This window comes from Anomaloglossus baeobatrachus, chromosome 1, assembly GCF_048569485.1.
Source record: "Anomaloglossus baeobatrachus isolate aAnoBae1 chromosome 1, aAnoBae1.hap1, whole genome shotgun sequence".
Lineage (NCBI taxonomy): Eukaryota > Metazoa > Chordata > Amphibia > Anura > Aromobatidae > Anomaloglossus > Anomaloglossus baeobatrachus.
Genome location: NC_134353.1, coordinates 480,948,140 through 481,009,087, shown reverse-complemented (window position 1 = coordinate 481,009,087; position 60,948 = coordinate 480,948,140). Strand labels below are relative to the sequence as shown.

The 60,948-nt window shown below is 46.7% G+C and overlaps 1 protein-coding gene across 1 annotated transcript; it reads right to left on the bottom strand.

The window, feature by feature from the left end:
* Nucleotides 1–1,141: 1,141 nt before the first annotated feature.
* Nucleotides 1,142–33,974, bottom strand: SLC35E1 (solute carrier family 35 member E1). Its single transcript, XM_075315017.1, has 6 exons — nucleotides 33,479–33,974; nucleotides 13,258–13,328; nucleotides 13,029–13,166; nucleotides 8,375–8,500; nucleotides 6,949–7,194; nucleotides 1,142–3,388 (listed from the first exon to the last, which is right to left on the bottom strand). Exons 1-6 carry the CDS (start codon nucleotides 33,828–33,830, stop codon nucleotides 3,164–3,166), a joined length of 1,158 nt encoding a protein of 385 aa, XP_075171132.1. The 5' UTR covers nucleotides 33,831–33,974; the 3' UTR covers nucleotides 1,142–3,163.
* Nucleotides 33,975–60,948: the final 26,974 nt, after the last annotated feature.

The following is a 60,948-nucleotide window of genomic DNA, read 5'->3' as shown; positions in this document are numbered from 1 at the left end:
GGATGGAAAAGAGCAGGTTAGCGGGAGGCAATCAGAAAATGACCTGATGTTTGAATCAAGTTTGTTAATTTTTGTATTTAAAGAAAAATTAAATTTGGTAATGTTTGTATTTACAAAATCACAATATCTATTTAAAAAAAAAAAAAATCCTGCGATTTTCACATTGACCACTGAAGATTTTGTTTTTTTAGGACTCCAACTTCTTTTTGTGTGTCTGGAAACAAAGCATGTACATGGCACCCACGATCAGACCCCAGATCCTATCTATACATGGTCATTGTAAAGGGAGGGAGAGCAGGGTCAGCTGTGACATCGCCCATTGTGAATGGTGGAGATCCAGTGTCAGACATGCATTGCCAAAAGTTTAAGGCTATGTGCGCACTAGAAAGTGCCTTTTTCTTAAGGAAAATCCGGACCTTCTTAAAAAATTCCGCAACCACGGTAAAAAACCGCACCAAAATCCGCATGATTTTCCGCAGGTTGGTCCCTACGGATTTTTACCATTATCTATGGCAAAAACCGCAGGTACCTGCAGAAAAGAAGTGACATGCACATTAATTTCGCAGCGGAAAATCCGCAGGTATAAAAAGAAACGCAGTGTGCACTCAGCATTTTTTAAAACCCATAGGATTTGCTGGGGAATAACTGTAGCAATGTTAGACACATTTTCAGCAGCAAATCCGCGGCGTGCGCACAGGGCCTAAAAGAAATAAATTAACAAAGACCTGATTTAACAATATCATTTTTGATAGGCACTTTTAAAAAGGGAAGCTAATATCTCCACGGGGAACTTATCTAAACCACAAAAATACACATGATATAAGTATAAAGGATCTAGAAGGTAGGTAGAAAATAATTCTGGTTTCCCGAAGACTTCGTATATTGTTGCCTAGCCAAAGTGGAGTTCTGTTTAAAGTGGACCTTTAATCAACAAATCCTAAATACCATTGTTGGGGCAAGAGATACCTAAACATCCACTACTCAGCTTAAGTAACCTACCATGGATCTTTTCCAACTGAATATTGGCTACTTTCATTATGCTGAGACATTACCAAGTTTCACCTCCATGTCCAGCTTTGATCCAAATGCAGGATTATAAAAGATTTAAGATTATACTCAGCAATACAGACTTAAGCCAAGATTGATTTACAATAGCAGTTTAATGATGGATTTTGTCATTTACAGGTCCAGGTTAAACAAAGATTTAATTGCACGCTATGAACATTAATACTGCATGATGAACAGTATATATAGGTATTATATCTTACATTTGTGGAGTACTTTTAGTTTGCATTGAGGACATTTCCAGGAATAATTTACTAGGTCGTATGGGGACGGTAATGCTATCTTGGACTAGCCACAGCATCGGTCTTCTTTTACTCACAGTAAAAGGAAGTCATAATAAATAACAGGTTAAAAAATATTTCTTAAAAAAGGAACATAAAAAAAAAAAAAAAAAAATAATTTGGAAATATTCCTCATGTATTTACAAAAGTACAGCATTTGACCACAGTAATTAACCAGACTTCACCCTTTTGCTTTCCAAGCACAAGCCATAATAAGAGGAATAATCTGATGAGATTGTAGTCAAGGGAGGCCCAGTGTATAACTAACAGCTTCATGTCTGACGGAGACCATCAGTCCAGGCATTGTTCACAGAAGTGTGAAACGCGGCCTTGTCATGCCACTACTATGCCATACTATTGCTTTACTACATAGTAGTTAAAGCAATCATTTCACAGAGATATTGGGACGAGGCTTCGATAATGTGCAAAGACCACCAGAGACGGCAGTATGAAGAACCAGACCAGTCATGTCCATAATATAAGTCCAGGAGCTGCCTTATAGAGCATACGTTATTTTCATCCATAAGATGGACTAAAATAGTGTATACTGCAATGTTTTTAACCTATGCGGACCTTGGGTGCACATGCTCATGTAAAGCCCTTAGCAAGATGATACCTGCCTTTATAGTTTACATACTGCTGGAAAAATCGCATTCATTACTATAGGTCTATAGGTCACAACACTGTTGTTCCCACTCTACATTTACATTCTCTAATCAGTTACTCTAAAGCGACAATTGTGCTGTTCTACTTTTTTCTCATGTGCAAAATGTTGTACGTGTGTAGTAAACTGTGCAAAACACAATGGCCCCATTTCATCAAGGCCGGCATTGTCCACACCAGTCTTTATGAGGAGGTGCGCTGAAGTCAGAGATGCTCGATTCATTAAGAGGTGCACGCCTTGTAATGAATCAGACAAGTCTTAAAAGTGTCATGAGCCTCGCCACCAATCTTCCTCTCGTCAGGGACTGGCTAAAGCTCTCTGGCGTACGGCTTACCACATCTAGTAATGAATTAGATGAGCAGGCATTGCCACGACATGCCCATCTTGGCGGAGCTACCCAAAACTGTGTGAAAAGTAGCAAAATATTAAGCGTGTTGCACAAACATTTGTGCAACTTTTCCAAGTGTTTTACTCCAGATTTTTGGCTCATACACTTTGATGAATCAGGGACCAAGACGTCTGTTGTGAAACACCTAGCAATAAGATATGTTTCATATATTTATATCTGTGGGTTAGAGCAACTTCATTACACTTCATCAATGCTCCATTCATGCTTACCACATGAGAATGCCCTTAATATGGCTGATAGGACATTAAAACTATCAATTCGGATCTAAGCTGTAATAGAAATGGGTAGGTATACTCACAACTACTTTACACTCCAATGTGTACAATTCTAAAATCCAGAAAGTGAGCCACTATTTGGCATTAAGTCTTTTATACATTTGATTTGCTGTTAAAAAAAAAATGCTGACAGTGAAACAGGTTTTCCCACTCCTTAATGGGTCAAAGGATTGCATGCAGCAGCCTTGAGATACTTCTGAAGACATGGGATGAATAGAATAATTGATTGGGGTGTGATTTAGTCAGCATATCCTGGACCCTCTACAGTTATTATGGAAACATGGCGTGGGTGTCATTCGGAGATGACCATGTCCCATAAAAGAGTTCCTCCAAGTTTAGTCATATTCTGAACCAGCCAATGATCAGTGGGCAGGCAAACTGCAGGAGAGGCAATCTGCTGTGTTGCAATCGGAATATGAGCAGTGTGAGGCAGGAAGGAGTAGGGGGAATGCTCAGTAGGAAACAGGCTTCAGACGTCATATCGGTTGTGTGTGTTGGGGTGACTCTGTCGACTGTACTGAAAGTGATCAGTCAGTACACTGGTCCGAGCATACTGATAGTCTCTTCCTGGAGTAAAGGAGGGCATTCCATTCTGGACCTTTTCAGGAAGCTCACGGTGGTGGTCCAAGCCCTGAATTTCAGAACTTATAAGAGGAAGTAGTTTCTTTGCCTCCTGGTTAGCATCATACTTGGCCTGCAATAAGCATACATTGATCAATACCATGGTGCACCCAAGGATAAAACACTACTTTTTTTTTTTTTTTTTTTTTAAACAAAAACATTACTAAAAATAGGTAACATTTGCCTAAATTACTAAGCCCCTTCACTCACAGGCAATTTTCAGCTTTCCTTCTTTTCTCCTCTTCTTCCAAGAGCCATAAATTAATTTTTGCTGATGTTATTGATTATACAATTTTTGTGTAGTTTTGGTCGCCTGTTATGACATTTTAATTAGAGTTGAGCGAGCGGCTAACTCATTGTACTCACTATACTCATATCGAGTATTGTCTAATACTCGTGTAGTCATTCCAAATAGTGTGTGCAATGCTAGTCAAGGGTGGAAAACGGACAATGTAACCCGAATTCTGCACTATTCACTACTCCCAGAAATAGTGCGGCATTCGGGTTACTCGTTACATTGGACTCGCTCTGAGTATAGAGGATATGAATAGTTAGGTACTCGCTCAACTCGAATTTTAATGCAATGTTGCTGCGACCAAAAAGTAATCTTGGCATTTAGATTTTTTTTTTTCTCACTACACAGTTTACCGATCAGAATAACAGATGTTTTGACAGATTGGGCATTTTTGAACGCAGCATTACCAAATATGTGGGGAAAATTTTGCTTTATTATTTTATTTTCAATGTAGAGGGAGGCAATATGAATTTATTTTATAAAACTTTTTAGACTTATTTCAGTAGACCCCCAACTAGGGGACTTTAGGACTGCACAGACCGATCATTTCTCCTGATCAGAGCGATGCTTCAGGAGAAATGCTGTGTTACTGTGGGTGCCAGCGCTCTGCCGGCATTCACAGGAAACACATCATGGCAGCGACAGGGGTCATCATCTGACCCCGTGCTGCCATGCCAACCCATTGGCGCCCCGTGATCGCTGTGGGGAAAGACGCGATCCATGCCGGAGCGCTTTAGATCGCGTTGTCAAGAGTTTGACGGTGCGATCTAAGGGTGGCTTTACATGCTGCGATATCTGGCCCGATATCGCTAGCATGAGACCCGCCACCATCGTTTGTGCGCGACGGGCATATCGCTGCCCGTCGCACACAAAATCGCGCACCCCCATCACACGTACTTACCTGCCCTTTGACATCGCGGTGACCGGCGAACCGCCTCCTTTCTAAGGGGGCGGTCCGTTCGGCGTCACAGCGACGTCACAAATCGGCCGCCCAATGAAAGCGGAGGGGCGGAGATGAGCGGAACATAACATCCCGCCCACCTCCTTCCTTCCGCATTATGGCCGGAGGCAGGTAAGGAGATTATCCTCGTTCCTGCGGCGTCACACGTAGCGATGTGTGCTGCCGCAGGGACGAGGATCAACTTCGCCCCAGCGACAGCAGCGATAACTGGCAGCAGACCCCCATGTCAGCGAGGAGCGATTTTGGACGTTTTTGCAACGATCCAAAATCGCTCCTAGAAGTCACACGCTACAACATCGCTACAGCGGCCGGATGTGCGTCACAAAATCCGTGACCCCAACGAGATCGCTGTAGCGAAATCGTAGTGCGTAAAGCCCGCTTTAGAAGCTGTTAACAGGAGATCCACTAGCTGCTGTTAGCTGGACACGTCTGCTGATCAGATCAGCAGACGTGTGGGGATGATCGCGGCATAGGACATACAAATACGTCAAAGGTGGTGAAGGGGTTAAAGGCAATCTGTCAGCAGGTTTTTGACTTGTAATCTGAGCTACATGATGTAGGGGCAGAGTCTAATTCCAGCGAGGTGGCACTCGCTAGGCTACATGCTGTCATTTTGATGCAGTGTTTTCTCTGCAGCAGATCTAGTAGTGCTCTGAGTGTTGAGCCCTGTATAACAACTCTGCCCTATACTCTTAACTGATTCAAGTTTTGATAGGTGTATAATTGATGTCTAGAATCTGAACAAGTCAGTCAGACAAACAGAAAATGATCTCAACCGTTAAGCTTAATCCTAGTATTAGGAAAAGGCCATCAATAGTAGATTGGTATGGAGTCAGAGTCCAAACTGCCCTAAGGATCATCTTACTAAAACGGAAGTAGCTCCCCTTCATTGCTATTTTCAGTAGTTATTGTGTTCTATTACAGCTCAGACTTATTCCCTTTAGCAAAGTAAGCTACAATACCAGGATAGGCCATTAATTTTGGTGTTCCCAGAATACCCTTTTAAAAGTTAAGTTTATTTCTGAAATGGTGCAATTAGAAATTCAAGAAAATATTTACTCCCTACATATCAACAGTACAAGGGGCTGCTGATAAGTCTTTGGCTTTACCCAGAAAAAAAACGAGATAGGATGATGAAACTTTACATTTATTCCACATACTGTCCACAGATGTCAACACTTCTTACATCAGTATTCCAAGTTCTGTAAGCCTAGGAAATAGAAGGATTTCAGTTGTGCCTCAAACCAGGCATCCGTAGCAGCCATGGCATCAGAAATGGTGTGAAATTTGGTACACTTGAGGTGTTTCTTCAGGTTTGGAAACAGATGATAGTCGGAAGGAGCTAGATCTGGTGAATAAAGTGGGTGGTCAACCAGCTACAAGCCCAGCTCTGCCAGTTTTGCCGCGGTCGCTTGTGCAGTGCAAGCGGAAGCGTTGTCTTGCAGGAACAATATTCCTTTGGACAGCTTGCCGCGCCTTTTGGCCTTCAATTGGTCCAAAAGTTTAATGTAATACCTTGCTTTGATGGTGGAACCCTTTGAAGGTAGTCCACTAGCAGCACACCTTCCTTATCCCAGAACAGACGCCAACACCTTAGTGGCTGATTTTTGCACCCTGAACGTCTTTGGACGAGGAGAACCAATGTGCCTCCACTCTTGACTGCTCCTTGTTTTCAGGGTCATACAAATAAATCCTGGTCTCATCCATAGTAACCAGTCAATCCAGAAGGTTCTTATCAGTCTCAAAACGCTGACAAATGGACTGGGAGGTTTTCACTCGCATGCTTCTCTGATCTGATATCAGACATTTGAGGACCCACTTTGCAGATGGCTTCCTCATGTCCAAATGTTCATGGATAATGATACAAACAAGTTCATGGGAAATCCCCATGATGACTGCTATTGCTTTAGCTGAAAATTGTCGATTCTCCAGTATGAGGTTGTGCACAGCATCGATGATCCCCAAAACAAAAAACACTGTCATCCAGGACGTTCCTCATCATTGGTGCTGAAGTGGCCCGTTTTACAATTGGCAACCCAGTTCTTAACTGTGGAATATGAAGGGCATTGATCCCCCAATGTCTGCGACACATCACCATGTATATTCTTCATGGACTTTACTTGCAGAAACAAGAATTTTTTCACTCCTCTGCTCTTACTTGCTTAGAATATCGTATTAGATTCTGCCATTTTGTTTTCCTGCGTGCGTAGAATACTGTTGCCATAAGCAACAAACACAAACTTTTGAAAACATATATTAGACACACAAGGCTTTCATGTGATGTAACATTCATTACCATAGAAAAAAAAAAAAAAAAAAAGATCACAAAGCTAAAGACTATCCGTAGACCCTCATATCAGTCCCACATTCTGCTCACCTTGTTATAAAGAAATACTCCAAGAATTGCTGTTAACATTCCTAGAACGTTTGTGAAGGTCACAGGGTTACGAAGCATGACCAGAGATACAGTGATAACCATGATCCTTTTGGTGGCATTCGCTACAGAATAACTAAGAGGACTGATCAGGTTCAGAATGCTGAATGCAATGAGGTTCTGGGCAAAGTTACATGTCCCACTGATCACGAGGAGGAGGAGAGTCCATGACCATTGGGAAACAGAAGTCTGAAGAGGAGAAACAGAAAATAAGTGTAAAAAATACAGAAAAAATATAATTATTCTCTTAACCACTATTTTTGCATTTTGAATCTTAAAGGGAACCTGTCAGGTGCAATATGCATCCAGGACTACGAGCAGTTCTAGGTGCATATTACTAATCCCTGCATAACCATCCCTGTATACACTAGTATAGATAAAGAGCTTTAGAAAAAGTATTTCTAAACATCTTTTATGTTATGCTAATGAGTGAGGGGACTAGTCCCAAGGGCGTTTCTTCCTTTGCTAGTCGGCTCCATTAGCTTGTTAGCACGACCCCGTGGGTGTGCCAACATGTTAATGAGTGCACAGCATCACAGGATGATCTCACTCACCTCTCCACCGCCTGACGCTGGATTTCGGTCATGCACACTATGAAGCCGGGTGAACGCGTCCCAGCTTCAAACTGAAGTAGTGCGCATGACCGGAAGTCCGGGGTCATGCGCAGTGAGCCGAAATCCAGCGTCAGGCGGCAATGGCAGAAGAGGTGAGTGAGATGATCCTCTGACACATTCATTAGCATGTTATCACACCCCAGTGGGCGTACTAACAAGCTAATTGTGCTGACTAGCAAGGGAAGCAACGCTGTTGGGACTAGTCCCTGCGCTCATTAGCATATGATAAAAGATCTTTAGAAATACTTTTTCTAAAGATCCCTTTATCTATGCTAGTGTATACAGGGACGATCAGGCAGAGATTAGCAATATGCACGCAGAACTGCTCATGGTTCTGGGTGCATACTGCTCCAGACAGGTCCCTTTAAGGTTCGCTGTAAAGAGATAGAGGGGTCAATGCAGGAAAGAGCACACGTATTGGGTGCCGCTCATCACTAGTCACTACCACACAGACAGGGGTGAGATTTACAATGTACCCGAATTATTACATGGTACCAAAATTATTTAAGTAGTGTAAACATGAGTGAAGTGTTTTATCCATTTCATTACTAGCCTCCAAGGATATATGCTACTATGTTACATGAAGAAAAGAAAGTGGTTCATATTACAATTCAAAGATACTCATTTGTTTACACTATTGCTTTTTATCACGACAATGCGCATATAGGTTACGATAAAAAAAAAAAAAACTACTGGATAAAGTCAATCTAACGCATCTGCTAAACATTAAGTCAGCAGAATCCAAATCAACTCACCAGATCACTCTCCACTAAAAAGGACGACAGGTCTAATAACACCCATGTGGGGATCATGAAGAAGACAGCATGACAGCCCAAGAGGTTGAGTAAGCGCAGATGGTGAATACGAGAGTCTCGGAGCACCTGCAGAATTAAAGGGGACTTGTTATGTAAGCAGTAATGGCATTTCTATAAACTACAATGCACAGTAAACATGGAAGAGTACAGGAGTAAATATAGCATTGCCAAGCTGAAAACAAGTCCCTAAATAACACATTTCAGTATATGTATAGCCATATGAATCTGCAGGGCACGTAGATCCATACACTAATTGCATCTGCATGGACATTACAATGCAGTGCTGCTGCATACACTGTATGTTTATATGCCTATTCTAAGATTAGCTGGTTTAGACACCAAGCAAGAGTACTTTATTATTACAAGACTATAGGTACAGAAAGACACAAAGCTGATCTTCTCACCCATTAGCCTATGGACTGCATGTGTTCCGTTTTTTGCTCCCCCTTCTCCCGAGAGTCGCAATTTTTTAGTTTTCAGTCAAACTTGCGATATAAGGGCTTATTTTTTGAGGGACCAGATGTACTTTTGAATGAAACCATTAGTTTTACGATATATTGTACTAAAATTAAAAAAAAAAAAAAAAAAAAAAAAAAAGGGGAAAAAAATTCTAAGTGTGATGAAATTGCAATTAAAAAAAAAAAAAAAAAAGTGTGATTGCACGATTCTTGGGATTTTTTTTATTCACCGTATTCACTATATGGTAAAACTGATATGTCCGTATGATACCTCAGGTCGGTACGAGCTCGTAGATACCAAACATGTATACTTTTATTTAAGGGGTTAAAAAAAATTCAGAAATTTGTCCAAAAAAAAGAATGGTGCTTTTTGCGCTATTTTTTTGAGACCCATAGACTTTTCATTTTATGGGATGAGGGGCTCAGTGACTGCTTTTTCATCTTGAGCTGGAGTTTTTAATTATACTGTTTTTGTGCAGATGCTTTGTTTTGATCGCCTGTTATTGCATTTTAAAAAAACGTTTGCGGCGACAAAAAAACCCCAAAAACCTAATTTTGGCGTTTAGAATTTTTTTTGATGTACCGATCAGGTTAATTGACTTTATATTTTGTTAGATTGGGCATTTCTGAAAGTGGTGATAGCAAATGTGTAGATTTTTTCAATTTCTTTAACGGTTTTATTTTCAATGAGGAGATTTGAACTATTTTTCCTTTTATATTTTTTTTCTTATTTTTAATAACTTTTTTACATTTTTATTTTACTAGTCCACCTAAGGGACTATCGCTGCACAGTCCAATTGCTTGCTTATTTCTGCTGGTCAGCTACAGCTCTGTAGCGGTCCTGTGTGAGACAGCGCTCTGTTGGCGCACACTGGAAATACATCATGATAGAGACAGGAGTCATCACATGACCCATTGCTACCATCTGCTCCCTGTTATCGCGTCACGGGACTGACGATGGAGGCAGGAAACAGCACGATCCCCACCGCAGCCAGTTAAAATTGCACTGTCACATTTTGACAGCACAATCCAAATGGCAAGCAGGCACGGGTGGATCACAGATTTTTTTTTTTATATAGCTATTCTGTGTCTGGCATTACTACCTCATAGGAGATTTCCACAGTTTGACTGCTGTAACTGTAAAGAACCCTTTAATATTTAGCTGCTGGAATCACCTTTCTTCCACCCACAGTGAGTGCTTCCTGAATACCCAGGTCCTTCTTATGCTCTGAAGTCCCAACTTTATTTCCATTTAAGGTATATACATCAATAGGATTACTCTGTCCTAGGTGCAATACCTCTATTTATCAATATTAATTTTCATCTACCGAGTGTTTGCCCATTCAGGCACCTTATCCAGATTAAATGCAAAAAGAGGAAAGGATCCGGCACAAACTCCTCTGGATAAAATGTCAAAGCTTTATTAGCAAATATTAAAAAGGTTCCATCCGTGTAAACAAAAGGAGGGAGTTATCCCATGGAAACTTTACGCGTTTCGGACTTCCATATTAAAAGCAGAGTCCTTAATCATAAGACTTATGATTAAGGACTCTTTGCTTTTAATATGGAAGTCCGAAACGCGTAAAGTTTCCATGGGATAACTCCCTCCTTTTGTTTACACGGATGGAACCTTTTTAATATTTGCTAATAAAGCTTTGACATTTTATCCAGAGGAGTTTGTGCCGGATCCTTTCCTCTTTTTGCATTTATTCCTAAACCGGCTGGAACTTGCCGGTGGATCCCTGGCACCCGCAAGGACTGGCAGCCCGAGGAACAGGTGAGCTGAGGATACCCTTATCTCTACCTTATCCAGATTGTTTTGTAACACTGTACTGTCAAGGTCAGTATTTAATATCCTACATAGTTTGGTGTCGTCAGAAAAGTCAAAACACTTTACTCTCAATCCCATCCACAAGGTCATTAATAAAGAGATTTAAAAAAAAAAAAAAAAAAAAAACCCACGGTCCTAGTACAGATCCCTGCGGTACCTCACTGCCTATGACTATAGCCCATTTAGAAAATGTACCCTTTATGACAATTGTTTATCTTTTAGCTTAATCCTGCTCACCCAATTAAAAGGAATCTTTCAACATATTTTTGTCACCTCATCTGAGAGAATCATAAAGTAGTAAAAATGCCTGATTCCAACAAAATATCATTTAGTTTACTGGGTGCAACAGTTGTGACACAGAGTTGTAGGATGTAGCAAAGTTCAGAAATCTGCCATCGCCCACCCTACAGCTTTCTGTGTACATAGTCTATTGAAAGTGAGCTGCTTATCATAGGTTGGACTAGTAGTCACCTAAGGATGTAGTAAAAAACAAAAAACAAAAACAAAAAAAACCCCGATAAGCTGGTGCTAAAACAAATCATTGCAAGTAAACACCAGCACCCAGTCTGATAAAAGACATCACTGAAATCTCTATTTTAACCCCAACCTCATTCTGTTCTCAGATTACACAGCAAACACCTGCTGACAGATTCCCTTTAACAGGATTTTTACATTGTGGGGGGTGAGGGGGGGGGGGGGACACACACAGTAAATTACTACAGTAAACATGTATTTCATGCTGTGCATAAAAAAAAATTGGTTTAGGTGTGTGTACGTATGTATGTATATGTGTATGTATGTATATATGTGTATGCGTATGCATGTATGTATGTGTGTATGCATGTATGTATGTGTGTATGCATGTATGTATGTGTGTATGCAAGTATGTATGTATGTGTATGCATGTATGTATGTGTGTATGCATGTATGTATGTGTGTATGCAAGTATGTATGTATGTGTGTATGCATGTATGTATGTGTGTGTGTGTGTATGTATGTATGTGTGTATGCATGTGTGTATGCATGCATGTATGTGTGTGTATGCATGCATGTATGTGTGTGTATGCATGCATGTATGTGTGTGTATGCATGCATGTATGTGTATGCATGTATGTATGTGTGTATGCATGTATGTATGTGTGTATGCATGCATGTATGTGTGTATGCATGTATGTGTGTGTATATGCGTGTATGTATGTGTGTATTCATGTATGTATGCATGTATGTATGTGTGTGTCTGCGTGCGCATGTATGTATGTGTATGCATGTATGTATGTGTGTGTATGCATGTATGTATGTGTGTGTATGCATGTATGTATGTGTGTGTATGCATGTATGTATGTGTGTGTGTGTATGCATGTATGTATGTGTGTATGCATGTATGTATGTGTGTATGCATGCATGTATGTGTGTATGCATGCATGTATGTGTGTGTATGCATGCATGTATGTGTGTGTATGCATGCATGTGTGTGTATGCATGCATGTATGTGTGTGTATGCATGTATGTGTGTATGCATGTATGTGTGTATGCATGTATGTGTGTATTCATGTATGTGTGTGTCTGCGTGCGCGTGTATGTGTGTATATGCATGTATGTATGTGTGTATGCATGTATGTATGTGTGTGTATGCATGTATGTATGTGTGTATGCATGCATGTATGTGTGTATGCATGCATGTATGTGTGTATGCATGCATGTATGTGTGTGTATGCATGCATGTATGTGTGTGTATGCATGCATGTATGTGTGTGTATGCATGCATGTATGTGTGTGTATGCATGCATGTATGTGTGTGTATGCATGTATGTGTGTGTCTGCGTGCGCGTGTGTGTGCGTGCGTGCCTTGGGCAGTATGCCCCCTTTTACTTGATTTCCTACCATAGCAACTGATCATAGACACCCTTTGGACAAAAAAAAACAAAAACCAGTAAAAAGGAGGTGGCTCTAAATCTGTGCAGCTCCTAGGCCCTCTGGTCCATAAAGTAGTGTTAGTCGTGGTTTTGATTGAGTTGTAGATCTCAGTGCTGCCCCCAATACCAATGAAGTTGGGTGGTTGTAAGGCTGTGTCTCTAGAAAGCAGACTCTAATGTATCAGTCAAGCAGCTCACAAGTGGACTGATCTTTATTGTCTTTTAACAGTGATTTACATGTAGCACATGGTAGGGAAAATCAACCTCATGTTCGAGCTACTAAAGTCCATTATAAATATTTATTGGCTGTCTACATGTTGTCCTGGTAAACTGGAAAAGATGGCAAAGTTCAAATGTATTTGGCTATGCAAAGCAAAATCATTGACACTAACCTTCTTGGAGAAAATGTTTTGCAGAGAAAAGCAGAGAGTCGCAGCCAATGCACTGATCAGACCCCACATATCAAAGGAGATCTCGGTGACCGTGGCCAGAAGAACGCCTCCTATGATTGGAATCAGGGACATGTACACCTAGAAAAAAGGAGCAGGATGTTCATTGACCCAGACACATTAGAGGACTACTCAATATAAGTAAATGTAAAACAACCAGGATCAGTCTCACCTTAGTAGTCTGCTTTTCCTTCATTATTATCCTTGACAGAAGCACCACCCATATCGGCATAGTAGCCTTTACTGAAATGTAAGAGCAAAAACAAGGGCTGTGAGAAAGAACAAAAAGACCCAAGACTTCACGGAACACATTTTTATAGATAAATACAATCCCAGTAATGCAATTAAGTATTATTATATTTGTATCTACCATACCGTTGCAGAGATATGGGTCTTTTAATTGACTGCTAATTTTTATAGTCTTTAAAAGGGATGTTGCTCACAGGATTAAAGACCATAAAAATTAGCATATTGGCTGCATAAAAATAAAAGTCATACAGATATAGTGTGGTTTTGAAGAGTTTTTTTGTATCTCATGTCAATGAGGAATTTGCACCTCAATTTTTTTTTTTCTAGTAAAGCTTTCAAAACCTCATTGGAAAAAAAAACTAGCGAAATAAACAGCAGACATTGTTTGGATTTCCCACCACAATCAACATGGTAGGCTTGGGGCTCAAGTTTGCATGTGAATCCTATGTGAATCCTCGCAGCGCTGCCAGGATTCTCCGATGACGAGAGCAGGCGGTCATGAAAATGCAAGAATGCAATCTGCACACCTCCGGCCACATTCCAACTAGACGTGCCTGGCCTTGTTAAATTCAAGGCCGCGCACGTCTAGTCGACACATGACCGCATGGATACAAATTTGCCTACTTGTCGTAACGCGTCCGCCCACTCTCGGCACCAGAGAATCCAAACATCGAGGACATGGTGTGCTGTGAGTATTCACAAGTCAACAAGAACAGAGTGACTTTATAGCTCCCGAAATCTAGCAGGAGCAGATCCAAAGCCCGGTCAGACACAGCCAAGGAGAATATGGAAGGGTTTGATTATTGCTTGTGTCTTCTATTTTGCTGGCTAGATACCACTTTATGAATGTTGTGCTTCTGTAGGACCTGGTGATCATATGATCACTGCATATCTGCCAGCGTACCAGAGCTGCAGGATTCTAAAGGGTGCTTTACACGAGACGATCTATCGTGCGATAGATCGTCGGGGGTCACTGTTTTTGTGACGCACATCCGGCATAGTTTGCGGCATCGCTTGTGACGTCAGGCTGCGTGACACCTCCGAGCGACGCAGTATCGCTCACAAATTGTTATCACGCCGCTTCGTGTGACACCCCGGGAACAATGAACTGCAGCTTACCTCCGTCCCGCGGCACCCGCCGGCAATGCGGAAGGAAGGAGGTGGGCGGGATGTTTACGTCCCGCTCATCTCCGCCCCTCCACTTCTATTGGCCGGCCGCTGTGTGACGTCGCTGTGATGCCGAACGTCCCTCCCCCTTCAGGAAGAGTATGTTCGCCTCCCACAGCGATGTCGTCGCACAGCAGGTAAGTGCGTGTGACGGGGGGGGGGGGGGGGGGTAACGACTTTGTGCGCCACGAGCAACTAATTGCACGTGACGCACAAACGACGGGGGCGGGTGCGATCGATCGTGAAATTGCACGATAGATCGTACTGTGTAAAGTAGGCTTTAGGCTATGTGCGCACGCTGAGAATTTAGTTACAGAAACTTCTGCCCCAAATCTGCATCCCGTGGCATAGAGAAAAAGAAAAGAAAAAAAAAGTGTTTTTGCCGCGTTTTTTATATGCATTTGGGGTAGATCAACTCTGGAAGAATTGACATGCTGCAGATTTCCGCACCAAATATGCAAGAGAAAAAAGCAATATGTGCATTAAACATCAGAAATTTTATTGACTTTGCTGGCATAAGGATGTGACAAAACTGCACTCAAAAACACATAAAAAAAGCGATAAAAATGCATGGTATGCACGTAGCCTTTAAGACCCAGAACAGCTCTTCTAGTGCCATGTAGCACAACGGAGGCCTGTTCCCCTCCACACATGAAGTGCAGTCGCCCCATCTAGACAGGGTATTAAAGGAATGACAATCGGAGTGTAAGTAGCCGCTTGGTGACTGTGGTGGGCTGCTCTAACTGCAGCCTGAGATTTGGAAAAATCCGATCCACATTGCTGCTACTGAAACATTGTGGATTGTACCCCAGAATTTCCTAACAAACTCCATAATGCATCCTGTATTATGAAAAATCACTAAGTGGGCATTTATACGTAGATGTGTTAAAGGGGTTTTCCAGTCATGCAGACTTGATTACTCTCTATAGAGAGATGGCAATATTAAGGCTGCAGTCACGCATTAGCATTTTTCCTTACAACCAAATGTCACCGTGTAACTCCATTCTACAGTCAGCGATAGCATTAATAAAAGGTCAATAACCGGAATGTAAAACAAATTGAAAACCTTTTTATAATACTCACTTAAACAGTCGCTGCAGACTGGTCGGATGGGTGTCTCCAGGTCCGGCGCCTCCTCTTTCGGCCATCTTTGTTGTCCTTCTCCTGAAGCCTGGGTGCATGATGCTTCCTATGTCATCCACACTAGCCGGCATTGAGGTCCTGCGCAGGCACACTTTCTCTGCCCTGAGCAGGGCAGATCAAAGTATTGTATTGCGCGGGACCAGCGAGCGTGTATGACGTAGGACGGGTCATTCACACAGACTTCAGAAGGAGGATGAAGATGGCCGAAAGAGGAGGCGCCGGCATCAGAGAACGGAGACGCCCATTTTAGCCACATCCACCGCAGCGACCATTAAGGTGAGTATTTTAAAGTGATTTTTACCTTCTACACAGCGGCCTGGGCTCTTTAATATACAGCACTCTAACATGCTGTATATAAGAGCCCACTGGTGGTGGTGGCAGCAGCTTATAGGCTCCAAATCTGGTGGCAGGTTCCACTTTTAAATCGGGTATCAGTGGAATATGTTTGCAATGACCTGGACTGATTGTCTTGGTAAGGGGAAAAAAAGTGATTTTTATGTTCTACACAGCGGCCTGGGCTCTTATATACAGCATGTTAGAATGCTGTATATAAGAGACCACTGGTGGTGGCCGCAGCTTATAGGCCCCAAATCTGGTGTCAGGTTCCCTTTAAGATCTCTTTATGGTCAGGCTGCGTTCACTTGGCTGCTGCTATGGTCTGCGCTTTGAACAAATCCCTTTATTTTGGCATGGCCGCAGCATGTGAACGTAGCCCTAGGCTGGGGTGCATGTAGGGTTGCCTGTGTAGCTAAGGTGCAGAAACAAGCCACTGGAAGAACATTTTAGTCCCGTGCTGGTCTTCTGTCCCCAGGTAAATAATACCCCCTGCTGCATTTATCACACACACACACACACACACACACACACACACACTTTAGCACGGTTTCACTGCTTAACATTGGTAAGTATATAGTGATCAACAGAACTCTCTGACTGGGCATCAATACTACTCTGATGGGAGCGTTACACCATATGTTGAGCAAAGCTGTATGATAAATGAGTTTTCCCACAAAGTTCCTTTTAATCAATATATCTTAGAATAACATTAGATTTCCATATCTGAATGTTTAAAAATGAATAAATAAAATGTTCCTGTGCTGAGATAATCTTATATATGTGTCCCTGCTATGTACTGTGTAATGGCCGTGTCTGACCGTACAGGGACATGGTCTGATCATACCACATCTCCTGTGCTGAGATAATCTTATATATGTCTCCCTGCTATGTACTGTGTAATGGCCGTGTCTGACCGTACAGGGACATGGTCTGATCATACCACATCTCCTGTGCTGAGATAATCTTATATATGTGTCCCTGCTATGTACTGTGTAATGGCAGTGTCTGACCATACAGGAACATGGTCTGATCATACCACATCTCCTGTGCTGAGATAATCTTATATATGTGTCCCTGCTATGTACTGTGTAATGGCCGTGTCTGACCGTACAGGGACATGGTCTGATCATACCACATCTCCTGTGCTGAGATAATCTTATATATGTGTCCCTGCTATGTACTGTGTAATGGCAGTGTCTGACCATACAGGAACATGGTCTGATCATACCACATCTCCTGTGCTGAGATAATCTTATATATGTGCCCCTGCTATGTACTGTGTAATGGCAGTGTGGTATGATCAGATCATATTTCTGTACGGTCAGACACGCCCATTACACAGTACATAGCAGAGGCACATATATAAGATTATCCCAGCACAGGAGCTGTGGTGTGATCAGACCATGTCCCTGTACGGTCAAGACATGGCCATTACACAGTACATAGGCAAACATACGGTACATAAGATCTCAGCTGAGGGACTTTTTTTTTTTTTAAACACATCTAATTGTGGAAATTATTATTATTAGATCTATTGATTAAAATCAACTTTAAAATTAACTTTGTTGGGAAAACCCCTTTAAGTGCACAATTGCAGTGCACAGCTAGCCTTAAAAATGTCAACTAAAACAGCAAGTTGACATGGCCTGTGAAAAGAACAGTCAGGGGAAAGTGGTGGAGAGAGCCTAATGCTTCTTTTGACCAAGGTCAAGAACGCAACATGTTGCGTTTTGGGACCTAGGTAAAAAAAACCCGCTAAAGAACGGATCCAGTCTGTGCCGCATGCACCCGCATCTTACCACGATTCCATTGAAATCGGGGCAGGATCCGGTTACATGCGGTTTGTGGTTGTTTTTGCTGTTAGGCAAAAAAACGCTGATGTGAAACCAGCCTAATTTACATCCTGTTTGAATTTCTAGATAACCCTAGATTTGGGATTCTGTAAGGCCATGTCTCCGCTTTCTTACCAAGATGCCTGTGCTACCTCTGATACAGTAATGCTATGTATTAAAGCAGTTCTAGAATGATACATTGGTTGTAGTTGCTGTGGTTGTTGAAGGTGTTTATCTGGAGGTTTTGCTGACCCATTCTAATATATGACCATACAGTGCCATTTATATACTCACATAGTAACAAAACATATTGTTTGTAGTATACGGCTTACATATAGAAAAAAAAAAAAACTATACTGCCCAACACTTATGGCCATTGACACGTGAATGGCGGTCTGTGGATGTGTTTGACGTCTGCTCTGGTAGCTTTCCTGGGACGTACAGCAGACTCTGTTTCTCCTATTGAAACTTGCAGTCTCCGTTTCTATTTGCTGTTGTTACAATTGCTCATTTTTTTTTAATTTTTCAGAATCTGTTCCAGGAAAAAACTGCATCTGAACAGATCCAGCAGCTTGCGACTGGAGCTGTAATGTATGTGAATGGGTGCCGGATCCTGCTTTTCAAATGCGGTTGCATCCATCACAAACTGATTCAGTTTTCCCTACAGAGCATGCTCTGAAGCTGCTTGGTGTGAACAGTCTCAGCTGATCGCTCATAAAAGCCGGCTGCCAGCTGATCGCTCATAAAAGCAGGCCGCCAGCTGATCGCTCATAAAAGCAGGCCGCCAGCTGATCGCTCATAAAAGCAGGCCGCCAGCTGATCGCTCATAAAAGCCGGCCGCCAGCTGATCGCTCATAAAAGCCGGCCGCCAGCTGATCGCTCATAAAAGCCGGCCGCCAGCTGATCGCTCATAAAAGCCGGCCGCCAGCTGATCGCTCATAAAAGCCGGCCGCCAGCTGATCACTCATAAAAGCCGGCCGCCAGCTGATCACTCATAAAAGCCGGCCGCCAGCTGATCACTCATAAAAGCCGGCCGCCAGCTGATCACTCATAAAAGCCGGCCGCCAGCTGATCACTCATAAAAGCCGGCCGCCAGCTGATCACTCATAAAAGCCGGCCGCCAGCTGATCACTCATAAAAGCCGGCCGCCAGCTGATCACTCATAAAAGCCGGCCGCCAGCTGATCACTCATAAAAGCCGGCCGCCAGCTGATCACTCATAAAAGCCGGCCGCCAGCTGATCACTCATAAAAGCCGGCCGCCAGCTGATCACTCATAAAAGCCGGCCGCCAGCTGATCAGCCGGCTTTTATGAGCGATTAGCTGATCTATCGTCTCTCTCAAGACCAGGATCGTGGAGGGGTGAGAGGGGGTAATAAAGATTGAGTCTCTAGGTGTGTCTGTGTATTTATTTCTAATAAAGTATTTTTTCTCTGTGTTGTCTTTTTTTAACCCTTTATTGTAGATTTTTAATGGCTGGGTCAAACTTGGCCAGACATTAAGAATCTCTGGGTTAATATCAGCTGGTAAAACAAAGCTGGTATTAACCCCTTATTACCCAGCGAGACACCCAGCACCAGGGCTGCTGGAAGAGTTGTCTACAGCGCCAGAAGATGGCACTTTTATGAACGTCCCTTTTTCTAGGGTGGCTGCGGACTTCAATTCGCAGCAGGGGGGGCCCAGAGAGCTTGGTCCACCCTGCGCTGCAGATTCCAATCCCCAGCTGCCTAGTTGTAGCTGGCTGGACACAAAAATTGAGCGAAGCCCACATCGTTTGTTGTTTTGTTTTTTTTTTTAATTATTTCATGAAATAATTAAAAAAAGGGTTCACCTATATTTTTGGTTCTCAGCCGGGTAGAAATATGCAGCTGGGGGCTGCCCATACCTGCCTGCTGCACCTGGCTAGCATACAAAAATATGGCAAAGCCCACGTCTTTTTTTAACCCTAACCCTAGGGTTAGGGTTATGGGTCATTCCGTGTCAAGTGGACCAGTTTTAAAAATCGTCCCCACTCGACGTTCTCCGATTTTGCTGAAAATTTATAAGGATGTACATGTATGTTTGAAAAGAGGTTCTGTAAATTTTTAGGGCCAGATCTCAAATATATTGGGCACTGTTGACCTTTCACTGGAGGCCCCCCAAGCCTGCGGCTTCAGCTAAGAGGATTTTGCAAACTTTGGCACATAGCCATTAGAGTTCTATACTGGCTATGATGCTGAAATTTGGCATACTAGCTCAACTTTTGCTGCTAAACGCGATAAAATTATTACCGGCTATGACAAAACAATATTTCGGCCGCAATTTTGTGTCAAAGTAGCTTGTAAAACGCCTCGCATAAAATTTATGCCAAACTTTGCCCATATATAACTCAAGACCAAAAACCAATAGGAACTGGTGCTTTACCCTGTTCAACAAACATCTTCATGACTTTGCATTGCTGCAATATCACGGTCAAAGCATATGTATTTGTGGAAATATTCACACCCACATATGATGACAAACTTTAAAAAAACGAATTTTACCTATTTTTAGGTCAAATTTCCCAAAAAGGGTCCCCCTAAAATATATTAATTCTGTTATCATTTGAAAGAGCACATTTTTCTCTACAAGGATCATTGGGGGTATTTTTGGAGTCTCCCCATTTAAGAAAAGAAAAATGCCACTGAACATGGTGTTATTTATTAATACGCAATGAATGCTAACTGCAATATTCAAACCCTTGCGTTGGTCCATGGTGGTTATACCACAACCAATTCCCTAAGAATTGGTCTTATAATGCTATTAAGAATTGTAATAATGCTGTCTTTTGAGAATTGGCAGCCCCATCCCCTAGGAGCCATGGCCGATAGCCGTGCAAGGCAAGTCGCGGGTGGTCTCTTTATCGCAGGTTCCAAAGCCTGAGGGTGGGGGTCTTTGCCTAGGATCCCAAGCCTAATATTGGGTATCTTTTGTTGGTTCCCAAGCCATAATGTTCAGTCTAAGTAAGTGGTCTGGAATTGTTGCTGAATTTGCAACATAATGGGTTCAGAGAAGCTGTATTGTCGGCCCATTGCTGTTGCAGCTGGTGCTGGAATTATTGCAATGATTGACTGCTCGGGAATCCGGCATGTATCATTTCTCACAGGCCAGTGAAAGAAGCTAGCTGCTCCATGAGGATGCATAAAATGTATTAATGCATCATGGTCGTCGACTGAAATTTCAGAAATATTTCCAATCCACCAGTTCCTATGGTAAATGCAGGCAATGTATTGCCCTGGCTGGAGGTTTGCAATTGGCACAAAAGGCATTTCTGATCTGACAGATCCATCTACATGGGCAATGAAAGATGAAGGGTCATTTCACACCCTTGAAATGCAAATCTTTTTGTCATCAACTTCATTCTCCATCACTAAAAAATAAATAATATATGCATTAAAATGTAACAATAGTCAATAGGTTTATAGGTTTTTGATTATAATAGACATTGCAAGCAACAATACAACTCTAACATGTGATAAGAATCTGAAAATCAAACACAATCAATGCATTACGTGCATACATAACACCATGTTCAGTGGCATTTTTCTTTTCTTAAATGGGGAGACTCCAAAAAAAACCCCAATGATCCTTGTAGAGAAAAATGTGCTCTTTCAAATGATAACAGAATTAATATATTTTAGGGGTACCCTTTTTGGGAAATTTGACCTAAAAATAGGTAAAATTCGTTTTTTTAAAGTTTGTCATCATATCTGGGTGTGAATATTTCCACAAATACATATGCTTTGACCGTGATATTGCAGCAATGCAAAGTCATGAAGATGTTTGTTGTACAGGGTAAAGCACCAGTTACTATTGGTTTTTGGTCTTGAGTTATATATGGGCAAAGTTTGGCATAAATTTTATGCGAGGCGTTTTGCAAGCTACTTTGACACAAAATTGCGGCCGAAATATTGTTTTGTCATAGCCGGTAATAATTTTATCGCGTTTAGCAGTAAAAGTTGAGCTAGTATGCCAAATTTCAGCATCATAGCCAGTATAGAACTCTAATGGCTATGTGCCAAAGTTTGCAAAATCCTCTTAGCTGAAGCCGCAGGCTTGGGGGGGGCCTCCAGTGAAAGGTCAACAGTGGCCAATATATTTGAGATCTGGCCCTAAAAATTTACAGAACCTCTTTTTAAACATACATGTACATCCTTATAAATTTTCAGCAAAATCGGAGAACGTCGAGTGGGGACCACTGGTCCACTTGACACGGAATGACTCTTATGTGTTTGGGGGTTTTTGTTGTTTTTTTATTTTTAATTGAATTTTTTTTTTTTTAATTCATCAACATGGGCTTCGCTTATCAAGCACCCGAGAATTTTACTGCTCACTCATCCCTACTCCTGACTACACAGCCAGCAGAACAAGTAATCAGATCAGCTGACTCCAGTGTCGGACGATTACTTGTTCTGTGTCTCTCTGCATCCATCGCAGTGTATGGGCTGTGAGGTCAGCTGAGTTCGGTCGGCACTGGAGTCAGCTGATCTGATAACTTGTTCTGCTGGCTATGAGGTCAGAAGTTCAGATCAGCTGACCTCACAGCCCGCATATACTGCGATGGATGCAGCGGGACACAGAACAAGTAATCGGCTAATGCTGGAGTCAGCTGATCTGTGCGGGCTGTCACATCAGGAGTTCAGCTGACACCTGATCAGCTGGCTCCAGTGCCGGACGATAAATTCTGTGTCCCGCTGCATCCAGGATCCGGTAAATAACAATTGCGATTGCATGTGTTGGACATTCCATCTGCAGGAGCCGGTGATATGCATTGTGAGTTTTTTTTGACGCTAGGCAAAAAAGCGCTGATGTGAAACCAGCCTAAGTGTTCCAGGACAGGGAGACGGGCTTAGCAGAAAATCTTTCCCTAAGCCAGGTGTGGCACACCCAGGAATCAGGTTCCTACAGCCCTTTTAGGGCCAGGTTCACACATGGCATTCCTAGCGCGGCATTTCAGTTTTATAAATTCCACAGTAAGCTGAGTAGGGCTTAAGGAAACATACTCATTTACAGCAGCATATAGGCAGGCTTGCTCCAACTGTAGCGGAAATGTCACCAATTTCCACTGCAGATTTCAGTTATTGCCCTGTAACGGCACCAGCAATGCTAATAGATGGTGCACGCATGTGGGGAGCTTAGCCTGCCACCATTTCTTAGGACCCTCTTGACACTGAGAAATCTGCCTGTGTGTACAGCCGGAGTTTCATAAGACTTTGCCTCCTTAATTAAACAGAGCCTCACGGCTGTCGTCAGCTTGTGAACCTACGTCCACTAAACCAACATTCATTTTCCATTGAACGCCTGCTGGGAAGATTACCACTGACGTCCAGGTGCACAAAAAAAAGAAAATTATCAAACCAGTTACACACAGGACTAAGCTTCCTTCTTATTCGGACTTGTGCACAGTAATGAGGTAAACATGGATGATATAACAGAGCAAGGGGTACACAGGGGTCAGAATTAGGAGCCTACTGGAACTCTACTCTATTCTACCGGGGCTCAGTAAGAATACCTTGTGGAGACACAGGAGTCAGCGGGTGCTATTGTCCGCTGGCCCGGCCACCTTTAGAAACACCGCATGGTCCAGGGCTCATCCCAACTGAAAGCCTGACCTCATAAATTGTGGGCGGAACACTACTCAGACAACACAGGATGAGGGAATCACAATATTAAGACTCTATAGGATCCCCAAACAATTAACGGCACATAACCAGCAAACCACATGATGTAACAGGCAACAAAGTGTCACTCTTTCGCTGGCTCACCAAGGATTAGAATATTTGTGTCTTCGCAGCTTCCAGGGCCACATAACCCAAACCAGCAGCAACCCGCTTTTGGCAGGCACCCACTGAGAATAGGATAGTGACAAGCATAGGAAGCTTCACAAGCACAGCAAATTCCATAACCAGGTAACCAAATCGTTCCCAACCTGGGTTTCTTCCAGCAGAATCCTCGGTGGTGCTCCTGCACAATATAATTTAGTTTCTGATCCCCTAACTGGCGCCAATGTACCTAGGCTGGGTAAAGCACTTCCAACTGAGACCGAAAACCCTAGATTGAAGCTATCTAGCAAAAGAACACCCTGTTGACTCAAGCAGTCCCTTTTTATATCACCCAAGCACTCATCTCAGGGTATGGTGGTCTTACAGGATTGGTGGAATAAGGCTGTGCTCTGGTTGCATGGCATTCCAATCTGCACAGTTAATTCTCCTCTGAGTGAGGTAGACAGAGAGGCTGAGGGGATTTTCATTACCTTAGCACTACACATCCTAAAAGGTCCAGTCACACATAACGAGATCGTTACTACATCACAGTTTCCGGATCGTTGTTAAGTCGTTGGTGAGAAGTCACACAGTCATTTTCCCCAAGAACTTTAGTAACGATGCAGAGGGGGCGCGGAAAAGGTGACGCAACTACACCCCTACGTGTCACACTTTAAGTTCTCATCTAGGTCGTTAACGAGATCATTGGTTGGTGTCAAACATACAGATCCATCCTGCCCAGCAGGACTCCAACAAGCCAAAAATGGCCCAGGACATCCAGCAACGACCAACTATTGCACAGCAGGGGGGAGGATCGTTGGTACGTGTCAAACATAACGAGATCGCAGGTGAAGTCGTCGTTTCGTCACAGAAACGGTGACGTAGCAATGATGTCGTTAGCGATCTCTTTATGTGTGAAGTGGCCTTTAGACAACTGACGGCTCTGATGAGTTCAGAGGAAAACAATGGCTTAACAAACATGACTTAACACAGGGACCCATGTCTGGCCAAATACAGAACATTAACCCCTAACACAACTGTCTAACTTTTAGGCTATGTTCACACACTGCGTTTTTTACCTGCGTTTTTGCTGCAGAAATTTCTTGAGAAATTCTTGTAACCTTTCTGCAGACATTCCCCAGCAAAACCTATGGGGAAAAAAAATTAGCTGTGCGCACACTGCGTTTTTTTCTTAAGAAAATTCTTTCAGTAGATTTTCTTAAGAAAAAGAATCAGCATGTCACTTCTTTTCTGCAGCTAACTGCGTTATTTCACTCCATTGACTATGAAATAGCGCAGGTATAACGCAGGTAGCAAGTGATGTGCGCTATTCCTGCGTTATACCTGCGTTATTCCCGCGTTTTAAAGACATAGTGTACTTCCCTGCACTGCGTTTTGCAGGGAAGTGATGTCACTAGGACAGGAAGAGGAAGGAGGAGAAAAAAAAAAAAAAAAAAAAAGCGTGGGCTCCGCTGTATTTTTACCTTCCAGCCGGGTTAACACACAGCGGCGGCCCGGTATTCTCAGGCTGGGGAGAGCGAGGGACAGGGTTAATGCCCCCTCCCCCTCCCGCAGCCGAGAATATCAGCCGCAGCTGCCCCGGGACTGTCGCATCCATTATGCGACAGTCCCGGCGTGTTACCGACTCCTCCAGATGCCGTGATGCTGGGGCAATCCAGGTAATATGGAGTTAACAGCAACTAATAGCTGCCGCTAAGTCCAAGATTAGTGATGGCAGCGTCTATGACACGCCGTCACTAATCTGAAAGTGAAAGTAAAGAAACACACACAGAAAAATCCTTTATTTTGAATAAAAGACAAAAAGCCCCTCTTTCTCCAGTGTATTAACCCCTCCCAGACACAGCTCCGACGTAATCCACAGCGATGTCCCTCGGCGCTTCCAGCCCTGCTCCAGCCGCGTGTGACAGTTCTCCACGGGTCAGGGAGCGACTACTGAATGCACCTCCTGAGAGAGGCTGCGGGGAACTACAGGACATTTCTCACGGCCGGTGATGTGAACACATTACCGGCCATGAGAAGTGCAGTGTGTGGGGGGAAACATCATAAATAAAGCTGGAATATCTATCCATCCCTCCCTCCAGCCATCCCTCCCTCCAGCCATCCCTCCCTCCCTCCATCTTTCTATCTATCATTTATCTATCTATCCCCTAAATATCTATTATCTATCTATTCCTCTATCTATACCTCTAAATATATATTATCTATCTTTCTATATTATCTATCCTTCTGTCGATCTATCATCTGTCTATCTACCTATCCATCCATCTATCCCTCTGTCTATCTATCCATCCATCTATCCCTCTGTCTATCTATCCATCCATCTATTATCTATCTATACCTCTATCTATCCATCTATCTATACCCCTAAATATCTATCTATCTATACCCCTAAATATCTATTATCTATACCCCTCTATTTATTATTTATATCTATCCCTCTATACTCTATTCCCCTAAATATCTATATTATCTATTTTTTTTATTTTCAATGTGCTTTATTGCTGTAAAGGCATTAAAAAACGCAGGGACCAACATGAAAGAAAACGCACCAAAAACGCACCTGCGTTATTGGTGCGTTTTTTTAACGCAGGTGCGCTAATCCTTCACTCAAGAAATTTCTTAAGAAAAATCATTTTTCTAGTGTGAACATAGCCTTAATGTCACCCATAATCTACAAATCCATTGAGGAAAATGTAAATAATGTGGCTGAATAATTATGGACACAATATACTGTGCTGGAGTAGCTTTTGTATTTATGACAGCATTCAGTCTCTTTGGGGAGGAGATTATCAGCATGGCGCACGTAGAATTGGCAATCTTTGCCCACTCTTCCTGCGAAGGCATTTCCTGTGTACAGCCCTCTTTAGGTCACCGACAGATTTCCTTTTGGATTCAGGTCTGATCTTCGGATGAAGCCATTTTTTTTTAATCTGTAGATATCGGTGAGGTTGTAGTCATGCTGACAGGTGTAATTCCTCGCCATCTCCGGCTTATTAGCTGACACCTGATTGTTTTCATGCACAAAATAACTGACATTTGGAACTGTTCTCGATTCCCTCCACTGTGACTAAAGCCCCAGTTTCCAGCTACCGAAAAACATGTCCAATAATGTGGCCTCCACAGTGGGTTTAGTGTTCTTTTTGTGATGTGCAGTGTTGGCTTTGCACCAAACATACCCTTTGGAATGATGCCCAAAAAGTACAACCGCGATCGCATCAGATTGGAACACATTTTCCCCATATGCTTTTGGCAAACCTGATGTAGGTTTTGGCAAAACATAGCCAGGCTTTAATGTTTTACTTCGTAAGAAAAAGCTTGTGTCTTGTCAACCTACCCCACAAACCAGACACATGAAGAATATGTGAGCTGTTTATGACACACAGTGTACAACCAGTACTTGTCAGAAATTCCTGCAGCTCCTTTAATGTTGTTGTAGGCCTCTTGACAGCCTACAGGATCAATTTTCTTGTCTTTTCAATTTCTGAGGGACGTCCTATTTTTTTAAATAATGTCACTGTTGTGCCAAATTTAAAAGCACAACTCCAGTGGCGTTTTCTATTGCAGCTGGAATGGTGCTTTGAATGCAAGTCCCCTGACCCCTGTCAGATCCTCACCTTTCGTGGCTTCATCTTCTATCACCGCTGCTCTGGTCGGTCTCCTGTGATTTGTGAGCTGCTGGCAGCTCCAGTGTTTCATAAAGCACGCTGAAGGTCACAAATCAATCCATCTCTATGAGAGAGTCGTTCTGACTTTCATAGAGCTGGATTGAAGGCTATCAGAAGTTACAGTTATAAGATGGTGCCGTGGAACCGGTGTTGTGTCGGTAAAAGGTGAAGCCACCAGAAAGAGAGCATATGACGGGGCAGGGGACTTAGATTTAAGGTGACACTCCAGCTCTGGAATAAATATTTTTTTTTTTAAAATGCTGGAGTGGTGCATGCTCCATGTGAATGCGACCGTGCTCCCTACTCTATAAGCAGAGCCTAGTGAGAGCAGCTCTCAGCTCTGCTGCATTGTTTCATCTAAAACTGTGTCAGAAGCGCTGCACTTAGTAAATTAAGTGATTCATCGTTAGAATCAGGCTATATCATGGTGCTCTCAGAGGAGATAGCAAAGCCTGCTGACAAATTCCCTGTAGGCCTCTTCTTGAAGACCATCCTCACAGTGATTCATGCTATATGGCGAACCTGTGGCACTCCAGCTGTTACAAAACTACAATTCCCATCATGCCTGGCCATTCAAAGCAAACGCTTTGGCTGTGAAGGCATGATGGGAATTGTAGTTTTCCACAGGTTCGCCATCACTGCGTATATCCAATGCCTTGGAATCTTTTTTGCATACTATGCTGCCGGACAGATCATTTTCTACAATGACATCCCTTTGTTGTCTTGTATGCTGTTTACAGACCATGGCATTTGCACTAAATGCGATTGTCAACACAACCACATCCCCAATTGTAGGAGGTTGTTTGCAATTAGGAAACTTTTTTTTTTTTTTTTTTTTTTAAATTTGATATTTTTATTCCCCCCCATCCCCCTCAAAATAACGTTAGTTGACTTCTCAATGGATTTGTACATATTATGGGTAACATTAAAGGGAATCTATCACCAGGTTTTTGTCACCTAATCTGAGAGCAGCATAACGTAGAGACACAGATCCTGATTTCAGCGGTGTGTCATTACTGGGCTGCTTAGGCCCCATTTACACGCTAGTTTTTGATGGGTTTTTTGGTGACTAAACTGCATGCTTTTCCCTCCCCAGCAAAGTTATGAGATTTTAGATTTGCTGTGCGCACATTGATATTTTTTTGGCTGCAGTTTTATGGCGACAACAAATCTGCAACATGTCAATTCTTTGTGTTTTTTTCCCTGCTTTTTTTCCCCCATTGGTTTTTTAAAAACGGATCACAAATGCACGTGTAGTTTGATACTTTTTTTGGCCACAACATGCGTTTTTTGTGACCACAGGGCGCAGTTTTGTGGTGAACACAAAACTGCAGCGTGCGGACATAGCCTTAGTGTAGTTTTGATAGAAATCACTGTTTAATCAGCAGTAGATTATCATTAGAGGACTACTTGGTGTGGTGCCGGTAGTCCAGCATATTCATGAGCTCTGTATAACTGCTAGATCTGCAGCAGAGAAAACATTGATTGTATCAAAATGACAGCAAAAAGCTCAGTAAGTGACACATCGCTGGAATCAGGGGCTCTGCCCCTACATTATGCTGTTCTCAAATGGGGGAGCAAAAACCTGGTGACAGATTTCCTTTAAAAAAAAAAAAAAAAAAAAAAAAAAAAAAAAGGTAGGAAAGTTTGGAAATGATTCTTCTTGGCAGGTCCAGCGTCACAACACGGCAGGGGCTGTGACTTCTACTGCAGTCCCCAGGTAGATTCCCAGGGACTGGAGTGATCAAACCAGCAGCCACATTTTGCTGGCTGACGGCCCTTTAAATCCCCGCTTATTGAATGCTGTGTGCACATGTATTAAAGGATTATATTCTCACACTGGCCAGTACTAGCGCACAATGCGCTCTATCCCATGCGACACATCCGAAGCAGCAGCCCCCGCATTTCTCCCCATGTCACGCATCCGGAGCAGCAGCCCCCGCGTTTCTCCCCATGCCACGCATCCAGAGCAGCAGCCCTCGCGTTTCTCCCCATGCCACGCATCCGGAGCAGCCGCCCCCGCATTTCTCCCCATGCCACGCATCCGGAGCAGCCGCCCCCGCATTTCTCCCCATGCCACGCATCCGAAGCAGCAGCCCCCACATTTCTCCCCATGCCACGCATCCGAAGCAGCAGCCCCCGCATTTCTCCCCATGCCACGCATCCGGAGCAACAGCCCCCGCGTTTCTCCCCATGCCACGCATCCGGAGCAGCAGCCCCCGCGTTTCTCCCCATGCCACGCATCCGGAGCAGCAGCCCCCGCGTTTCTCCCCATGCCACGCATCCAGAGCAGCAGCCCCCGCGTTTCTCCCCATGCCACGCATCCAGAGCAGCAGCCCCCGCGTTTCTCCCCATGCAACGCATCCATGTGTACACACACACCTATGTATGTCAGCATATATGACTGAATATATTTATGGCTGTTTATATATATTATTGGGAATTTATCTTCCTATATGTATGTATCCCTGTATGGGTACGTATCTGTGTATGTGCGTGTCTGCATGTACATGGGGTGCACTGAGACTCTTTCACCCGAGGCCCATGAAAACCTAGGAGCCGACCCTGCTTCTTGGCATCACTTGTTTTACATGACAAAAACCTGCCATTTTAACAGCGGTATGTAGACTTTATATCAAGGTTTCTTTCACTATTGAAGTAAATTAGGTTACAGATAAGTTTGGCATTACCACATTTACCCTGACCTAGAGAATAATATTACCAGGTCACTTTACTGTACAAAAAAACCACAAACATTGTAAAAATAAAACCATGAAAAGCAATGGCTGCATTTTTCATTTCACTGTACTGTCAATATGTTTTTAATGTTTTCAAGTATGTTATATAATAAAACTAAACCTGCCTGTCTTGCAAAAAAAAAATTTATAATATATATATATATATATATATATATATATATATATATATATATATATATATAAAAGCCCTCTTACATCTAATTTGCCAGAAAAGTAGTACATTCAGACTCTTGAAAGAAGGAGCGAAGAATGAACATTGGTAGCAGCCAGAAGGGATTGGCGGGAATAACAAACTAGTCATGCAGGTATAGCAATGAGCGAACACTACCATGCTCAGGTCTTGTAACGAGTAGTGATAAGAGAGCATTACCATGCTCGGGTGCTCAGTACTCATAGCGAGTAATAATGAGTGAGCACTACCATGCTCGGGTGCTCTGTATTTGTAATGAGTAGTAATGAGCAAGCACTACCAGGCTCAAGTGCACAGTACATGTAACAAGTAGTGATGAGTGAGCACTACCATGCTCGGGTGCTCAGTACATGTAACGAGTAGTGATGAGTGAGCACTACCATGCTCGGGTGCTCAGTACATGTAACGAGTAGTGATGAGTGAGCACTGCCATGCTCGGGTGCTTGCTACTCAAACGAGTAGTGATAAGCGAGACTGCCATGCTCTGTACTCGTAACAAGCAACGAGTAGTGATGAGCGAGCACTACGTGCTTCTGGAAACCTGCACCCCGTACATTTAAGCGGGCTCTCCTTACTGCACCAATGCCAGGCATGTAGATGCTAACTGCAGTTTAGGCACATTGTGGGGCTCAAAAGGGAGTGGGAACACAGATTTTGCAGTTTTGTTGTTTGTTTTTTTGAGGGCGGGAGCCATAGCGTTTTTAGAGAGCCTCTGTACTACCAGTATTCCATTAACAGATGAGTGGGGACTTGTGTTATTGTGGGTGGAGTTGAATGCTATTTGGTGGTGATTTGGGTACAGAAGATTTTGGATCAGTTCACATTTATCCCGTGTTCTATGCTGAGCACTTACATCAGGGTTTCCAGCTCTGAAATACGTGATTCAGGTGAAACCCCCGACAGATCCATTCACTATAATGAGGCAACAGAGTTACTCCAGACACCATTCAGCCTCTGTTCAGCGGTGTCAGTCTTTTCAAAAGGTGCACAAACCTGTTGATGACCGCACTTTTGTGCAAGCCTAAAAAGAGGAGTAAAAAGATGGACACCGTCGAACCACAAGCCAGACGTGAGGTCAAAATGACACCGGTCTCGTTACAGTGAATGTTCCATTGAGAATTTTGTCTGAATCCCGTTTTTCAGAGATTATGGGTACACGCCACGATCCGCACACGCTGTGTCCTGGGTACAGTGTATTCTCCTGTGGGGATGCAAGTGTTCTCCACAGATTACCGCAGCTGCACGCGCCCACTATCAGGGTTCGGAGTGCTGTGGACTGTCGCTCTGTTTTCCCATCTGAGGGCACTCGAGTCTCCGTAGCATAAATTGACATGTTGCGTCTAGGGAAACCATGGTTCATGTCAGTTTAAGCTGCGGAGAAAAGAAGCAGAGTGGGAATGGGATTTCTATAAATTCATCCACTGTGTTTGTACCGCACAATGCATCGGTTTGGACGCAACAAAAAGATGCTGCGTCTAATATGCTGCTATACCTTATTGTGGGCACGCAGCCTTACACGTAATCCCGATGCAAGCGCTGAGCGTAAAGCGCAGGATAAATATGAGCCGTGCCATCTTTGGGAGGCAGAATGAACAAGTCAATAGTCGCTGAAGAATTGGCTTTATTTTTTACGCCGTTCACCTCGCGGTATAGGTGATTAGGTGGATTTATTTCTCCGGTCAGTGTGATTACAGTGATACCAGGTTTATATCTGGTGTTTTTTAGGTTTGGCGACTATTAGACTAAAAATGCTTTTTGCAAAATAAAGTTTTTTTGCATCACCAGATTTAGAAGTCTTTACTTTTTTATTTTTCTGCTGACAGTCATGTGAGGGCTTGTTTTTTGCGAGATAAGTTAGCGTTTTAATTGGTACCATTTTTGGCCACATTTTTTTTTATGATCGCTTTCTATTCCACTTATTGAGAGGCAGAATCAGGACGAAACAGCAACTCCGGAATATTTTTTTTTTTTTACGCCATTCACCATGCTTTAACAGTGATAAAACAGCTTTATTCCTCGGGTCGGTACGATTACAGCGATACCACTTTTAGATAGGTTTTTCTCATGTTTTACACCATAAAAATTATTTTATTGGAAAAAATAGTTTTTTGCAGTGCTTTATTTGAGAGCTATAACTTTTTTAATTTCTTCGCTGACGGAGCTGTATAGTGGCTTGTTTTTTTGCTGGACAAGATGACATTTTCAGTGCTACCATTTTTAGTTATGACTTTTTGATTGCGTTTTATTCCACTTTTTTGTCAGCTGCATGATGAAACTTTTTTTTTTTTTACTGTGTTCATTGAAGGGATTAACTAGTGTGACAGTTTAATAGCTTGGGTTATTACAGACGCAACAATACCAAATTTGTATAGTGTTTTTTGTTTTTTACATAAATATACTTATTTATTGGAGGTTTTTTTTGTTTTATTTGCCCCAATTGTTTTGGGGGTTTTTTAACTTTATTTTTACTTAGTCCCTTTACATCTCCACAGCCTGATCACTACTTTAACCCACTGCAGAGGCTTATAAGTGTCAGGGCTGCAGCAGCATGGTCTGTGAGGCGATCTGTATTTGGATGACCCGGAGTCGTCATGGTGACGACCCAGGGTTGCCATGGCAGTGATCAGGTTCCTGTGATCGCATTTCAGGGACCCAATCACCAGGGAGAGGTAAGCTATTACTGTCCCTGCCAACTGAATGCTGCAATCGTATTGATCACAGCACTTAGGAGTTAATCTGCCAGGAGCGGCACAGGGACTGCTACTGGCAGTGCGTGCTGGGTCCCAGCTGTAAGATCAGGCGGTGACCTGGTGGTGACCGCTGGGGTACAGCGAACCAAACCACTTCAATCGCTATGACGATCTGGCACGTCATTGGTTAAGTGACCTAAATTATGATGTACCAGTATGTCATAGGTCGTGAATGGGTTAACTGCCAGATTCCGGTCCCCATAGACGTAAGGGGACCGACGTCCGGCCAGGTATATGGGACCAATCCTGAGCCAGAACCAGGGTTTGTGGGTTTTTTTTTTTAGCTCAATTAGACCCGCCGGTCCCCTACAAGTCCACCCATCACTACTACTGACATCTTACAATCGCCACATCCTACCCAAACCCTGCAAACAGCAAATAAGCCCCTAACAACCAATCAGATCACTGCTCACATTCAACCAGTAACGTTAAAAAATGAGAGCTGAAATGTGATAGGTTCTACCTCATCCTCCGAGCCAGGACGGGGCGGCTGCACTACTCACCTGTGTGGGCATAAGACACGGGCACTTTCCAGATGCTGAAGTGAGCGGAGACCGAGGCGAAGTACTTCCCGAACGCCAGCGGGATGATGTACCAGCGGTAGTAGCGGGCGGGCAGCTGGGTGTGCGGGACGCCCCATGCCCGGAGCATCGGCGGGAGGAAGCAGCAGATAGCCAGGATGTGGAACAGGGACACAGTCACCGGGTACGGGAAGCCGTTCAGGATGATCTTATTCACCACATTGCCGCCGGAGCTCACCGAGTACCAGAGAAGGCAGAGCACGGCCACACGGGCCCCCTCTCGTACGTTACCGGGCGCCACCTGCCCACCGCCTGCTGCGGACACCACCGCCATGACCCCGATCCTCCTCCTCCACCCCCACGGGGAAGCCGCACTCCACACCGGGACACACACACAAGGAGACGTGGAAGTGGAGACGTCAAGAGAATGGGTGGTGATAGAGCACTTTCACAATGACATCACTTCCGCTGGGACGGTCCATTTCGGCACCAACGTCATTTCCTATCTGTTTGGTTTCGTCCTGTTGGGGTAGAGGCTGAATCCCAGTTAGGACTTTGGATGACGTCATGCCCATGTGACCAGAGGGGGGCGGGACCTACTCCAACATACCTGATAGCAAGAAAAAAAATCCACGTGGCCATGGAATTGTTTATAAGGGTATGTGCGCACGTTGCTTTTTACCTGCTTTTTTGCTGCTTTTTCTTCTGCGCTGTTTAATGCCAAAATAGATGTGTTCTTCTATTCAAGCAAAGTCTATGGGAATTTGGGTTTCTTGTTCACACTATGTTGTTCAAAATGCTGCCTTTTTGTGGCAGAACTTTGGTCAAAATCTCAGCTTTGCAGTGCAAAACCCAAATGGCAAAAACAATTGACATGTTGCTTCTTTGAAAAGCTGAGTTTTTGACCAAAGTTCTGCCTCAAAAAGGCAGCATTTTGAACAACATAGTGTGAACAAGAAACCCAAATTCCCATAGACTTTGCTTGAATAGAAGAACACATCCATTTTGGCATTAAACAGCGCAGAAGAAAAAGCAGCAGAAAAGCAGGTAAAAAGCAACGTGCGCACATACCCTAATAGAAGCGAGGGTTTGGGGGTAAGACCCCCAGGAGGGGTGGATGCAGGGGGGGGCGAAGCCTGATTATAGTGGACGGGAGGACACCACCACGCACACGCCAACCAAGCCGGTCACGCCCACTAACCGAGCCGGTCACGCCCACCAAGAAGGTCCTTTTCTTGTTGGGCTGTATGACATATACACACCTGCTGGTAGTTAATGGAAGAGCTTAAGGGTATGTGCGCACGTTGCTTTTTACCTGCTTTTTACCTGCTTTTTTGCTGCTTTTTCTTCTGCGCTGTTTAATGCCAAAATGGATGTGTTCTTCTCTTCAAGCAAAGTCTATGGGAATTTGGGTTTCTTGTTCACACTATGTTGTTCAAAATGCTGCCTTTTTGTGGCAGAACTTTGGTCAAAATCTCAGCTTTGCAGTGCAAAACCCAAATGGCAAAAATAATTGACATGTTGCTTCTTTGAAAAGCTGAGTTTTTGACCAAAGTTCTGCCACAAAAAGGCAGCATTTTGAACAACATAGTGTGAACAAGAAACCCAAATTCCCATAGACTTTGCTTGAATAGAAGAACACATCCATTTTGGCATTAAACAGCGCAGAAGAAAAAGCAGCAAAAAAGCAGGTAAAAAGCAACGTGCGCACATACCCTTACAGGAAAGAAGTGAAGCATAATTAGGTGCCATATGTGCCTGCCCTGAAATGCCACCGGTGCAGGCAATGAAGTGTGCACGCTGTGTAGCTGGGCCGCTCCGGACTCCTCACATTCTCCCTATTAGCCGGCTTCAGAACACTGTGTTCTCCGGAGCGCTGCAGTACAGCTGACACAGCCGGCTCTGCTTCATGGTCTGTGCTGCAGGACTCTGGAGCCCGGCTCCCCGCCAACTCGGGGAAAAAGGGAGCACTGCACAAAGGCTATGTTCACACTTGGAGGTTTATTGTCAAGAGTTAAAAAAAAACTGGGTTTTCAAGCAGTAACCACTTCAGGAAAGTATGTTTCTAGAAGGTGTTGTTTTTTGTGTTTACAAAAACCTTCAAAACCATTTCAGTAAAGAGTTTTTTTTTCCCCTGAAGTGTTTTTCTTGGACAATGTGTAGCATGGAGAGGATTCCTCCAGGATCCACTTGAAGAATAGACATAGATTTTTGTTTTGGTTTTTTTTTTGTTTTTTTTTTCCAAAATCTCTCTAGGAAAAAACAAACTCCATCTAAACAGCAGTGTTGGCTGAGTTTTCCAAGAATTTTAAGAGTTTGACTCCTGAAAAGAATCTGTGTGTGAACATACCCAAAGGGGGACAGCATTCCATGTATACAGGATTGTGGCATCATCAAACAATATAGGGAGATGCAAGGAATACCATCTATCTATATATATCTATATATATATATAATTGCCTTATTCTGTCTGTCTGTCTTACTCCAAAATTGTGTCACGTGACAGTGTCACCGTGTCATAAAAGTGACAACTGTCGGATTGGCTGCTGGGCTCAGCCTGGCCCCGCCCCCCCCCACATGGATTAGCCGCTCGCCCCGGACCTTCGAACGCATCGCCCTCTCCAGACAACACCGGCTCCCGGTACACATGTGCAGGGAGCCGGCATACGCTGACGCCTCGCCCGCTCAGCCCCGCTCCAGCGTACACCGGCTCCCAGTACACATGTGCAGGGAGCCGGCATATGCTGCGGTCAATAATGAAGTGTCACGCAGCGGTGAAAGAGTTAGGGTATGTGCGCACGTTGATTTTTACCTGCTTTTTACCTGCTTTTTTGCTTCTTTTTCTTCTGCGCTGTTTAATGCCAAAATGGATGTATTCTTCTATTCAAGCAAAGTCTATGGGAATTTGGGTTTCTTGTTCACACTATGTTGTTCAAAATGCTGCCTTTTTGTGGCAGAACTTTGGTCAAAAACTCAGCTTTTCAAAGAAACAACATGTCAATTGTTTTTGCCATTTGGGTTTTGCACAGCAAAGCTGAGTTTTTGACCAAAGTTCTGCCACAAAAAGGCAGCATTTTGAACAACATAGTGTGAACAAGAAACCCAAATTCCCATAGACTTTGCTTGAATAGAAGAACACATCCATTTTGGCATTAAACAGCGCACAAGAAAAAGCAGCAAAAAAGCAGGTAAAAAGCAACGTGCGCACATACCCTTAAAGACACTGCAAGACACTTCATTATAGGCAGCGGGCACCCCCAGAGGAGAGAAGACAGAAGAAAGAAGACCCCCGAACATACTCACCAGACGCCGACCGGGAGCAGGTGAGCGCATCAAGGTCCTGCAGCGGCGGAACACACACACACACACACACACCAGATCACACTCACTCACGCTCACACACACATCAGATCGCATCCACACACAACAACATCCAGTGATATCGCTTACTTCTCGGCGGCGATACTGTGCGTGCAGTGACCTTCCAGGACCTGCCGGAGGATCACATGGCCGGAAGCATGTGGTATCTCCGGATGTTGTGAGTGTGTGAGCGCGTATGTGCGATATCGTCAGTGTGTGTGTGCGTGTATGCGATCGGGTGTGTGCGTGTGTTCTGATGTGTGAGTGTATGTGATCGGATCTGTGAGTGTCAGCAGAGGAGCACGGCGTGCAGCACAGCTGCTGGGACCGCCCACCGGAGGGCAGAGGGAGAAGTGGGGTGTGAATGTATGTGATCAGATGTGTGCGTGTACGCTGTCTGATGTGTGACTGTGGAGCACGATGAGGAGTGCACAGCATGGGGGATGGAGCACGATGGGGGGTGCACAGAATGGGGGATGGAGCACGATGGGGGGTGCGCAGAATGGGGAATGGAGCACGATGGGGGGTGCGCAGCATGGGAGATGGAGCACGATGGGTGCGCAGCATGGGGGATGGAGCACGATGGCTAGTGCACAGCATGGGGGATGGAACACGATGGGGAGTGCACAGCATGGGGGATGGAGCATGATGGGGAGTGCGCAGCATGGGGGATGGAGCACGATGGGGGGTGCGCAGCATGGGGGATGGAGCACGATGAGGGGTGCGCAGCATGGGGGATGGAGCACGATGGGGGGGTGCAGCATGGGGGATGAAGCACGATGGGGGGTGCGCAGCATGGGGGATGGAGCACGATGGGGGGTGCGCAGCATGGGGGATGGAGCACGATGGGGGTGCACACCTCCCCCCAAAACACACACACAGTGCCACTCGCGCACTGCACAACACACCACACACACACTGGGAACCACAAACACCGCCCTACACAGACAACGCCGCACACACACAACACCCAACACACAAACACCGCGGCATACACAAATATACGCGCATACCACGCAACACACACACTGCACAAAACATACCTCCCCCAAAACACACACACGCACTCCACACCCACACAAACCGCGCAACACACACAGCACCACACACAGAACGCTGTAGACACACAGCGCTCCACAAACAACGCAACACACATACAACACCGCTCTCACACACCCCCCCACCCAGACAACACCCAGAACATTTACAGTGCCCTACACAAACACTGGCAACTACACACAACATCGATATATATATAACAAAAAACATACATTACCTACACAATAAATTCTAGAATACCCAATGTGTTAGAATCGGGCCACCTTCTAGTACTGTATAAAGGCAGCTGCGAGGCCAGCATACTGTCTGGGGGACTATAGAGGCCATTATACTGTTTGGGGATCTATAGGGGCCATCATACAGTAATAGATATAGATACAGTATATGGCATTGTGTGCCATTATGCTCTATGGGGGTCATTAGGACCAACCTATAAGGCTAAGTTCACACACTGCGTTTTTTGACGCTGCGTTTTTGTGCGTTTTTACCGCGTTTTGCTGCGTTTTTATGCGTTTTTTTTATCAGTGAACATTGCCATTAAAGATTGTAGAAAAAAAAAGAAAAAAGGTCTGATGTCATTTCCTTCTTCAATATGTTCTTCATTCTCCACTAGTGTATGCAGGAGAGCCGACAGCTGCAGAACTACAAGGCTCAGCATGCTCCATCCAGGACTGTATGCTGGAGGAGAGTCAGGGGGAGCAGAACTACAAGGCTCAGCATCCTCCATCCAATAGTGGATGCAGGAGAGCAGACAGCAGCTGCAGACCTACAAGGCTCAGCATCCTCCATCCAATAGTGGATGTGTGTCGCCCGGGGACCAGGGGTACTCAGATCCGGGCCACGGGGTCACTTCTGTGGGTATCACGGTGGCGTGACCCGGTTTGTGGTCCCAGGCTCCACAGTAAAAAGGGGATTAGGTAAGGGAGATTGTCCGTGACGCCACCCACGGTTGTGGTGAGGTTGTGACACCACCGCTGCTCTGGACGGGGATCCCGGGAGCGATGGTGTGGAGCAGCTAGGATGTTGTTTCCCCTCCGTGGGTAGGGGGTTTGTTGTCCCGGGGCCCGGTGATGGGGTAGGGATTGATGATGGCAGGCGGGTTGCGGGGCCTGGTGAGGTGTAGGGTCGCGGGGGCAGTGCTGTGCCGCACGGCACGGTGGTACTCAGCCCAATGATGCACACAGAGTCTCTGCTGAAACAAACGGCTGGATGGACGGGTCCCACAGGCGGCTGCGGTGTTTTTTCCCCTGACCCCAGGTTGGTAATGTAAGTCCTTTCCTGCACCTTCCGTACGCTCCTCCTGCGCTCCGGTTTCAGCTGGCTCCCCGATTCAGTACCGGTGGGCCACCGCCCAGCCCCGGCTACCTGCGGTTCCACCAACTGTCTGCCTGGCTCCCTGCAGACGGCCTCTATCGTCTGCCTCACTCTCTACTCCGGGGCCCTAGGCTCCAACTAGGCCCCAGTTTGCGTCTGCCTCTCTGCAGACCTCCTCTCACTTCCTCTCCTAGACTTGTCTGAGCTTGTTTCTTGCCTCAGGCCAAGCCAAACTCCTGGGTGGGCGTCTCCATCTCCTGACTCCGCCCACCTGGTGTGTCTGGCTGAGCCCGAGGAAGAAATCAAGTTTCACTGGGGATGTCTGCTGTGAACTGCTGGGGTGGGGGTGTATGTGTGTTGTTACCTGTGGCCCTTGGCTTGTCCAGGGCGCCACACTCCACCTTAGCAAAATGCAGACCGTCCGCGGGCTGCCCGTCCATCACTGGTTTTATTTTTCTCTTTTAACTGTAAAAGATTAAAACATTAAACACAAGCATTACTTTGCAAACTTCCCACAACGGGAGGCACATCAAACATTAAAACACTTTTAATAATAACAATGAAACGTGTCCTTCAGTCACCCACCCAAACAACCTGGCCCTGATGCTGCCCCTAAGAAATGGGCAGCACCCCTTGACCCCAGTCCAGAACCAGGCTGCCCAGATAGTTAACGGGATGGGTGCTTCGCTGCCGTTGCGGCCGGGCGGACTGCCGGAGCCGTCGTCATCTCCGTCGCGGCCGGGCGGACTGCCGGAGCCGTCGAAATCGGCGGTGCGGCTGGGATGGAAGCCGGGACCGGTGGCAGGGCAGTGACGATGGTAAGGCCTGGGCCCTCCCTCACAGACGCTGCGAGCTCCGCTACCAGTGACAGGGGTAACGGGTCGGTCGGGGCGTTGGCCGCGGGCATGGGTACCGAGGTTTCAGCGGTGATGGACGGACGGGACATCTCGTGCAGCGGTGTTCCAGGAACCAAACACTGGCAGAGTCCTGGCGTCCCTGCTTCCACAGCCGCGGTTCACATGCGGCTGGACGCCATCCCGTCCCCCTTAGTCTCTTTTTGGCACTTCCTTCTTCAGGGGGCGGGGCTCCACTTTCGCGCCTTTCCTGCTCGGGGAAGATGCTCGAGCGGGAAATTTTTCGCACCCAAGATGGCGGCTTTGCAAAATTTTCGGCCGGACACCTCCGGCGGTAACAAGGCGCACCTCTACCAGACGGCAGAGCGGTAGTATCCTGTTCGTGACACCAAATGTGTCGCCCGGGGACCAGGGGTACTCAGATCCGGGCCACGGGGTCACTTCTGTGGGTATCACGGTGGCGTGACCCGGTCTGTGGTCCCAGGCTCCACAGTAAAAAGGGGATTAGGTAAGGGAGATTGTCCGTGACGCCACCCACGATTGTGGTGAGGTTGTGACACCACCGCTGCTCTGGACGGGGATCCCGGGAGCGATGATGTGGAGCAGCTAGGATGTTGTTTCCCCTCCGTGGGTAGGGGGGTTTGTTGTCCCGGGACCCGGTGATGGGGTAGGGATTGATGATGGCAGGCGGGTTGCGGGGCCTGGTGAGGTGCAGGGTCGCAGGGGCAGCGCTGTGCCGCACGGCACGGTGGTACTCACTCAGCCCAATGATGCACACAGAGTCTCTGCTGAAACAAACGGCTGGATGGACGGGTTCCACAGGCGGCTGCAGTGTTTTTTTTCCCCTGACCCCAGGTTGGTAATGTAAGTCCTTTCCTGCACCTTCCGTATGCTCCTCCTGCGCTCCAGTTTTCAGCTGGCTCCCCGATTCAGTACCGGTGGGCCACCGCCCAGCCCCGGGCTACCTGCGGTTCCACCAACTGTCTGTCCGGCTCCCTGCAGACGGCCTCTACCGTCTGCCTCACTCTCTACACGAGGGCCCTAGGCTCCAACCTAGGCCCCAGTTTGCGTCTGCCTCTCTGCAGACCTCCTCTCACTTCCTCTCCTAGACTTGTCTGAACTTGTTTCTTGCCTCAGGCCAGCCAAACTCCTGGGTGGGCGTCTCCATCTCCTGACTCCGCCCACCTGGTGTGTCTGGCTGAGCCCGAGGACGGAATCAAGTTTCACTGGGGATGTCTGCTGTGAACTGCTGGGGGTGGGGGTGTATGTGTGTTGTTACCTGTGGCCCCTAGCTTGTCCAGGGCGCCACAGATGCAGGAGAGCAGACAGCAGCTGCAGACCTACAAGGCTCAGCATCCTCCATCCAATAGTGGATGCAGGAGAGCAGACAAAAGCTGCCAAACTACAAGGCTCAGCATCCTCCATCCAATAGTGGATGCAGGAGAGCAGACAGCAGCTGCCGAACTACAAGGCTCAGCATCCTCCATCCAATAGTGGATGCAGGAGAGCAGACAGCAGCTGCCGAACTACAAGGCTCAGCATCCTCCTTCCAGGACTGTATGCAGGATTTCTTTGCCCCCCTTCCCCCCAAAAATGATGTGGGCTTCGCCATATTTTCATATGCTAGCCGGGTACAGCAGGCAGGTACGGGCTGCCCCCAACCCCCAGCTGCCTATTTGTACCCGGCTGGGAACCAAAAATATAGGGAAGCCTCTTTTTTTTTTTTTTTTCCATTATTTCATGAATTTCATAAAATAATTAAAAAAAAAAAATGACGTAGGCTTTGCCCAAGTTTTGTGTCCAGCCAGGTATAACTAGGCAGTTGGGGATTGGAATCCGCAATGCAGGGTGCCCAAGCTTTCTGGGCACCCCGCTGCGAATTGCAGTCCGCAGCCATCCCAGAAAATGGCGCTTTCATAGAAGCGCCATCTTCTGGCGCTGTATCCAACTCTTCCAGCTGCCCTGGTGACGGGTGGCTCGCTGGGTAATAATGGGGTTAGGGCTAGCTGTGTATTATAATCTGGCCCTAAGCCCGAAATTCATGGTGTCATGCCAATATTACACATGACCACCATGAATTTCTAGTAAAGATAAAAAAAAACCACAGAAAAATATTTTATTAGAAATAAAACACAACACAATTAGTGACTCCATCTTTATTAAAATTAAGAACCCTCCTCCGCAGTAATCCTGGGTCAAGGGTCCTGCGCCGTCCAATCCGGATCCAATATCATCTGATCAGTTTTGCTGGAAGGCAAAGCGATCAGATGTTGTCAGGTTCAAGGGCCTGAATCACATGATACAGCAGTTGATTGTATAAACGGCTTTTATACAATCAGCTGATGCATCAGTGCAAAAAAACCCCAACAAAACACACACTTCTGTGCAGCGTCGGACTGGCTACCGGAGGAATCTCCAGTAATGCCAGGCCTGGATTCAGGTACCTGCACTGCACTCCGGAGCTCTCACCTGAGCTCCGGCGTGCAGCCTGGACTTTACAGCGAGCGCCGAGTGATTCCCCGACACTTGCGGTTCAGTTCATGACAGCTGCAGACATCACGTGCTAATCTCCGGTGCTCTCACCTGAACTCCGTCACTATGGAGAATAGCGCAGTCCATTAACTCACTGCGCTATTCTCCATAGACTTGTATGGACGACGCACTGTAACGCAAGTGTGAGCGTTGCATCCGCTGGACGATGCAGCGTCGTTATTTTGATGCTGCGTCGGGCGGAGGGAATGCAGCATGTAACGTTTTTTAGAGCAGCAGAAGCCTTTATTTTTCACTGCGCATGCTTTTTTTTTTTTTTTATATCACAGAAACTTTATTTTGTTTTTCGGTGGCCGAACGTTCAGCTGAGCGCCCGACCGCCGGCATGTGAGAGCGCTCAGCTGAGCGCCCGATCGCCGGCTATTGAGAGCGATCAGCTGAGCGCCCGGCCGCCGGGTGATCAGCTGATCGTTCACAATAGTCTGCTGCCGGTAAAACTGTAAAGAAGAAAAAAAAAATAAAAAAAGCTTTCCGTTGTTTTCTACGATCCATTGCATCCGTTGTGCCATTATATGCAATGCATCCGTTGCATCTGTCACACAACGCAATGCAACGGATGCCGTTCAACGCAAGTGTGAAACTAGCCTTCATTGTCGGACTCCGTTGTGTGCGGGAGGCTGAGCGCGAGGATTGCGGAGCGCGAGAAGGGCGGAGCGCGAGGAGGGCGGAGCACGAGGGTGGCTGTGGCGCTAAGGACGTCAGTGCCGCGGGGACTGCAGGGCTGGGGACAGGTGTGTGTTTGTGTGTGTACACATGCGGAGTTTGGGAGGGGGCGGAGCCAAGCGGGGAAGTGTCGGCCTCCCTGCACATGTATTCAGGGTAAATATCGGGTAACTAAAAGCAAAGCACTTTTTGCTTGGTTACCCGATATTTACCTTGGTTACCAGCGTACACCGCTTAGCGCTGGCTCCCTGCACACGTAACCAGTGTAAATATCGGGTAACTAACCAAAGCGCATTGCTTATTAACCCGATGTGTATCCTGGTTATGTGTGCAGGGAGACAAAGAGCATGCGCAGCAAAATTCTATGGATTGCGCTGCTCAAAAAACGTTACAGGCTGCGTTCCTTCCGCCCCGCAGTCAGTCGTTCCACGTCTGATCGGGCGGAGGGTGCAACGCAGCATCATCAGTCACAATCCGCCGCTCACACAAGTCTATGGGAACAACGGAATCCGCCAAACGGATTCCGTTGTTTACCAGAGCAGCGGATTGTGACTGATACAATTTAACGGAAGTGTGAACCTAGCCTTACGTGGAGGCCTATATTGGCCATTATACTATATAGAGTATAGTTCCACTAGCTTATAGCTTCCAATGTGAGAGAATCAGAAGCGATATGCTAATGACCCTCTCCTGCGAGGGTCATGCAACTGTGATCTGATCTTGCAATCGCATCGCTGCGGAGAAGAGGGAGGGAGCTCTTTCTCCCCATCTCCTCCCTGGTCTGTCTCTGTGTACATCTCACTGCAGTCGGATGACATCCGAGTGCAGTGTGATGTTTCACACGCTCCCATAGACTTGTATGTGGGTGCGTGAGCTGAGACTCTGCCAATCGCAGCATTCTGCGATTTATTCCACAGGTCACTAGGGCTTGAAAAAATCAATCACAGATGGACACTGCCCCATAGTTTTGTACTGGTGCGAGTGCAGTCCAATGTTTTATCTGATTGCACTCGCCCGTGCAAAACGCAAGTGGAACCGTACCCATATAGAGGAGCTGTAGGGGTCATCATATTGTGTCGGGGATTGTGGGATCCATCATACTCTATTAAGCGTTGTAGGGTTCATTATATTGTGTATTGGACTGTGGTGTCCATCATATATATACTGTGTGGAGATCATACTGTATCAGGGGACTTTGGTGACTGTACTGTGTGGGGGTCGGTGGTGACTATCATATGTGGTGGGCCATCATACTGGGAGTTAATTGTTATAGAGGCCATCATACCGTATTATGTGGGGCATCATACTGTGTGCAGAAGTAGTGTGGCTATTCAGCTATGCTCACGTGTCCTGGAATCATTTCCATTTTTAAATCCTCATGGAAAATGCAAAAACGAATCCATTAACTATAACGATGACGGATCCATTAACGGATTGGACAAGACTTGTCATCCGTTACGTTCAATCCGTCAGTCATCCGTTGCTGGATAGTATAAGATAGATGTGCAACACATATATAATGTGTCGTCGTCCCCCCCCCCCCCCTTCTCTCCCCACATATTGTAAGCTTGCATCCTTTAGTGCTTTTCATGTGGCTTTATTTTAGTCCCAAATTCAATACTTAAAAAACAAAAATTACGACGTGGGCTCCTCCTTATTTTTGGTAGCAAGCTAAGGTGAAGCAGATCGCTGCAGACCATAACTAGCATTTTTACCTTGGCTGGTAATCCAAAACAGAGGTCACCCAACCCTGTTGCTTTAAATTTATTTATTTAAAAATTATTTAAAAAACTAAAATATGGAGTACCACCAAAAGTGGATCACCAGTGAAAGTCAAGCGAACAGCTAAGGTATGGGGAAACCCATGGTTATTGCGCTCTCCCTAGCCTAAAAATAGCAGACCACAGCTGCCCCAGAAGTGGCGCATCCATTAGATGCTCCAATCCTGGCGCTCTGCCTCGGCTCATCTCCTTGCCCTGGTGCAGTGGCAAACGGGATAATAAATGGGGTTGATGCAGCTGTGAATTGCCAGCTGGCATCAAGCCCTGGTATTAGTAATGGGTGGGTGTATAGCAGACACCCCCCATTACTAATCCAGTAGTTTTGGGGAAAAAAAAATTAAAACTAAATTTTATTTCGACAAACACCCCCCCTCCCCTGACTACACCCTCATTCACCAATTTATTACAAATTTTTTTTAAAAAAATGTCCGAAGTAATCCTTAGCGATGTCTCACGACGTTCCCCAAAAGTGAACCTGAAAGCTGAAGACATAAAAAGAGAACATTAGTAAACAAAAAAAAGATAAGGCACCCTCATTTACCAATTTATTTCCCTGCAAAACCCCAATCCGGGTCCAGCGTAATCCAATAAGGGGGTCCCACGACTATCTCATACTCGCTGTCCCAGTCAATGAATAACAGAACGTTCCCCATTAGCTGAGAGAGCAGTCATTGCAGCCTCACACACTGTTTTGAGAACCACTGTAATGATCTGAGATGACCTCATGAGGTCACCCCAAGTAGCTGCAGCGGCTCACACAGTAGAGTGGTGACGTCATAAGATTGGCTCAGTTCAATGCCCGCTGCTGTTCTCACGCCAAGATACTTTACATGAGAACGTCTGCCAGCATTGAACTCGGTGACTAGCGGTGATGTCCCGAGTTCAGCTGAGTTCATTGCCGTGTGCAAACAGAGTTGACCTCATGACATCTCCACTCATCACGTCTGTGGCCGCTTACACACTACTGTGTAAGCCGCTATGGTTACATTTTCCCCTGATGGAGCCACTCTCACGTGGCTATATGCGTGGTGTCTTGCTTTCACCCCTTATACCATTCCACTCTGACTAACTGGCTAATAAGGGCTCTTTTGCAGGGTTTGTATGTACCCTTAAGTATTTCATGCTGGAAGTCGTATTGTGACACATCTGGTTCTCCCTTGATGTATCCTATCTTTTTTGATTAATATCATACCTCTTTGCTATCTTGAGCCATATGTTCACTTCTAATGCATGTAAATTATTTGCTGATGCCTTTCTCCTCATTTCTGGTATTGTATCCAGTGGGTTTTGCATTGATTATGATGGGGTTGAATTGCAGGTGTAGTATGACCCAAACACACTGTACATTCCTCGTGTGTTTTTTAGCTTCTTTTTCTTCTGCGGTTAACTGGGGAGACCTCATGAGGTCATCTTAGATCACTGCAGTGGTTCTCACACAGCAGTGTGTGAGGCTGGAGTGATTGCTCTGCCAATGTTCTGTTTTTTCACTGTCTTGGATCATCATGGGACCCCCTTATTGGATTACGCCAGACGTGGATTAACGATTTGCCGGTAAAATAAAGTGGTGAATGATGGTATGGTTTTTTTAGTTTTTTTGTTTTTTTTTCTTTAACCATTTTTTTTTATTTTGATATCTTTCAAGTTCCTTTTGAGGAATGTTGCTATGGATTAAATTAGACATTTTTTTTTATTTATTACTTTTTTTTAAATAATGTGAGGCAAATCCCGGGATATGAAGATGAATTATGACTCCAGTCATAATCCCTCATCACTCCCTGGCAGTGCCCCCTCCCTTCTTGTTCTCAGTGTTCCACTTACACCTCCATGGCCATGTCCTGTGATATGGAGATGAGGTGGTGTGGGAACAATGGACACAGGATGACTCCCTGCCGTCACCCTGTAGTGGGGGCTGCTAGCTAGTTAGCAAGGCTATGGAAATAGCCAGACAGAACGACTCCAGTAAAAAATGGTTCATATCTCGCAAGCCATATTTCCGATAAATATGGCAACCATAAAAATGGTGTCTCTGCATGCGGACGATGCCGGCACACCCTTTTTATGGGAGCAGGACATTGGGAAATGCCCCAGGCGTGATATCAGCCAATGGGGAACTGGCAGACAGGTCATGAGTCCCCTCGTTCTGTAGCTAAATTCATAACTGTCACAATGAGAGCATTGGCGTCCGCCTACGACGCTCCCAGGCAAAGTTATGGCCATATTCCATGTTGTGGATTGTCCATAACTCAAGCCAGGGGTGGAGCAGTGCTTCCCTGTGAGGTCACTAAGGTAGGAGGGGACCTGGATCTGCCCAGGTTGATAACCCTACTTCGGCCATTTTCCAGCGTTCTTTCGCTGGGGGCACGTGTAGGAAACATCTGTGGGAGTTCCTAGAAACCTGGTCTACAGCGCCCCCCTGTGGCCAGACGCACAAGGTAACTGATTGAATTGCATACCTGTTTGTAAAACATGCTTTATCTGTAACTGTACTCTGACATATGTATATTCTGTAGATTCCCTATTGTATATATTGTAGTTCTAGTGTGCTTTAGGCTGATTAAATTATATAATTAATCTTGGGCTGTTCTGTTATCTCGATCTTGAATCCCACGTCTGTGTGTTCGGCTAATAGTTACCGTAAATCGGTTGGTGGCAGCGAATTGTGCCAAGGATTATTGTGGGGAGGCCAGTGAGATTCGGGGAGATTTTATATATTCCGCCCGCGGAGGTCGGGGGAATATATACCCTACTCTCACCGGGGACCCTTCAATAATCGGCATAAGTAGTATAGCGGCCTCCTTGCTTATGGTCGGGCAATTCCATATTTGGCCTGACTATAAGAGGGGCGCTAGAGAGCGCATCACGTGCTCTGTCTGTCGGTCGGGAGGTATAAAGGAGGGGTGACCCCCACTTGTTACCCCCCGATTGTGACGTACTGGTAGCCAGCGCGGGGGATTTCTGAGTGACCCCCCCGGTGGTTTGTGACATATTGGTGGCATAGCGGTGGGATCGAGATAATAGTGTGTGTGAGTGTGAGACCCATACTCCCAGACACTAAAGACTGCCTGCAGCAGCTGTGGCTGCTGGGGTCTTCAGACTAGCTCAACACTAGAGTGTCAGAGTGCAGATACTGTAAGGTGTGTGGAGGCATCAGGTGTCAGTTCTGTGTCAGTGACCAAAATTCTGCAAGAATGGCTGATGGCACCAGGAGCAGAGCTATGCAACTGGCCAATGCTAAGGCAGGAGCCGAAGAGAGGGAGGACGGTGCTGTGGACAGCAATGAGGAGGTTGCCCACGAGTCCTCCAGGAGCTCGACGCCAGAAAACCGTTCTGCCGAGGACATTGCGCAACCTGGCACTGCTGGACAAGATGAGGAGGAGCTCACCCAAGGTTCCTCAACGAGCCAGATGCCAGCCCTCCGCTCTGAAAGGGACAGTGAATCGCCTAGCTCTGCAGCGTGCCGCAGTTCACCACGTGCCATTCCACCGAGCCTGGGAGGCTCGGATAGCCTTCTTCAAATGGCTATGGCCCTTCTCCAGGCTGGAGACCAGAAGGGCTACAAGGAACTCCTGGCAGAGCGCAGGGCAGAGCGGCACGCAGAGCGTGAGGCTGCGGAGCGAGAGCGGCAGGCAGCGTGTGAAGAGCGAGAGCGACAGGCAGACCGTGACTACCAGCTGCAGCTAGCTCAGCTCCGGCCCTCATCAGCCACATGTGACCTTCGAGACACCAAACTTCCAAAGGTCCGTGTTGAGGACTTCCCAGTGCTGGAGAAGGATGGAGACTTGGACTCTTTCTTGACTGCTTTTGAACGGACTTGCTTGCAGCACCATCTGGACAAGGACCAGTGGGCCAAATACCTGACCCCCCGTTTAAGGGGTAAGGCCCTGGATGTCCTTGGGGACTTGCCTGCTGAGGCAGATCAGGGCTACGACACCATCAAGCGGGCCCTGATCCAACAGTACAACCTCACTCCAGAGTCCTACCGCAAGAAGTTCCGGAGCCTACAGAAGGGACCAAAGGACTCCTGGGCTGACCACCGGCGTGCACTTGCCCGAGCTGCCGACCACTGGACCCAAGGCCTGCAGCTTTCCACCGGACCGGAGATCCTGGACTTGTTCATCACGGAGCAACTCTTGTGGAACTGCCCTGAGGATCTCCGCCAGTTCATCCGAGACCAGAAGCCAAAGGGGTCCACGGCTACAGCTGCCCTTGCCGATGACTACACCAACAACCGGGCCCCTGAGGCCAGGAGAGCGGCCACCAGCAGCACCTGGAGAGGGGGTAAGATGAATTCTGCGACTGCCCCACCTGCCCCTAGACTGCAGGGGGTGTCCCCCTCAACTCCCCTCTCCAGGCCCGTGGCGGAACCAAGACGGTGCCACCAGTGCAACCTACCTGGACACTTCAAAACCATGTGCCCTCAGCGTCCCAAGGCCCCGGCTCCGTCCCCGTCCCAAGGGCCGCCCAAGGTGTATTGTGTGGGTGGGGGTGGTGGTAGGTCCCTGGACAGCTTCCAACCTGTCACCGTCGGCCGGTCTGTGACCATAGGACTGCGAGACAGCGCCTCGGAGGTGACTCTGGTGCGGCCTGAGATGGTGTCCCCCCAAGACTTGATCCCTGGAAAAACCCTCGCTGTCTCCGGGATTGGAGGCACTGACCCGGCGCTGCCTGTTGCTGACATTTATGTGGACTGGGGCGCAGGGCGAGGGGTGAGGGAGGTGGGGGTAACTGATCGGATCCCTGCAAACGTGCTACTTGGGACAGATTTGGGGCAGATAACCTCCCAGTTTGGGCCCCAACCAAGGGCTGAACCTTCAGCCAGTACTGACATGCCTCCGGACAATGTTGATGTGTTATCTATGAATGATGTAAGGGAGGAGGGAGTGAACTCTGATATTTCTGCTTGCATAGACACCATAGACACACACTCAGCTGCAGCTGTGACAGGGGAGGGGGTCAGAGAAAGGTGTGACAATGCCTCTACAAGTAACCAGCCTGTGAGCTGGGATCTGTTGCCCTCTGCAGGGATAAGCAGAGAGCAGGGTGCTGCAGGGGGAGGACCAGTGTGTGGGGTGGGGGCTACCACAGCAAATGTGGGGTCCCCAGAGATTTCACAGCGGGGTTCTGTTGCTGCAGGAGGGGAACAGGCAGGTGAGATTGGGGCCGGTCCAGGAGCGGAAGTGCTCCCAGGTAAGATCTCGGTGCATGGTTCCCCCACAACCGGGGTGTCAGGAAGCCAGGTAGGTCTGCCTGAACCGGCGACTTGGTCAGGAATGGAGGAGGAGCAGGCACGACCCACGGTCGCAGCGGCTGTGGCCGCTGTCACCCGCAGTGGGAGTGCTGGAAGCCAAGGGGCCTCCCGGAGGTCCGATAGCTCTTCCCCTTCTGACCAAGTGGCAGCCGAGTCAGGTGGAGGCCAGGACACAGGTCCCGGGGTACTGACTGAAGATGTGACAGTCTCGTCGATTCTGGCCACATCTAGCCAGGGGTTTCAGGCAGCGTTAGAAGCTGACGACAGCCTGAAAGCTCTTAAGGAGCAGGCGGCACAGCCTCCCTCGGACTCGGACCCGGAGCGAGTGGTCTGGGACCAAGGACGGCTGTACCGGGCCACGGTCCAGCAGGGTTCACCGGAGGCGTGGCCCAGGGACCGACAGTTGGTGGTACCCTATCCGTTCCGGACGGAGTTGTTGCGGATCGCACATGAGATTCCGATGGCCGGACACCTAGGGATCGCTAAGACCAAGGCCAGGTTGAACCAGCATTTCTACTGGCCAAAAATGGGGGCCGATGTGGCTGCCTACTGCCGTTCGTGTGAAACCTGTCAGAGAGTAGGGAAGGCGGGGCCACGCCCCAAAGCCCCACTGGTATCTCTGCCCATCATCGATGAGCCTTTCAGGAGGGTGGCTGTGGATCTGGTCGGCCCGCTGGCCATCCCCAGCAGCTCCGGGAAACGCTTCATACTGACGGTAGTGGACTATGCCACCCGGTACCCAGAAGCAGTGGCCTTGTCGTCCATTCGGGCTGACAAGGTGGCCACCGCATTGCTGGAGATTTTCTCCCGAGTGGGTTTTCCCCAGGAAATGCTCACTGACCGGGGGACCCAATTCATGTCCCAGCTGATGGAGGCCCTCTGTAAGCAAGTCCAGGTGCGACATCTGGTGGCCAGCCCGTACCATCCACAGACTAATGGCCTGTGCGAGCGGTTCAATGGCACCTTAAAGCAGATGCTTAAGATGTTGGTCGACTCCCATGGGCGTGACTGGGAGCGGTATCTCCCACACCTGTTATTTGCTTACCGGGAGGTTCCACAGGCCTCAACAGGATTCTCACCGTTTGAGCTCCTGTACGGGCGACGTGTGCGGGGCCCCCTGGCTCTGGTGAAAGAGGCTTGGGAAGGGGATTTGGCCACCCCTGGAGTGTCGGTTATCGAGTATGTCATGCGCTTCCGGGACAAAATGCAGGCCTTGACGCAACTGGTACACGACAATATGGCTCAAGCCCAGGCCGATCAGAAGCATTGGTACGACCAGAACGCTTGTGAGAGGACCTACCAAGTGGGTCAAAAGGTGTGGGTACTGGTCCCCGTACCACAGGACAAGCTTCAGGCAGCCTGGGAAGGCCCATACCTCGTGTACCAGCAGCTCAACCCTGTGACGTACCTGGTCACCCTGGACCCTGCCCGTGGAAGGCGGAAGCCCTTCCATGTGAACATGATGAAGGCACATCATGAGCGGGAGGCATGTGCGCTCCCCGTGTGCAACCTGCCCGAGGAGGGAGAAGCGGAAACCCTCTTGGATATGCTAGCCCAGGTTAGGGCAGGCGGATCCATTGAGGATGTGGAGGTTGGCCACCAGCTCTTGGAGGACCAACGGTCCCAGCTGTGGGCCACCCTACACCCCTTCCGGGGGTTGTTTACCAACCAGCCCGGAAGGACTGACTTGGCTGTCCATCACGTGGACACTGGGGATCATCCCCCGATCCGGCGTTCAGCATATCGGGTCTCCCTGGAGGTGCAGCAACACATGCGCCAGGAGATTGACGAGATGCTGAAGCTGGGGGTGATCCAGGCATCCAACAGCGCTTGGGCCTCGCCTGTAGTCCTCGTCCCTAAGAAGGACCGAACCACTCGGTTCTGCGTGGACTACAGGGGGCTCAATGCGGTCACGGTCGCCGATGCGTACCCAATGCCACGCATCGATGACCTGCTCGATCAGTTGGCCGGGGCTCAGTACCTGACCATCATGGATCTGAGCCGGGGATATTGGCAGATCCCCCTGACTCGCAAGGCCAGGGAACGCTCTGCCTTTATTACCCCATTTGGACTGTACGAGTCCACGGTGATGCCATTCGGGATGAGGAATGCCCCTGCCACTTTCCAGCGGATGGTCAACACCCTGCTCAAGGGACTTGAAGGGTACGCGGCCGCGTACCTGGATGACATTGCCGTCTTCAGTCCCACCTGGGAGGACCACCTAGAGCATCTAGCACAGGTGCTCAGGCGGATCCACCGGGCAGGTTTGACCATCAAGCCGGGAAAGTGTCAGCTGGCCATGAGCGAGGTCCAGTACCTCGGTCACCGGGTAGGTGGGAGAACACTGAAGCCCGAGCCTGAGAAAGTGGAAGCCATCGCATCCTGGCCCACCCCCAGGACCAAGAAGCAGGTGATGTCCTTCTTGGGGACCGCTGGGTACTATAGGAGGTTTGTTCCATGCTATAGTAGCCTGGCAAAGCCCTTGACGGACCTCACCAAGAAGAAGCTGCCCTCTGCAGTCGATTGGACAATGGACTGCGAGACAGCCTTCCGGGCCCTAAAGGACGCCCTGTCCAGCCCGCCCGTGCTACAGGCAGCCGACTTCACGCGGCCGTTTGTAGTACAGACCGACGCCAGTGACTTCGGCCTCGGTGCGGTGCTCAGCCAGGTGGACTCTGCGAGCCAAGAGCACCCAGTCTTGTACCTGAGCAGGAAGCTGTTACCAAGGGAAGTTGCCTATTCCACGATGGAGAAGGAGTGCCTGGCCATAGTGTGGGCCCTGCAGCGTCTGCAACCCTATCTATACGGGCGCCACTTCATCGTGGAGACGGACCACAATCCCCTCAGCTGGTTGCACACCGTCTCTGGGACGAATGGGCGATTGTTGCGATGGAGCCTTGCGCTCCAGCAATACAACTTCACCATTCGCCACAAAAGGGGCCGTGACCACGGTAACGCAGACGGGCTGTCCCGACAAGGAGAGGTCGCGGACGGGCGCACGGGGGAACACCGGAGTGTGCTGCCCCCTAGCGCCCTCAAAAGGGGGGAGGTGTGAGGCAAATCCCGGGATATGAAGATGAATTATGACTCCAGTCATAATCCCTCATCACTCCCTGGCAGTGCCCCCTCCCTTCTTGTTCTCAGTGTTCCACTTACACCTCCATGGCCATGTCCTGTGATATGGAGATGAGGTGGTGTGGGAACAATGGACACAGGATGACTCCCTGCCGTCACCCTGTAGTGGGGGCTGCTAGCTAGTTAGCAAGGCTATGGAAATAGCCAGACAGAACGACTCCAGTAAAAAATGGTTCATATCTCGCAAGCCATATTTCCGATAAATATGGCAACCATAAAAATGGTGTCTCTGCATGCGGACGATGCCGGCACACCCTTTTTATGGGAGCAGGACATTGGGAAATGCCCCAGGCGTGATATCAGCCAATGGGGAACTGGCAGACAGGTCATGAGTCCCCTCGTTCTGTAGCTAAATTCATAACTGTCACAATGAGAGCATTGGCGTCCGCCTACGACGCTCCCAGGCAAAGTTATGGCCATATTCCATGTTGTGGATTGTCCATAACTCAAGCCAGGGGTGGAGCAGTGCTTCCCTGTGAGGTCACTAAGGTAGGAGGGGACCTGGATCTGCCCAGGTTGATAACCCTACTTCGGCCATTTTCCAGCGTTCTTTCGCTGGGGGCACGTGTAGGAAACATCTGTGGGAGTTCCTAGAAACCTGGTCTACAGCGCCCCCCTGTGGCCAGACGCACAAGGTAACTGATTGAATTGCATACCTGTTTGTAAAACATGCTTTATCTGTAACTGTACTCTGACATATGTATATTCTGTAGATTCCCTATTGTATATATTGTAGTTCTAGTGTGCTTTAGGCTGATTAAATTATATAATTAATCTTGGGCTGTTCTGTTATCTCGATCTTGAATCCCACGTCTGTGTGTTCGGCTAATAGTTACCGTAAATCGGTTGGTGGCAGCGAATTGTGCCAAGGATTATTGTGGGGAGGCCAGTGAGATTCGGGGAGATTTTATATATTCCGCCCGCGGAGGTCGGGGGAATATATACCCTACTCTCACCGGGGACCCTTCAATAATCGGCATAAGTAGTATAGCGGCCTCCTTGCTTATGGTCGGGCAATTCCATAATTGGCCTGACTATAAGAGGGGCGCTAGAGAGCGCATCACGTGCTCTGTCTGTCGGTCGGGAGGTATAAAGGAGGGGTGACCCCCACTTGTTACCCCCCGATTGTGACGTACTGGTAGCCAGCGCGGGGGATTTCTGAGTGACCCCCCCGGTGGTTTGTGACAAATAAGTTTTGTAATAAATTAGAGAACGAGAGCTGTAGAGGGGAGGGGGGGGGGTGTTTGTCCAAATAAAATTTTCTTTTTTCAACTACTGGATCAGTAATGAGGATGCCTGCTAGATGCCCACACCTTACAAATACCAGGGTTTGATGCCAGCTGGCAATTCAGAACTGGCATCAACTACATTTATTACCCTGCTTGACACTGCACCAGGGCAACGCGATGACAAAACACCACAACTCATCTAATGTATGCGCCACTTCTGGGTCGGCTGTTTTTAGGTTGGGGAGGGCTCAATAACCATGGGCCTCCCCAGTCTGAGCATACCAGACCCCAGCTGTTCGTTTTACCTTGGCTGGTGACATAATTTGTGAGGGACCACACGGTTTTGTTTTTAAATTAAATTATTCATTTAATTTTAAATAATTTAAAGCAACAGCGTGGGGTGCCCTCTGTTGTGGATTTCCAACCAAGGTAAAACTGCCAGCTGTGGTCTGCAGGCTTCAACTGTCTGCGTGGACAGCACTTTTTTTTTTAAGGTTTCTTTCACACATCCATGCAAATAAGCAGGAGCTTCTATAGTCACCTGTCCCCAGCCCTGCTGTCTCCGGCGCTGCTGCTTCCGGATCCGCAGTGCAGTGACTATGCATGAGCATAATGAGCAAACCCAGAAGCAATTGACAGCAGAGCCGAAGACAGCAGGGCTGGAGACAGGTGAGTATAGAAAATCATTTCATTTCACAGACACATGTTTTCTCAGGCACGTGTCACATGCACATTAGTGTGTGGTTTGTGTGACACTAGTGCTGCCGGAGAAAAACGGGCATGTCGCCGTGTAGAGCACGTAGACACGCATGTGGTCAATGGAGGTGTGCACAAACCCATTGTTTTTAATGGCCTACGTGTGACCGCGTCTCCAGTACATGTGAAATCGGACATCACACGTACTGGAAACACGGACGTGTTAAGGAGGCCTTAGAGATTTCATTTGATGCTAAAAACAAGTCTAAACACCCTTTAGTGCCACATGAAGGACAGTAAAGAGTGCAAGCTTACAATATGCAGGGGGGTGGGACATTATATATGTGTTGCCTTGCTCATCAGTTCCATTGACTATACTAATCTGTTAATGGAGCCGTTATTTTACATCAGTTGTATCCGTTACAAACAGATCATTACAAGACATATAAACGCCATCTTAGGCCTCCTTCACACGTCAGTGTTTTCGGTACGTGTAACAACCGTTTTCACACGTACGCACTGACACCTGTAGACCCATTAAAAACAATGGGTTTGCACACACATCCATGTTTTTACATGAATCATGTGTCCGTGTGGCACACGGCGACATGTCAGTTTTTCTCCAGCAGCACGGGTGTCACACGGATCGCACACTGATGTGATCAGTGTAACACGTACCGGAGAAAACAGTTGTCACATAAAAATGAAGAATTTTTATTACCTGTCTCCAGCGCTGCGGTTGCTTCTGGGTCCCGCTCATTGCATATTCACTTCACTGACTGCGAACCCAGAAGTAATAGTGTGGGAGACAGCAGTGACGGAGACAGGCAAGTATACAAGTTCATGCTGTCCATATGTTATCAGGATGCAGGATGTCAGATGGATTGCACAGGGACAACACACACAGAACACTCACCTACCCCATGGACTGTGTAAAACATTCGTGTTTAGCGTGGATGTTTGAAGGAGGCCTTATACTGTGTGGGTAGAAGACTTTGAAAACATCATACAATCTTAGGCCTCCTTCACACATCCGTTTGAAAAAAGCAGGTGTTGCATAGTCCGTTTTGTACATCCATATGACCATCCGTGTGACACCTGTGTGCCATCCATATGTCCTTGTGATAGATGTGTGGCATCCATGTGACCAGTACCGGAAAAAAACTCATGATACTGAAAGGAATGAATTTTTTTTATGTGGAAAGCCAGAAAAAAGATAGATAGCTTGTACAGATATTTAGCAAAGTTAATAATTTTCAGCCAAAAAAAAATATGGAGTCCTCCCTAATTTTCATATCAGCACTATTACAGCAGCAGCTGTGGGCTGCAACCCTCAGCTGTCCCTTGGCTGGTTACCCAAAATAAAGGGGATCCCAGTCTGATTTTTTTTCTTAATTATTTGAAAAAAATCATTTATAAAAACTGCGGAGGGTCCCCCCCAGTTTTTCAAAACCAGACAGCAGACAACTGGGGGCTGATATTATTAGAGTGGGAAGGCCGTGGCAATGAACTTCGGCGAACTCATGAGTTCACCTGAGTTCACTGCTTGCGGTTCTCACGTCAAGTATATATACTTTGTGCGAGTCCCGTGGACATTGAACTGCGGTGAATTCATGCTGACACCACTGGTCCCTGCTGCGGCTGCTCACACATTGCTGTGTGACCCGCTGCAGTGACTTCATGAGGTCATCTCAGTTCACTACAGTGATTCTCGCAGCAGTGTGTGAGCATGCAGTGACTGCTCTCCCTGCCAATGAGGAAACATGTGTTTTTCATTGCCTGGGACAGTAAGTCTTGGAACGTCATGTGACCCCCTTTTGGATTACGTCAGACCGTGGATTAGGGTTTTTGAAGGGTAATAAATTGGTGTATGAGAGTGTCTATTGTGTTTCTTTAATCATTTTTTTTTCTTTGTCTTTCAGGTTCGCTTTTGGGGAATGTCGTGGGACATTGCTATGGATTATGGCAGACTTTTTTTTTTCCAAATACTGTACATTGTTAATAAACTGGTGAACGCGGGCTGTAGTCGGGGGATGTTTGTTCACATAAAATATTAGTTTTTAATATTTGTACTGGATTAGTAATAGGGATGTCTGATAGACGTCTACCCACTACTCATACCAGAGTTTGAAGCCAGTTGGCAATTAACAGCCAGCATCAAGTTGTTTGGTGTTGGGGGGGTGGGGGGTGGGGGGTTTGATACTATGCCATTATTTAAAAATTATTATTTTTTCAAATAATTAAAAAAAATAAGCGTGGGATCCTTGCTATTTTTCCAAACCAGCCAAGGGACAGCTGACTGTTGCAGCTGTACCTGTGCTAGATATGAAAACTAGGGGCATCCCATATTTTTTTTTTCCTCGTAAATTATTTATTAGCTTGTACAGCTTTTTAGCAATGTTATCTACTGTAATTACTGTATCTTATCTATCTAGCATTTACATTTTTATGGCTTTGCACCTGTTTTAGGGCTGGTTCACACTAAGCGACAGCGACAACGAGGTCGCTGTTACGTCACCATTTTCTGTGACGTAACAGCGACCTTGTAAGTCGCTGTTATGATCGCTGCTTAGCTGTCAAACACAGCAGCCGAAGCAGCGATCATAACCGCGAGAGCAGGGAGCCACGCACACTGCTTAGCGCTGGCTCCTTGCTCTCCTAGGTACAGTACACATCGGGTTAATTAACCCGATGTGTACTGCAGCTACATGTGCAGAGAGCAGGGAGCCACGCACACTGCTTAGCGCTGGCTCCTTGCTCTCCTAGCTACAGTACACATCGGGTTAATTAACCCGATGTGTACTGCAGCTACATGTGCAGAGAGCCAGAGCCGGCAGCACAGGCAGCGTGAGAGCTGCGGAGGCTGGTAACTAAGGTAAATATCGGGTAACCACCTTGGTTACCCGATGTTTACCCTGGTTACAGCTTACCACAGCTGCCAGATGCCGGCTCCTGCTCTCTGCTCGGTTCATTTCGTCGCTCTTTCGCTGTCACACACAGCGATCTTTGTGTCACAGCGTGAGAGCGCCTTTGAAGAAAACGAACCACGGCTGTGTGTAACGAGCAGCGATCTCGCAGCAGGGGCCAGATCGCTGCTCAGTGTCACACACAGCGAGATCGCTAATGAGGTCACTGTTGCGTCACCAAAACCGTGCCGTAGCAGCAATTTCGGTAGCGATCTCGCTATGTGTGAAGCACCCCTTACACAAACATTAATTACGGTATCATGCGTCTTTTTCTGGTATCGGTCACACGGATGTCAGACGGGCATGTCACATGGACATACGGATGGCACACTGGTGTAAAACGAATGACACGGATGAAAAACAGACACGTGGATGGTTATACAGAAGTCCAAAACTGACTGTGCAAGATGCGCTTTTTTTTAAACGGATGTGTGAAGGAAGCCTTAAGGCCACGTCTCAATAAGCAACATCGCTGCTGAGGCACGACTTTTGTGACGCAACAGCGATGTTGCTAGTGATGTTGCTGTGTGTGACATCCAGCAACAACCTGGCCCCTGCTGTGAATTCACTGGTTGTTGCTGAATGTCCTGGACCATTTTTTGTGCTGTGTGTGACAGCGAGAGAGCAACAACTGAATGTGCAATGAGCAGGGAGCCGGCTTCCTCGGACACTGGTAACCAATGTAAATATCGGGTAACCAAGAAGCCCTTTCCTTGGTTACCCGATATTTACCTTCGTTACCAGCGTCCGCTGCTCTCACGCTTCCTGCACACATAGCCAGACTACACATCGGGTAATTAACCCGATGTGTACGCTGGCTAGGAGTGCAGGGAGCCAGCGCTAAGCGGTGTGTGCTGGTAACCAAGGTAAATATCGGGTTGGTTACCCGATATTTACCTTAGTTACCAAGCGCAGAATCGCTTCCACGCGTCGCTGGGGGCTGGTCACTAGTTGCTGGTGACATCTGCCTGTTTGACAGCTCATTAGCAACCCGTGTAGCGACGCTCCAGCGATCCCTGCCAGTTCAGGTTGCTGGTGGGATCGCTGCTTAATGTGACGGTACCTTTAGGGGCACTGTGTGATAAAATATTGTGTGTGGAAATAGTAGGGCTTTTATACTGTGTGTATAGATTGTGAGTATATTATACTGTGTTGGGTGTACTGTGGAGTCATCATACTATGTGGGGGTATCACACTCTATAGGTGTCATGGAAAGTGTTTTGTAGTGAGTGAAAATCCTAAGGGGCTTCAATAGGGGTATGCATGCACCACATTATGGTGGTTATATCATTCCTAGTACAGTGGTTTTGAATAACCCATTAAGGACGAAGCGATTTTTTTTTTTCTTTTCTTTTCAGTACGTGAGGAATTGGAGATTTAAAGGGAAGCTGTCGCGTTGTTTAATTTTTGTATTAATAATACTGATTATGAAATAAAAATGAAAAAAGAGAGAGAGGGCGCTCCTGTGTGGGATCTTAATGTACCGAGGTATGTACAATGTGAGGTGCACACTCACCTGATAGTGTTGTACGTCAGGTACAACACTGATAGTGGTATTGAAGGGGGATCGCAAGTTCACCGCTCCTTGTCAGCAGGGATCCAGTCCTCCTGACTCCGCAGGACTCTGCTCACACGATCGGGGTTTCCACGTGCAGTGTGCAGCCGCCGGACCGGCGTCTGATAGCAGCTCCTCCTCCGGGTCGGATGGTCCCGTGATCACAGATGCGGTGATTCCCCAGCCCCTGGTGTTAGATTCAAACGGATAGTACGATCCTGGTTCTGGCTGCAGCAGCCCCGTGAGCTCCCAAAGGGAGATAAAGATGCAAGGGAAAAAAAAAAAAAATGCACGGTTTCGCTGCGCTGCTCAGAAAGGTAGTGATAAGGTTATTTGGGATGTAGGTTTATTAATTATTTACGGGAGGAAGGGGGAGGTTGTACCCCCGAAACGCGTAGTGGCATGTAAATAATTAATAAACCTACATCCCAAATAACCTTATCACTACCTTTCTGAGCAGCGCAGCGAAACCGTGCATTTTTTTTTTCCTTGCATGATTGCTAGTAGTCCTTGTAGAACTATATAAACCAGCCAGAGCTAGCGAGGTGCTGAGAGTGCGAGGTACTGAAGTAAAGGGAGGCGACTGAAGATAAGTGTGGCATAGTTTTAACACAATCTCATAGTGGTGATAACTGTAGCTGTTTAAGAAGAGAAGAGTCGCCGTAAGCTGATCGATTGCTGGGACTTGCCGGGTCTCGCTGTTTGAGGACATCGCAAAAACTTTCGCCTGTCATACGCTACATCAGCATTATGGAAGAGAAGAAAATCCACATGGTCACCTGCAACACATGCTACATGTTTACGGATCTGCCGCACAAGAAATTCAACTTCACCTGTCAAAAGTGCAAACTTGTTGCCCTCTTAGAGGAAAAGGTGCGGGGACTGGAAGAAAGAATAGCAACTTTGAAGCTAATTAAAGAACATGAGGACTTCTTGGACGAGGCAGAAGCAACAATTCAGGATATGGAAAGTGAGAAAAGCTTCAGAACACATACAGAGGCTGAAAAGTGGACACATGTGACCAAAAGAAGCCAGCGGATCA

What these genes read in the sequence shown, in the direction of transcription:
- SLC35E1 (XM_075315017.1), bottom strand. Translation starts at nt 33,830, where the DNA reads ATGGCGGTGGTGTCCGCAGCAGGCGGTGGGCAGGTGGCGCCCGGTAAC. An exon ending in CGTGTCTTATGCCCACACAG is followed by an intron (nt 13,329 to 33,478) that starts GTGAGTAGTGCA and finishes CTTACATTTCAG; the next exon opens with TAAAGGCTACTATGCCGATA. An exon ending in GAGTATTTCTTTATAACAAG is followed by an intron (nt 3,389 to 6,948) that starts GTGAGCAGAATG and finishes TGCTTATTGCAG; the next exon opens with GCCAAGTATGATGCTAACCA.